Raw genomic sequence first — 72,089 nt, 5'->3', positions numbered from 1 at the left:
ACTAAGGAGGAAATTGACGAGGAGGGAGTTGACGGTGTGGTTTGCAGGCGCTTGGATACAACAGGACAACGGGATTTAGGTGTCCCTGGACTGCTTACGGTCTTAGCCAAAGTTTCTGAACTTGACAGTAACTTTTTATGAACGCGCTGCAGGTGCCGTATAAGGGAGGATGTTCCTAGGTGGTTGACGTCCCTACCCCTACTTATTTCACCTTTACATATGGTACATATGGCAAGACAGTTGTTGTCCGGATTTGGATAGAAATATTGCCAGACCAAAGAGGTGGAATGTTTGCTCTTCTGCCCAGGCATGACCGTGATGGGCTTTTTCATCCCACGGACAACAACTGTCTCCCCCGGAGCCTGATTTAAACAAACCACATCACCATCAGAATCCTCCTCGCCAACTTCCTCCTCAGCGCCAGCTACACCAGTATCCTCATCCTGTTGTACTTCAACAGTGACATCATCAATTTGCATATCAGCAAGTGGACTGTGGGTGCTCCTTTCAGCACTTGCAGGGGGCGTGCAAATGGTGGAAAGAGCCACCTCTTCCCGTCCAGTGCTGGGAAGGTCAGGCATCGCAACCACCACCACACTTGGACTCTCCTTGGGGATTTGTGATATCTTCTTAGAAAGCACAGTTCTTCGCTGTGCTTTTGCCAGCTTAACTCTTTTGATTTTTTTAGTGGGAGGAGGGCTTCCATCGTCATGTGAAGCTGAACCACTAGTCATGAACATACTAGGGATCGACCTTAGCCGTTCCTTGCCACTCCGTGTCGTAAATGGCATATTGGCAAGTTTACGTTTCTCTTCAGCTGATTTAAATGTCTTTTTCAAGGTCATTTTCCTGAACTTTGCCATTTGGGATTGTATGTGCCCTCTACTATGACATTGGGCATCGGCCTTGGCAGACGACGTTGATGGCATGTTATCGTCTATGTCATGACTAGTGGCAGCAGCTTCAGCACTAGGAGGAAGTGGTTCTTGATCTTTCTCTATTTTATTTTTATCGGAGAAAGTTTGGTCCTCCATTTATGTTATATCGATTTGATATATACGTGCGGCTAAACACAGAAAATAATTTTTTTTTTGGTTTGGACTGGAGTGTACTTTGTGGGTTACAGCACCCTTTAACGGTCAAGCCAGCCGGCCCTTTACTTATGACACAGGCGCACGCTTGGCACTACTTTGTTGATGCACGTGCGGCTACTGCGCACACAATTCACAAACACAGAAAATAATTTTTTTTTGGTTTGGACTGGAGTGTACTTTCGGGGGTTACAGCACCCTTAACGGTCAAGCCAGCCGGCCCTTTACTTATGACACAGGCGCACGCTTGGCACTACTTTGTTGATGCACGTGCGGCTACTGCGCACACAATTCACAAACACAGAAAATAATTTTTTTTTGGTTTGGACTGGAGTGTACTTTCGGGGGTTACAGCACCCTTTAACGGTCAAGCCAGCCGGCCCTTTACTTATGACACAGGCGCACGCTTGGCACTACTTTGTTGATGCACGTGCGGCTACTGCGCACACAATTCACAAACACAGAAAATAATTTTTTTTTGGTTTGGACTGGAGTGTACTTTCGGGGGTTACAGCACCCTTTAACGGTCAAGCCAGCCGGCCCTTTACTTATGACACAGGCGCACGCTTGGCACTACTTTGTTGATGCACGTGCGGCTACTGCGCACACAATTCACAAACACAGAAAATAATTTTTTTTTGGTTTGGACTGGAGTGTACTTTCGGGGGTTACAGCACCCTTTAACGGTCAAGCCAGCCGGCCCTTTACTTATGACACAGGCACACGCTTGGCACTACTTTGTTGATGCACGTGCGGCTACTGCGCACACAATTCACAAACACAGAAAATAATTTTTTTTTGGTTTGGACTGGAGTGTACTTTCGGGGGTTACAGCACCCTTTAACGGTCAAGCCAGCCGGCCCTTTACTTATGACACAGGCGCACGCTTGGCACTACTTTGTTGATGCACGTGCGGCTACTGCGCACACAATTCACAAACACAGAAAATAATTTTTTTTTGGTTTGGACTGGAGTGTACTTTCGGGGGTTACAGCACCCTTTAACGGTCAAGCCAGCCGGCCCTTTACTTATGACACAGGCGCACGCTTGGCACTACTTTGTTGATGCACGTGCGGCTACTGCGCACACAATTCACAAACACAGAAAATAATTTTTTTTTTGGTTTGGACTGGAGTGTACTTTGGGGGTTACAGCACCCTTTAACGGTCAAGCCAGCCGGCCCTTTACTTATGACACAGGCGCACGCTTGGCACTACTTTGTTGATGCACGTGCGGCTACTGCGCACACAATTCACAAACACAGAAAATAATTTTTTTTTTGGTTTGGACTGGAGTGTACTTTCGGGGGTTACAGCACCCTTAACGGTCAAGCCAGCTGGCCCTTTACTTATGACACAGGTGCACGCTTGGCACTACTTTGTTGATGCACGTGCGGCTACTGCGCACACAATTCACAAACACAGAAAATAATTTTTTTTTGGTTTGGACTGGAGTGTACTTTCGGGGGTTACAGCACCCTTTAACGGTCAAGCCAGCCGGCCCTTTACTTATGACACAGGCGCACGCTTGGCACTACTTTGTTGATGCACGTGCGGCTACTGCGCACACAATTCACAAACACAGAAAATAATTTTTTTTTTGGTTTGGACTGGAGTGTACTTTGGGGGTTACAGCACCCTTTAACGGTCAAGCCAGCCGGCCCTTTACTTATGACACAGGCGCACGCTTGGCACTACTTTGTTGATGCACGTGCGGCTACTGCGCACACAATTCACAAACACAGAAAATAATTTTTTTTTTGGTTTGGACTGGAGTGTACTTTCGGGGGTTACAGCACCCTTAACGGTCAAGCCAGCCGGCCCTTTACTTATGACACAGGTGCACGCTTGGCACTACTTTGTTGATGCACGTGCGGCTACTGCGCACACAATTCACAAACACAGAAAATAATTTTTTTTTTGGTTTGGACTGGAGTGTACTTTCGGGGGTTACAGCACCCTTAACGGTCAAGCCAGCCGGCCCTTTACTTATGACACAGGCGCACGCTTGGCACTACTTTGTTGATGCACGTGCGGCTACTGCGCACACAATTCACAAACACAGAAAATAATTTTTTTTTTGGTTTGGACTGGAGTGTACTTTCGGGGGTTACAGCACCCTTAACGGTCAAGCCAGCCGGCCCTTTACTTATGACACAGGCGCACGCTTGGCACTACTTTGTTGATGCACGTGCGGCTACTGCGCACACAATTCACAAACACAGAAAATAATTTTTTTTTGGTTTGGACTGGAGTGTACTTTCGGGGGTTACAGCACCCTTTAACGGTCAAGCCAGCCGGCCCTTTACTTATGACACAGGCGCACGCTTGGCACTACTTTGTTGATGCACGTGCGGCTACTGCGCACACAATTCACAAACACAGAAAATATATTCTTTTTTTAGCACTTGGGGGGAGCACCCCTGATGGACAGAGCACCCCCTGGACAACACTACAGCACTCCTTTAGGACTGGGACACTGCACAGGACTTTGGAGTGGACACAGCCCCTATGGAGAACTGACTGCACAACACAGTCCAGCCAGCCCCTATGGACTTTGAAGTAGTGGACACAGCCCCTATTAACAACAGCAGCACAGCACAACACAGCCAGCCCCTATGGACTTTGAAGTAGTGGACAACAGCAGCACTACACTACACTACACTACACTACACTACACTACACTACACAGCCCTAACTCCCACCCTCCCTCTTCACTGTCCACAGCCGAGTGAGAAAATGGCGCCGACGCGGGTACCTTATATAGGATCCAAAACCCGCGAGACTCGGAAGGCGGGATGATGACGTTTTGCCTCGATTTCAGATCCGAGTCAGGCGGGAAAAGTCGAGCCTGACTCGGATCGGACTCGGATCGGGGGGGCTCGGGGGGGTTCGGATTTCAGAAATCCGAACCCGCTCACCCCTAATATATATACAGGCATAGTTACATATAGAGATGCATACATACAGGCAGGATCAGACAGACACACACATATATACATACCAGTGATGTGTGGTCAGCTGAGGCAGAGCCTTCCATGTCATATTTGAGTATACTCCAGAGTTTTGACTATAAAAATTATAAGAAATATTACAAAAAATATATTATAAATATCTTCTTTGTATTGTTCTAATATCTGTTATAGTCAAAACTCTGGAGTAAAATGTGTATGACTGCCTTTTCCACACATCCCTGATCAAACCTCCCCAAATTTCCAGCACTATACATGTTTACTGCTGCACTTTGTATAATGACATCCTGAACCGTCCGGTTCATATATGTATGTGTAAATCAGGCTCTGATACTAGCCAGTGCCTCCCCAGCCATTTAACTTACGCACGTCACTGAATTACATACAGGCAGGGTCACACAGACACACACATATATACATACATACATGCAGCAGGGTTACACATACATAATTTACATACAGGCAGGGTCATACAGACACATGCATACAGCAGGATACATATACATACAGTACATACATACATACATATAGGCAGGATCACACACACAAATATATATATTAGGGATGGGCGCCGACATCTGTGTTTTGCTTTTGGTTGGATCTGTATCTCCTTCAAGGTTTTGGATCTGGATTTGATTTTACAAACCAATCGTTGCGTGTTTTGGTTTTGGATCTCTATTTAAAAAAAAAAATCATAAAAACAGCTGAAATCACAGAATATGGGCCTGTTTTTGTTCCTACTGTATTATTAACCTCAATATTTATTTCCAGTCAGTTGTGACCACCTCACAGTTCACAATATTGATTTAATCCAGTTTAGGCCAAAAGGTTGTATCGCGCTAGCTGAGCTAAGCGACAGTAGTGGGCGGCACTAACATGTGACAGTTCAGCTTCCAACATGGCACAGAGTGGCACTGCAGAGGCAGACAGGATGGCAGTTTAATAAACAATACAATTAAAAATGTCAGGCAGATATGCCCCAAACAGCACATAATGCAAAGAAAAGAGGTGCAAGATGGAATCGACCTTGGGTCCTTCCACCCAACCTTATGTTCTATATAGTAAACAGGACGTGCACAGTTTATCAAACCAATCACTTCAGGTACTGCCAACTGTGGCTGAAGCCATTGGTTTGTTTGGGCCACCACAATACAAGCTACCAACGGGCAGCTGACATTCCTGGCAATGATCTCTCCATGCACAAACTGGCTTTACAGAGGCAAGATGTTGTCGCCATCATCATCCGATTCCTCGCCCTCATCAGTGTGTACATCATCTTCACACAATATTCATTTGTCCCCGCTGGAATCCACCATTACAGCCTCTGTCATTTTTGGATGTAATTGGTCTTCCTCGTGAAATTTGTAGTTCATTTTGATGAACATCATCTTTTCCACATTTTGAGAAAGGTCTCCTAAGCCGATAGCTGACGAGGGACCTGATTCAGACCCGTTTGGTAGCAAGCGGCCGCTCGTTGCAGACGATGTTCGCTAATGTGCGCATGAGTATAGTTCGCAGTGCACGTGAGCAAACTAGTACGAGCAGGGCCAGATTAATGCTTATGGGGGCCCCGGGGCAACTAAATTGTGGGGGACCTCACCAATAAAATTGACGCCCCGTCGCTGTCACTACTATGCCCCTTGTCTCTGGACTCTCCAGTCACAGATGGTAGTCCTGCTTACTGGTTACTGACCACTCTCCCAAGTCCAACCACCAATGATCAGCGAACCTTTTGAGGCAGCCTCTCTTGCTCTCTTGCTCCGGTCTTCCTATTTTGTCCAGCTCACTGCTCCATCCTCCACTACACAAAATGGCAAAACGTGGTATGTGCTTGTGCATCCAGGGTGTGTATATGGGCCCCCCTATGTGTATATGTGCCTAACTATATGTTCTGTATTGTGCCCTCTCTATTTTAATTTTGCTCATCATCAGGGGTGTGTCTAGGGTTCTGAGCACCCCTGGCAAAGTAATGGACTGGCGCCCCCCTCCCTCCATATTTTCTGAATAATTACATTCTGTCTCCTCAGCCACCCTCCTTCTTACTTCCTAGCCATTCCCCTTCTGTGTCACCAGCCATCCCCCTTCCCCGTGGCCCACACAGATACTTACCATCTCTTCTGGGGCTGGCTGTGGCTGCGGCAGAGAGGCTCCCCAGTGAGTGCAAAAACACTGCGCATGTGACGTCATGACATCACGGGCTCCTTGTGTCCAAAAAGAAAAAAAGTCTATTAATTGCTTGTACCAGACAGCCGCCAGCAAGCGCCTGCAGCTACCCGGCCCTAAACATCTGCCCCGGGTAGGAGCCAGGGGCGTACCCAGGAGCCGGAACTTAAGTCCTGGCAGTCCTGGTCTGATTTTACCCCTTGGCCATGGGTGGCACCGCCGGATGTCGCCCTCCCTTGGCCGGCGCCCCTGGCGAGTGCCATCCTGGCCAGTGGGTATGTACACCCCTGCACAGAACCTTCAAGATTTGAAGACTGTTTGTGTGGAAAAATGGGCCAAAATCTCACCTCAGCAATGCATGCGACTAGTTTCTCCATACAGGAGGCGTCTTGAAGCTGTCATTACCAACAAAGGCTTTTTTATGAAGTATTAAATACATTTCAGGTAGCGTGTTCAATAATTTTTCCCTATGTCATTTCACATTATTACACATAACTTAATTTATGGACATCTAGGGTTTGATTACTTTGCATGCGTGGATTGCATGGGTTGTTGCTGACATTTGGTGAAAATGTCATTACAATAGCCCCATTACAGATATATTTACTAAGAAAAATGTTGATGTGTTCAATACTTATTTTTACCCGCTGTATAATGAGCATTGCATAAAAAAACATGAGAAGCGGTATTGTGCAGTTGCCCCACATTCAGAGCAAATACAGATACTGAGCATTGCATAAAGGATATAAGAGGTGTTCAACTTATACAGTTGTCCCACTTACAGAATAATAAAAAATACTGAGCACTGCATAAATTATATGGAAAGTGGCGCTGTGCAGTTGTCCAACATACAGAGTAAGTACAGATACTGTCAGGTTATATGTGTGCAGTGCAGATGTCCTACATGTGTACACACAGAATAAGAAGTGTTACTGAGGATGTATGCAGCAGCAGCAGCAGCAGCAGCAGGGATGAGGTAACATCTTCTATACATATTACATGGATGCTCTGCCCCTGTATTCAGCCAATGCCTGCATAAATGTCACAGTCCCTGGGAAATATTTCCTGTCTCTGTGGATATATACAGTATGATCATTGCACTCCCCCCTCCCCTCCGTGTCCTCCTCACACTGTGGCCACATACAGCAAGAATAGCAGTGAGAGAGAGAGACTCACATCCGAGGGCCCGCACACGGTATAAATCCCCGGGCAGCAGCCGCCACACGCCATACTCGGCAGTGTCATGGGTGGAAGGGTCTGTCCTGCAGTGAGTAGCAGGGCGCCGGGCTTTGTGTGAGTCCGGGCAGTATCTCTCCGCGGTAGCGGCTGTGAGGACGGAGATGCTGCTGCTGACGCTGGGTAGGAGCCAGGGGCGTACCCAGGAGCCGGGACTCCAGTCCTGGCAGTCCTGGTCTGATTCTACCCCTTGGCCAAGGGTGGCACCGCCGGACGGCACCCCCCCTCGGCTGGCGCCCCTGGCGAGTGCCATCCTGGCCAATGGGTAAATACGCCCCTGCTCATCATTGCCACATCTGTAAGTTAAGTAATGTGCTCCAAAAACACCATCCCTAATCTATGTTTGTTAAATACCCCCCACCCCTCCCAACTTCTTAAATGTGCCCAGTCTTTGCACCCCTAATTTGCTTCTTAAATGTGCTACACACAAACCCTTACACCACCCTCTATATGTATTTAAATGTATTCCCCCCACACAAGACACGCAACTCTCTTCCAATGTCCTCTCTATCCCCGGCTATGCTGTGCTCCAGCGCCAGATGTACAGTGTACTCACCCATCACTGTATCTTCTGAGTCACTGTCTTTCCTCTCGCTGGCTCCTCTGAGTCTGCTCTGACAGGCGGCTGCATCGCTGCAACGTCATCAAGCAGCTGCTGGGAGCAGAGTTCAACTTCAGCAGTCCACAATCCCCGATCAATGCCGGGCTGCCGGCAGGCCCCCTATCAGTAAGGGCACATGACTTCTGTACCCCCTAGATGATGGCCCTGCCCGGCATCATCACGGACATAATATAGTATACTGCAATGCTGCTGGTAGCCGGCCAGGGAGGGTGCAGAGAGATGGGGAAATGTTTTCCACAGTGTGGGGGCCCCTACTGTGTGGGGGCCCCTGGACGACTGCCCCGTCCGCCCTGCCTATAATCCGGCCCTGAGCATGAGTGATCGGAATGTGCTCGCTCGCCCTGCCAGGACAGCCCAGTGGAATGAGTGACAGGAGAGGCCGTTTGAGGGTGGTAACAGGGGCAGGGCAGTAGTAACGGGGGAGTGGAGTTGCGGACGCAGGCATGGCAGAGTGTTTCAATGCCGTTTCAGAGGCATGCATAAATAACAGGCAGCGTCATAGGGCACGTCACCTGGTAGATTTACACAGAACTGCTCGCAGTGCTTGCTACTGTCAACCGCAAGTGCTGCTGTCTGATCCGATGGTTCCCGAAGTACAGATGGTTGTATATACATCCTGGAGATGACGTATGCTAGTGGGCGGCTAAAGACAGGCTGGTGGGCATCTATAAACACAAAGTGATCGCTCGCCAAGACATAGTGGGTGTGCTTATGTCTTGCTGTGCGAGCGGATGCCTTGATGTCACTTAGTTGAATTTTCATACACTGGAAGCGAGCGGCCGCAACTAGCGAACGGGTCTGAATCAGATCCTAGGTTCCCAGCTGTGCTGAAAACTCTTTCTGAGTACACACTGGAGGGTGGGCAGCTCAAGTAAAGCAAAGCCAGTTTGTGCAAGGGCCTCCAAATTGCCTTTTTTTCCTGCCAGTAGTGAAACGGACTGTCTGACATACCTATTTGGACGCTATCATTAAAATAGTCCTCAACCATATTTTGAATGGTGACCATATCAGATGGAGTCATGGTAGAGGTTTCATTAATTGTAGGCAATTCTTTTAGACACAACCAGATGTCAAAACTTGGTTGTGTTGACTCATCTGTATCACCAGTGGGTCTTTCATTGGGAAAGTTTAGTTTTTTCCTGGCAGCCACACTTGCTGGAGAAACTGAAGGAGGAGCCACGTACCACTTGAGCTGACAATTTCCTTACCAATAGCACTTTGCATCTCTTCAGATCTGTGTCCGCTGGGAAGAAAGACCCGACGTATGACTTAAACCTAGGATCCATCATGGTCGCCAAAATGTATTGATCCAATTGTAAGATCCTGACAACCCTTGGATCCTTCCGAAGTGAATAATGGACTTGATCTACAAGTCCAACATACTTAGCGGAATTGCTTAGTTCAGCTCCTCCTTCAGTTTCTCAAGCTGCTTTTCCAACAGTCTAATTACGGGAATTACCTGACTCAAGCTGGCAGTGTCTAAACTCACTTCACAGGTGATTACTTCAAAGGGTTTTAGCACTTTGCACAACAAGGAAAGTATATTCCACTGAGCTTGAGTTAGGTACATTCCCCCTCCTGTTCCTATGTCATAGTTCGTTGTGTAGCTTTGGATGGCTTTTTGCTGTTCCTTCACCTGATGAAGCATATAAAGGGTTTAGTTCCACCTTGTAACTACCACTTGCTTCAGTTGGTGACAGGGCAAATTCAACATTTCTTGCAGGTGCTGCAATCTTCTACATGCACCTGCTGAACGGCAAAAATGTCCAGAAATGTTGCGGCCCCCCAGAGAGCATCTCCTGCATGGCCCTGTGATTTAGAAAAAGAATTTGCACTACCAAGTTCATTGTGTGAGCAAAACAAGTGTCGTGTTGGAATTCACCCTGCTGTAAAGCTCTCACAATATTGGTGGCATTATCAGAAATCTAAAAATCCAGAGGAGAGTCCAAGAGGGGTAAGCCATTTTGCAATTACTTACCTGAGTTTTTCTAAGAGGTTTTCAGAGGTATGCCTCTTAGTGAAACCGGTGATACACAGAGTAGACTGCCTTTGAATGAGCTGCTGTTTCTTAGATGCTGTTGCTGTTGGGGCCGCTGAAGGCAATATACCTACACAGTGGGCTATTACAGTCATGTAATCTTGCATTTGCCCTGTTCCACTTAACCACATATCTGTGGTTAAGTGGACAGTGGGTACATTTTGGAGGACACTAATTTTTTATTTTTTTAATGTCCCTGTACAGGCTGGGAATTGCTTTTCTAGTGAAGTGGAACCTAGAAGGGATTTGGTAGCGGGGAAACAGGACCTTAATTGATTGTCTAAAATCCACTGCACTAATGGCGGATATCGGATGCACATCTAATACCAGCATAGATGTTATGGCGTCAGTGATCCGCTGTGCAACTGGGTGACTGCTGTCATACATGCTCCCCCTTGCAAAGGATAACTTAACAGTCCATTGTTTTTTTTAACTACTACTAGTAGTCTTCCTGGTCCCCTTCTGGGATGAAGATCCACTCGCAACAGCAGGCATAGTGCTCAAGGATTCTTCAGAGGAATCCAAGATAGGGAAGGACTGAGTTAGACTCATCAAATTGAATGCAGGACTAGTTCCGATCATGACTGAGGATATCGTTGATGAAGGTGTTGGTGGTGAAGATGACAGGTGCATGGATCTAGCAGAGAGAAGGGAGCTAGCTGACACTGGACTGCTTGTTTTTACTTTAGCCAAAGTTTCTGAATCTTGCAAACACTTTGGATGGATGCGCTGTAAATGATGTAACAGGGAGGAGGTTCCTAGATGGTTAAGGTTCCTACCTCTACTTACTCTGGCATGACAATGTGTACAGATGACTTGACAATTGTCTGAATTTGGATAGAAATGATTCCACACATAAGAAGTGGAATTTTTTTTTTATGCCCAAGCATGACAATGGACTTTTCCTTATCACGGGCAACAACTGTTTCCACTGGGGCCTGATTTACACAAACAACATCCTCATCAACAACATCCTCATCACCAACATCCTTATTAGCATCAGCTACACAAATATCCTCCTCATCCTGGTGCACTTCCATAGAAGCATCCTCGATTTCTATGTCAGCATGTTGACTTGTGCTGCTCATCCCCACATTTGCAGAGGACGCACAAGTGGTGGAAGGAGACTCTTTTGGAAAGGTCAGGCTCACACATGGCACCCGCCGACACACCTAGACTCTCCTCAGCAATTTGTAAAATTTCTGAGCGCACAGTTGGTTCCTGTGCCTTAACGATTTTTATTTTGTTTGAAATGTCTACAGGGAGAAGGGTTTACATCATCATAAGAGGCAGAACCACCAGTCATAAATAAAGGCCAAGGTCTTAACCTTTCCTTGCCACTTCGTGTGGTGAAAGACATATAGCCAATTTTATGTTTTTCTGCAGCTAACTTTGCCTTTGATGTTTTTTTGTTTACCACTGTAAAAGATTGCTTCTTTGATTTTAGATGCCCTGACTTAAGCTCTGTATGCCCTTGGCCATTGGCTTTAGTAGATGACATAGACGGACTAGTATCATCATGACTGGTGGCACTGGCAGCAGCTCCAGCGCTAGTATGTGGTTCCTACTCTTCTCTAAACTGATCGTTCTCATTATCAACAAATGCGAATAAATCGGGGTACAGCACACACATCATTATTACCAAATTTTAAATATTACACTGCAGTATGAATGACCTACAGTGTCACAATATTTTTTATGAATAATACACTGCATTATCACTTACAGTGTCACAATATTTCTATGAATAATACACTGTTTCCACTTACAGTGTCACATTTTTATGAATACACTGCACTACCACTTACAGTGTCACCATTTATTATACAGTGCGCTACCTCTTACAGTGTCACAATATTTTTTTATCTACACTGCATTTCCACTTAATGTCACAATATTTTTTATGAATAATACGCTGCGCTACCAATTACAGTGTCACGATTTTTTTATGAATAATACACTGCGTTACCACTTAGTGTAACAATATTTTTTATGAATAATACACTGTTTCCACTTAGTGTCACAATATTTTTTTGGATACACTGCGCTACCACTTACAGTTTCACAATATTTTTTTATGAACACACTGCATTTCCACTTAGTGTCACAATATTTTTTATGAATAATACACTGAGCTACCACTTACAGTGTCACGATATTTTTTATGAATAATACACTGCACTACCACTTACAGTGTCACAATTTTTTTATGAATAATACACTGCATTACCACTTAGTGTAACAATATTTTTTATGAATAATACACTCTATTTCCACTTACAGTGTCACAATATTTTTTTTGGATACATTGCGTTACCACTTACAGTGTCACAATTTATAATACACTGCGCTACCACTTACAGTATCACAATATTTTTTATGAATAATACACTGCATTTCTACTTACAGTGTCACAATATTTTTTGTGGATACACTTCACTACCACTTACAGTATCACAATATTTTTTATGAATCCACTGCGCTACCACTTAGTGTCACAATATTTTTTATGAATACACGGCACTACCACTTAGGGTCAATATTTTTCATGAATAAAACACTGCCCTACCACTTACAGTGTCACAATATTTTTTATGAATAATACACTGCGCTATCACTTACAGTGTCACAATATTTTTATGGATAATACACTCTATTTCCACTTACAGTGTCACAATATTTTTTTTGGATACACTGCGTTACCACTTACAGTGTCACAATTTATAATACACTGCGCTACCACTTACAGTATCACAATATTTTTTATGAATAATACACTGCATTTCTACTTACAGTGTCACAATATTTTTTGTGGATACACTTCACTACCACTTACAGTATCACAATATTTTTTATGAATCCACTGCGCTACCACTTAGTGTCACAATATTTTTTTGGAATACACGGCACTACCACTTAGGGTCAATATTTTTCATGAATAAAACACTGCCCTACCACTTACAGTGTCACAATATTTTTTATGAATAATACACTGCGCTATCACTTACAGTGTCACAATATTTTTATGGATAATACACTGCGCTACTACTTACAGTGTCAAAATATTTTTTATGAATACACTGCGTTACCACTTGCAGTGTCACAATTTATAATACACTGCACTACCACTTACAGTATCACAATATTTTTTATGAATAATACACTGCATTTCTACTTACAGTGTCACAATATTTTTTGTGGATACACTTCACTACCACTTACAGTATCACAATATTTTTTATGAATCCACTGCGCTACCACTTAGTGTCACAATATTTTTTATGAATACACGGCACTACCACTTAGGGTCAATATTTTTCATGAATAAAACACTGCCCTACCACTTACAGTGTCACAATATTTTTTATGAATAATACACTGCGCTATCACTTACAGTGTCACAATATTTTTATGGATAATACACTGCGCTACTACTTACAGTGTCAAAATATTTTTTATGAATACACTGCGCTACCACTTACAGTGTCACAATACATGTATATTACACTGCGCTTCCACTTACAGTGTCACAACTCACAATACGTGTATGAATATTACACTGCGCTACAACTTGCAGAGTCACAATACATTTATGAATATTACACTGCGGTCTGACTCGCAGCGTCACACTAAAAAAATAAAAATAATATAGTACACTGGGGTACAGCACAAAATAAAAAAATCTTTTAAATTATATTATTAGCGTTTATTTTTTTTTTACACTGGGCACCCTTGGACGGACAGAGCATCCCTGGATGGACACAGAAGCCCCTGCGCCTGGATGGACTCAGATACCCCTGGATGGACACAGCAGCCACTGCCCTGGATGGACACAGCAGCCACTGCTCCTGAATGAACATGGCAGCCTCTGCCCCTGGATGGACACTGCAACCCCTGGATGGCCACAGGAGCCCCTACCCTGGATGGACAGAGCACCCCTGAAAGGACACAGCAGCCCCTGCCCTGGATGGACACAGCAGCTATTGGATGGACACAGAAGCCCCTGCCCTGGATGGACACAGCAGCCTCTGGAAGGATACAGCAGCCACTGCCCCTGGAAGGACACAGCAACCCCTGGATGGACACAGCAGCCCCTGCCCTGGATGGACACAGCAGCCCCTGCCCTGGATGGACACAGCAGCCACTGCCCCTGGATGGTCACAGCAACCCCTGGATGGACACAGCAGCCCCTGCCCTGGATGGACACAGCAGAGTGAAAATGGCGCCGATGACCGGGTACCTTTATAGTATCCAAAACCCACGACAATCCCGACAGCGGGATGATGACATTTTGCCTCATTTTGGAATCCGAATCAGGATCCCGGGCCGGATCGTGAAGTTCGGGCGGGTCCGGTGCTCATCTCTAATATATATATATATATAGCAGGGTCACACATACATACAGGCAGGGTCACACAGGCATACATATATACAGTATACAGGCAGAGCCACACATACATGCCTACGGGGTCAAATAAAGACACAGATACACAGACGGTGGCACCTCTCACCTTGATGTGGAACTTCCAGCAGCAGCTCCCAGCTCTTTCCTACTCCTCCATATTGCCAGGGAAGAACAGAACAAAAATAGCTGAACATGACGCTGTAGCTCCCTTGCTTTGGTCAGAGGAGCATGTGCTGGGCTCCACCAATCAGGACTCAGCACACGCTCCTCTAACCCCAGGAGCTCACCATAGAGCTGCAAGAAGGAGTTGCTGCTGCTCTGTAAGTGATGTGTCTCCCACCTATACCTGCCTCTTGCCTAATGCGCTTCTCCCAAAGTCTGGAGCCAAGCTTGATAAAAAACAAACAAAATCGTCCAGCGGCGTGTGGATCCCCAAGGGACCAACGGACCCTAGGCAGCTGTCTGTTTTGCCTTATGGATAATCCAGCCCTGGACTCGGGTAGTAAACGGGGTGTGACAAAAACGGACACAATCTCATTTAAACTCTGATTTATAACATTATGAGCACCACTATGAAGCAGCAGCACGCGTCGAGGAGGGGTCATTACTGGCTTGATGAGGCCCTCACCAGGCCCCTTAGTCACCCTGAGTCCTGCTATTTGGTACCTTTCTCACTATCCTCTTGGCACCTCTGGTAGCTAGCGACATCTCAGGACAAGGAGCATAGAGAATCTTCACTTTGGTGTGATCTTAATAAATGGGCCTCTTAGAGTTGTACGAAAGTCCACCAGTGTCCTCCAAACTCTGTTGTATTTCTACACATGCACAATAAAATAAAATAGAATTTAGAGTTACAAGTAAACTGTCCTTGCAGTCCGCATATATGCCTCCTTGGAGCTGAATTTTTTACTGTGTGTCTCTCTTTTTATTTAAAAATATCCCTAGGTATCCTAGCAAAACTTTAGGTGAACTAGTGCAAATTGAGGTGCATGGCAGGTCCAAATTTAATTTTGCAAACGACATCCACCACTGCATGATCATCAGATAAGTTTTCATTTCATGATTTCACTTTCTATGCATGGTATAGAATTAGACAGCTACTCTATGAATAAAGTGACAATGATTTGTTTGTGGGTTGGAATTGTACTTATATGAGTTCCTGATCTTTACTATTGAACTAATGTGAAGCCTGTACACTGCCATATATTCATTGTTAATCATGGCTGTGAAATTCTCTCTCCTGCTTTAATGATTGCACTATACAGCAATGCAGCTTTTCCTGTTTAGATAAGCCCCATACAGTAAGAAGGGGAAACAGATTGTTTTGGAATTGTATATAAAGTTCAAATAAAATAGTAATGTTTGTTCTTCTCTAATAGTTCCAGCAGACACTTTTTATTTACACAACCTTTCAAGAATTTATCTTTGTTCTACTTAACCTAAGGAAGTATCTAAATCTATGACCTGTATGTCCATAGAAATATAAATAAAGATCAGTGCAGGGTGGGTGCAGACTTAAGGTGTTCGTATATATTGTAATTGTCTCATTTCTCTTTGGACTTGAAGCATGTACGGTATGGGAACCCACTCACCACTAATCCTTATCCAATGTCCACTGGGGTAACTACCATTGGTGCAAGGGGTGCAGCTGCTATTGGGCCCAGAGCTTAGGGGGGGCCAACTTCCTTGTCAAAGTTACGTGTTATATACTGTACATTTTGCACCATTGGGTGGTACAAACTTTTACTATGGGGCCTTCAATTGCCTAGTTACGCCCCTGTCCTTATCAACAACTTATTGGGAGCTACTGGTTGTTGATCTAAAGCAGTGGTAGCCAACCCTGGTCCTCAAGAGCTACTAACGGTGCATGTTTTGCAGGTCTCCTCAAAGAATCACAAGTGATATAATTAGCTCCACCTGTGGATCTTTTCAAATGTGTTAGTAATGAATACACCTGTGCACCTGCTAGGTGGTCTGGAAAACGTGAACTGTTGGTAGCTCACGAGGACCGAGGTTGACTACCCCTGATCTAAAGTTTTCAGTCGGACGTTGAGTTTATTTTTAGACATCGCCTGATCACAGCGACTGAGCCCGATAAGATTTGGCCATCCCAACAGACCAAAAACAAGGATCTGTTCAATTTGGTCCCATTGTCCAAATTATATGTAGACCTGGCTGTTTAACATAAGGGTGAAGTGGTCATATCTACTCATGAGGGGACACGTTTACCCAGCTGGCCATGTGTGATTGGCAGTGGCGTAACTAGGGTATTTGGAGCCCAGGGCAAATTTGAAAAGGGAGCCCCCCCCCTGCCAACATACCAATATGTGCGCGAAAAAAAATGGACGTGGTCACTTAAAAATGAGGCGTGTCAACATGACACACCCCTTTATTTTCACGCTGAACATTCCTATCCATATGCACCTTAACCCCAGTAGTACCCCTTATACAGTACCCCCAGTATGCAGTTGTGGTCCCTCTTATGCAGGCCCATAGTAGTGCCCCTTATACAGTATCCCCAGTAGTGGTCCCCCTTATACAGCCCCCAATTAGTTCCCCTTACTCAGTGGCCCCAGTAGTGGTCCACCCAAATGCAGTGCCCTATGTAGTGTTCCCACTTATGCAGTGCCCCCAGTAGCAGTCACCACAATGCAGTGCACCCAGTAGTGGTATCCCCTTATGCAGTGCCCTTTATATAGTGCCCCCAGTAGTAGTCCCCCCCTATGCAGTGCCCTTTATATAGTGCCCCCAGCAGTAGTCCCCCCCCCTCCCATGCAGTGCCCCCAGTAGTGGTCCCCCTGATGCAGGCTCCCAGTAGTGACCCCCCCTATCCAGTGGTCCCTGTAGTGGTCCTTCCTGTTATTGCCCCCAGTGCAGTGCCCCTAGTAGTAGGCCCCTTTTATAATGCCCCCAGTAGTAGTTCCCCCCCATGTAGTGGTCCCCAGTTGAGGTTCCCCCCTCGATTAAGTGCCCCCTGTAATAGCCCCCCCAGTAGAGGTCCTCCCAATAATGGTGCCCCCAGTAATAGCCCCCCCAGTAGAGGTCCTCCTAATAATGGTGCCCCCAGTAATAGCCCCCCCAGTAGAGGTCCTCCTAATAATGGTGCCCCCAGTAATAGCCCCCCCAATAGAGGTCCTCCTAATAATGGTGCCCCCAGTAATAGCCCCCCCAGTAGAGGTCCTCCTAATAATGGTGCCCCCAGTAATAGCCCCCCCTCAGTAGAGGTCCTCCCAATAATGGTGCCCCCAGTAATAGCCCCCCAGTAGAGGTCCTCCTAATAATGGTGCCCCCAGTAGTAGCCACCCCCCCGTTGTTCCCCCACCCCAGTAGAGGTCCCCCCAGTGGTAGCCACCCCCATTGTGCCCCCAGTAGTGCTGACATACTTACCTGAATCCACGCTGCTGCTCCTCCAGTCCGCGACGCCGCTCCCACCGCCGCCCGCCAGTCCTCCCGGGCTGGCGCGCTCAGCATAATGGGACAGACGTCATGACGTCTGTCCCATTACCCACTGCAGAAGCCGGACGGAAGTCCGGCTCTTGCAGTGGGTGCTGCAGCAGTCAATGAGAGTCTATCTGACTCTCATTGGCTGCTGTTTAACACACGCATCGCCGCCAGCGCTGGCGGTGATGCGTGTGTTATGCACAGCCTGAGCCCGCCTCCTGGCGCTATTGGGCAAGCGCTCAGGGGGAGGGAACGGGCTCAGGTGTGCAGCACAGGACCGGCGCTGGAAGCCTAGCGCCGGTCCTGTGTAAATGTGTAGCGTTGACCGCACTCATTGCGGTCGGTGCTACACTGGTGGCTAACTAGGGCAGGCAGGACCGTGGCCGGCGGTGCCCCCCCGCTCCGCCGGTCCCACGGCGCCCAGGGCACGCACCCTGCCCTACCCCCCCCTAGTTACGCCACTGGTGATTGGTGAATGATCAGATCTTATGTTGTCACAATCAAGGAGGAAGGATTGCACAGATCCAGTGCATTGGTAAGATCAGTTTGCAAGGGTTCTCTCCAGCAGGACCGGTGCAATGCAGGCGGCAGGGTAAGCATTGCAGGGGGGCGCCTGGCTGGAGAGGCGCCATTCCTGCTGCTTGCTTCCTGAGCGCCTTTACAGCTGCACTCGCTGCTCGTGTGACAGGCAGGCTGAGGCAGTCAGTGCAGCAGAGTCATTGGCGGGCCTGGCAGGAGCAGCTAGTTCGTTCCCCTGCCTTGTTAAGTTGTTAAAAGAGCTTATCGCTACAGTGCACTGAACCTTGCTCTAATGGGTCAATCCCATTACATGCAAAGGGTGTGAGTTGCCGTTGCATCGGTGTTAAACGGCACGGCATCTTGCACCCCTTGTGGCCGGCTCCTAGCCATCTGGCCGCCCTATGTACAGTTCACACATGACAATGCACATATAGTGACTACAACGTAAGACTCCATCCAAATACAGACATAGGGATTCCCAATCCCTCCAATCCAGCAATCCATGCAACAACTAATAATGCAAAAGTTTAGTGCAGTACACATTGCATTTATGCCACAGGCTGGGTATGATATGCCGGCTGTCGGGATGCCGCTAGTCAGAATACCGACAGCAGCATACCGACAGCCAGAATCCCGACAGCCATAGGAGTGAATGGTGTTTTTGTAACTCCTACCCTAGACCCCAGCGCTTAAACCTAATCTCCCCCTCCCCACACCCTAAACTTAACACCCCCTCCCTGGTGCCTAATCCTAACCCTCCTCCCCGTAGTGCCTAACCCCGCTAGCTAACGCTACCCTCCCTATGCACCCCGATACTTACTTTCGGGATACCAACGGTCAGGATACTGGTGCTGGGATCCCGCACGTCGGGATGCCGACTACATTCCTATGCCACACATGGGAATTATTATCAGACACAACTACACACACTATGCTGGACTGGTTACACCCAGTGGAGAACAACATGCTCAGGCTGCACCTTATAATGACCATAAACTAACAACAGCAAAAAGTTCTAATACTATAGGAGGTGTCATTAGTATCAAGGGCGTAACTACCATAGGTGCAAGGGGTGCACACTTCAGCTGCTATGGGGCCCAGAGCTGAGGGGGGCACATATTTTTTTGTCAAAGTTACTTGTGTCTTATACATTTATTACCATTGGGTGGTACATAGGGGCCCTTACAAACTTTTGCTATGGGGCCTTGTAGTACTTAGTTACGCCCACGATTAGTATGTATCGTGAGTTGGCAAATATGGTCAAAATAAATAAATATCCCTAACCTTTATCCTCTAATAAATCAGACATGTAACATACAGGTGAGTATGTGTATCCAACATACTGCTGCCTCACTGCTTCTGTTCATTACAGGGGGCATTCAGCAAACACATGCCCAGCAGGAACTACTGCCTGGCTCTGATGAATCCTTCCCATGAGGCTGCTGCTGATCTCCTTCAGGGGTCAGAGAAGCATGTGATGAGCTCCACCAATCGGAGCTCAGCACAAGCCTCTCTGATCTTTTGTGGTGTCTCATGTGACTTACTGACCTCCCAGTAGGGATGGCCATCGGTGTGATTACCATCGATGGCAAAATAGAAAAAGCCATCAGTGCTTACCAACTATGCAATGGATGACCATCGTTGGTTTAATTACGGCCACTATCTCTTCCAAATCCCGCTACAATGTGTAATAGCGGTGTGCCTAGCTCTTTATGTGGCGGGCGCAAGAATGCACTTTCTGACACAAGATACCAAAATGTCTAGTTACGACTATGCCTAGCGCCTCTCTCAAAGGTTCAGGGGGAAGCAAGTTGCCCCATTGCCCCCCCGTTCCAGCACCTATGTCTGAAGCTGCATACACACACAACGATTTTGTTACCAACGATTTTATGAACTATTTTATGAACGATTTTCTGTCAGATTATCTGTCAGATTTTTTAAAGTGTAATGAACAATTACAAACGATTTTTGCATGTTCCCTTAATGAAAATCGTTCAGTTGGTCAGTCTGACTGAACTACAAACTACAAACGTGAACGTGCATGAACGATTTTTATGATTGAACGATAAACTATATCATTAACGATAATCATTCAAAAAATCGTTGTGTGTGTATGCAGCTTTAGGTACATACACACGGTCAGATTTGTCAGATGAACGATTGAACAATTTGAATGATTTTACCAAAGATTTGAACGATTTGAACGATTTTTGACTGCATTAAAATGAATGGAATCGTCCAAGTCTGATTACAAACACATCAGATATCAGATATCGTTATCTGACCATTGGGAACGAGCATCGTTCGTCATTCAGGCATGTCAGATGTGTCAGGTTTTTCTTCAGATATGAACGATTGAACGATTTTTGAAATTGTTATCGTTCAGATCTGAAGAAAAATCTGACCGTGTGTATGCACCATTAAGCTGTTATATCAATTGCATACAAGTGTGGGAGGTCCGGGGCCGCGCGCCCCCCCTCCCAAGAAGCCGCCGGTAAGGACGCGGCACGGCCATGATGCCGGTAAGGACCGGACCCCGCAGTGCCGGGCACGCCCACGTGTTGGGGCGCGTCATCACCCGGCGGCGCGGCAGGCCAATGAGGGTTTTTAAAAGACCCACATGCGGCCAGGAGGGAGAGCGCAGAGGAGTCTTCGAAGCAGGCGGATTGTCGCTGGAGGGAGTCCCAAACGCGAGTTGGCAGTTCAGGTAAGCCCTCAGTGAGGCCCTTGTATCTTGGTATTAGACCACTGTACCCCTGTGTTAGGTTATTGTGTACCCACTGTACCACCACCGTGCGGCGCTAGGCCGAGACCACTGTACCCCTGTGTTAGGTTATTGTGTACCCACTGTACCACCACCGTGCGGCGCTAGGCCGAGACCACTGTACCCCTGTGTTAGGTTATTGTGTACCCACTGTACCACCACCGTGCGGCGCTAGGCCGAGACCACTGTACCCCTGTGTTAGGTTATTGTGTACCCACTGTACCACCACCGTGTGGCGCTAGGCCGAGATCACTGTACCCCTGTGTTAGGTTATTGTGTACCCACTGTACCACCACCGTGCGGCGCTAGGCCGAGACCACTGTAGCCCTGTGTTAGGTTATTGTGTACCCACTGTACCACCACCGTGCGGCGCTAGGCCGAGATCACTGTACCCCTGTGTTAGGTTATTGTGTACCCACTGTACCACCACCGTGCGGCACTAGGCAGAGACCACTGTACCCCTGTGTTAGGTTATTGTGTACCCACTGTACCACCACCGTGCGGCGCTAGGCCGAGACCACTGTACCCCTGTGTTAGGTTATTGTGTACCCACTGTACCACCACCGTGCGGCGCTAGGCTGAGATCACTGTACCCCTGTGTTAGGTTATTGTGTACCCACTGTACCACCACCGTGCGGCGCTAGGCCGAGACCACTGTACCCCTGTGTTAGGTTATTGTGTACCCACTGTACCACCACCGTGCGGCGCTAGGCCGAGACCACTGTACCCCTGTGTTAGGTTACTGCATATCCACTGCACCATCACCATACGGTGTTAGGCTGCAGGTATTGTTCTAGGGCGGCGCCAGGCAGCCGTGCTCTCTTATAGGAGACCAGGACTACTCGCCCAGCAAAGAGACAAGGGGTATACCCGGTAAGCGCATTCTGTGTTTGTGTGTCGTATCATTGTCGTGTGTCGTCCCCTCTCCCCTTTTCCCCTTTTCAGGCGTTTCCGTTCGGGTTGCACCCATGTGCCTGGCACGCGGGTGTAAACCAGTCTGAGGCCACAAGTGCCAATGATGACCATCCTCTAGTCCCCGCACCCCTGTCCGTCAGTCCGTCCTGTGGCACCAAGGTCCGGCCCATAGGCTCAGCGTGTCCGACCTATCTTACAGGTTAGACCGTCCCCGGCTGTGTCGAACCGGAAAGACCCAGGACCGTCGGTGGGAGAAACCAAGGCGGCCTGAAGGTGAGAGCCACAGGGTGTGAGAGGTAAGTGCCCCGCCACACCTGCACGGCAGCAGGCGCACACAGCAGTCCACCCCTTGCCCCTCTTACACAAACGTAAAGTATATAAAATGGTAAAATGTAAAAAAGGGGGGTGCACATTATATTTTTATTATAGAAATAGATGTGAGTACAGATACAGGAGTCAAATCACTTATTTTACAAGATATTACACGTTACATTTCAAAATATGAAACATTGTAGAGACATGTCAAGAGGACAAATTTATAGGAGGGGGGCTCCAAACACCCTAGCACTGGCCCTGCTCTCTAGCACATCCTATCATATTATATATATTGTGCAGGTTATTATTTTTTTGTGTGCTTTTATTCATGTGTGATAAAGTCAGACAGTTTTTCAAAGGAAACTTCACAAAAATCCATAAAGCCTGGGGCTCTGTGTACATGTACCCAACCCTGAGAACATTTCTTTTACAAAGTGAAGGTAATTTGATATACTTCTAAAGTCTAAGATAAATGGACATGTACACATAATATAGCACATTCATAAATCTCTGCACTGTTGTATTAAAGTCAATGTAAGGGGTAAATTCACTAAGGTGGAATGACATTGAATGAGGCAAATTCGGCCGTTAAATGCATATTTTCGGAATTTACTAAAGGCTAAACTCTGCTGTCTTTGCTCCATTCAATGTCTGAAACGCTGCCGGAAAATACCTGTAAATAGACCATCGGTACAACTCAGCAGCCTTTTGCCATAGACACCAATAGGGCCTGGAAATTACTAAGGATTCGTATTTGTTTTAATGCCCGAATTATACTGCAAGTCGGCCGCAAAAGACACAAAAAAGAACCCAAATAGAAATGTCAAATAGAACACCATTTTCCATTCGAGTTTCACATCTCAACCTACACAGATCCATGCACGGATCAGGGAGATAGTAACCTCAAGTTAGCTTTGCAGTTCTCACTATTAAAGTCAATGGTGGGACCCGTTCATTGGCTGAGAGGCGGAAGGCTCGCCTCTCTCAGCCAATGAGCGCTGAGCACTGGGAATTCTATAGTGAAATTTTGCGGTGGAGTAGTTATTCGGCTCAATTCAGACCCGTTCGCTAGATGCGTACGCTTGCTCTCAGCATATGCAAATTCGGCTAAGTGACGGCAAGGCAGGCGATTGCGCGGCAAGCCATAAGCACGCCCACTATGTCTTGGCGTGCGATCACCCTGTGTATGCAGACACCCACCAGCCTGTCTTAAGACTCCCACTAGCGCACATCATCTCCGGGAAGTGTATAAACGCTTAAGGAAACTAACGCTTCTCGATCTTTCGCAGTTGTTCGCGCACGCGCAATGCGATGCATGCGCACAATGCGAACCATCGGCAGCTAAGTGCGAACGCTTCTAAGCGTCTGAATCGAGCCCTAAGTTCGATGGTCTGTGTTTTGTCGGTTAGTTTTTTTGCCAAGACACTGGATGCCTACATGGACAGAAGAGGACTTGATCCACGCATAGGAGGAGGTGAGTGTGGATTTTTTAATACAGGTACCCTATGGATTCCCATTGGACAAGGGGACATGTATGAGTATGTATGAGTTAGTGAGTGTGAGTGTGCATGTGTGTTTGCCTGTATGTTTTATTAAACTTTTACTATCACAGTGTGTGTGTTCTGTGTTTTTTTTTCTTTTGCTGTGGAACTACAGGTACCAGCGGGCCCGTTATACCCCACATGCTGGTACCTGTAGTTCTGCAGCAAAAGGCAATATTTTTACTACAATCAATCGCACCCCACTTCATAATCAACCTGGCACCCACCGGCCAGTGGTGCCGGGGATGCCCTGGAGAGGGAGACCCCTCTATTGGGGGGGTCCCCAGCTCCCCAGGAATCCCCGGCCAGGGCTTACTAGTGGTTAGGGTAATGCTTTGGCTGGGGGACCCGGTGAAAGGGTTCCCCTTGCTGTGGCATCCCCCCCCCCACCGCTAGAAAAAGTTCGGTGCTGGTTCTAGAATTTACAGGGGAACCCTACGCATTTTTTCACCTGTATTTCCAGAACCAGGACCAGCTCAGAGCCCAGTGTTCGTTGCGCTAAATACCGGGGGCCCCTACGTCTTTTGTCCCCTGTATTTTGGCAACCAGGGCTGGTTCTGAATAGCCTGATGCTGGTTGTGCTTAATACAGGGGACCCCTACATCGTTTGTCCCCTGTATTTAGCATTTTAATTTTTACACTGTTTTACATTTTTTTAAACACAGAAGCACAGAAGGATCTCACTAATCCCTCTGTTCTGTGTTTATTTACTTACACACAGTTGCATGTATCACGGATCTCCCTGATCCGTGCATGCATCTGTTCATTCTAGTTAGTCAAAACCGAACACTAAATAGAAATGAATAATACAAATTATATCGAATGATTACACCATTGAACAACACGAATGATAGCAACTCGGCAGCTTAGTAAATTTAGAAACCTGTTAGAAAAATTAAACGCATTAATACGGACGATTGATCTCGGATGACATTGAATAGAAATCGGCACCTTAGTAAATTTACCCCTAAGTAACCCCCACCTCATGCATTGCTAATTATATAGTCATCACCTACTTGGATCAATGTAACATAGAAGATGAAGATCTCATTTACTCTCGGTCTAGATTTTTATTTTGTCGTTATAGTAAAAACCTTTAAAAGACATGGTGTTAAATGCACTAAATTGTTATTTATTTGTAAAAACTAAAGTTGCAGACTTTTTTTTGTGGTTTCTGAGTTTGCTAAATTTTATGACTTTGCTAGAATTTTTTTTAAGACCATATGTGACACAATAAAAAAATAAAGTTACAATCGCTGATTACAGCTGTGATTGTACACTTTAAGACTTCCTTATAATTAGGGGTGAGCGGGCTCGACTTTTCCCGCCTGACTCGGATCTGAAATCGAGGCAAAACGTCATCATCCCGCCTTCCGGGTCTCGCGGGGTTTGGATCCTATATAAGGTACCCGCGTCGGCGCCATTTTCTCACTCGGCTGTGGACAGTGAAGAGGGAGGGTGGGAGTTAGGGCTGGCTGGGCTGTGTAGTGTAGTGTAGTGTAGTGCAGAGTAGTGTTGTGCTGTGTTGTGCTGTGCTGTGCTGCTGTTGTCCATAGGGGCTGTGTCCACTACTTCAAAGTCCATAGGGGCTGGCTGTGTTGTGCTGTGCTGCTGTTGTCCATAGGGGCTGTGTCCACTACTTCAAAGTCCATAGGGGCTGGCTGGACTGTGTTGTGCAGTCAGTTGTCCTAGGGGCTGTGTCCACTCCAAAGTCCTGTGCAGTGTCCCAGTCCTAAAGGGGTGCTGTAGTGTTGTCCAGGGGGTGCTCTGTCCATCAGGGGTGCTCCCCCCAAGTGCTAAAAAAAATAAAATATTTTCTGTGTTTGTGAATAGTGTGCGCAGTAGCCGCACGTGCATCAACAAAGTAGTGCCAAGCGTGCGCCTGTGTCATAAGTAAAGGGCCGGCTGGCTTGACCGTTAAAGGGTGCTGTAACCCCCAAAGTACACTCCAAACCAAATAACAAAATATTTTCTGTTTGTGAATTGTGTGCGCAGTAGCCGCACGTGCATCAACAAAGTAGTGCCAAGCGTGCGCCTGTGTCATAAGTAAAGGGCCGGCTGGCTTGACCATTAAAGGGTGCTGTAGCCCCCAAAGTACAGTCCAAACCAAATAACAAAATATTTTCTGTTTGTGAATTGTGTGCGCAGTAGCCGCACGTGCATCAACAAAGTAGTGCCAAGCGTGCGCCTGTGTCATAAGTAAAGGGCCGGCTGGCTTGACCGTTAAAGGGTGCTGTAACCCCCAAAGTACAGTCCAAACCAAATAACAAAATATTTTCTGTTTGTGAATTGTGTGCGCAGTAGCCGCACATGCATCAACAAAGTAGTGCCAAGCGTGCGCCTGTGTCATAAGTAAAGGGCCAGCTGGCTTGACCGTTAAAGGGTGCTGTAACCCCCAAAGTACACTCCAAACCAAATAACAAAATATTTTCTGTTTGTGAATTGTGTGCGCAGTAGCCGCACGTGCATCAACAAAGTAGTGCCAAGCGTGCGCCTGTGTCATAAGTAAAGGGCCAGCTGGCTTGACCGGTAAAGGGTGCTGTAACCCCCAAAGTACACTCCAAACCAAATAACAAAATATTTTCTGTGTTTGTGAATTGTGTGCGCAGTAGCCGCACGTGCATCAACAAAGGAGCAGCGCCAAGCGTGCGCCTGTGTCCCATAAGTAAAGAGCCGGCTGGCTCATTTCTTAAAGGGTGGTGTAACCCACAAAGGCCCTCATTCAGAGCCGTACGCTCTGAGCAGAGCGCACGCTCTGAATGAGGGCCGGGCTCCATTTTCATGGAGCGTCCTCCTGGACGCTCGTATAGCTGTGGGTCACCACCCACAGGCTATACGAGCGTGCTTTGTGTTGGCCGCGATGGTCGAGACCATCGCGACCATCGAAATTGCGAGCCGGAGCCTGCGGTTGAGGTTTTCAACCGCAAGCTTCGGAGTGATTTTGGCTCTATCAGAGCCAAAATCACTCCCACTGACATCACTAGTGATGTCAGTGGGCCGGCTTCTGACGGGAGGCGTTCCCGTGGGAACGCCCCCGTCAGGGAGGCACGCCCCCGGCACGCCCACCAAAGGGGGCGTGCTGTCAATCAACATTGACAGCACGCCCCCTTTGATCGGACACAACGAGCGAAGGACTTTCCTTCGCTCGTCGCGTCTGGCGCATGCGCACGACGGAGCTCCCTCCGTCATGCGCATGCTCAGTGCATAACATCGACCCACTTGCGAGCGGACAGCCGCTCGCGAGTGGGTCTGAATCAGGCCCAAAGTGCACTACTCTCCAGCAAAAATAAAAAAATATTTTCTGTGTTTAGCCGCACGTATATATCAAATCGATATAACATAAATGGAGGACCAAACTTTCTCCGATAAAAATAAAATAGAGAAAGATCAAGAACCACTTCCTCCTAGTGCTGAAGCTGCTGCCACTAGTCATGACATAGACGATAACATGCCATCAACGTCGTCTGCCAAGGCCGATGCCCAATGTCAGAGTAGAGGGCACATACAATCCCAAATGGCAAAGTTCAGGAAAATGACCTTGAAAAAAACATTTAAATCAACTGAAGAGAAACGTAAACTTGCCAATATGCCATTTACGACACGGAGTGGCAAGTAACGGCTAAGGTCGATCCCTATGTTCATGACTAGTGGTTCAGCTTCACATGACGATGGAAGCCCTCCTCCCACTAAAAATATCAAGAGTTTAGCTGGCAAAAGCACAGCGAAGAACTGTGCTTTCTAAGAAGATATCACAAATCCCCAAGGAGAGTCCAAGTGTGGTGGTGGTTGCGATGCCTAACCTTCCCAGCACAGGACGGGAAGAGGTGTCTCTTTCCACCATTTGCACGCCCCCTGCAAGTGCTGAAAGGAGCACCCACAGTCCACTTGCTGATATGCAAATTGAAGATGTCACTGTTGAAGTACAACAGGATGAGGATACTGGTGTAGCTGGCGCTGAGGAGGAAGTTGGCGAGGAGGATTCTGATGGTGATGTGGTTTGTTTAAATCAGGCTCCGGGGGAGATAGTTGTTGTCTGTGGGATGAAAAAGCCCATCACGGTCATGCCTGGGCAGAAGACCAAACATTCCACCTCTTTGGTCTGGCCATATTTCTATCCAAATCCGGACAACAACTGTCTTGCCATATGTACCATATGTAAAGGTGGAATAAGTAGGGGTAGGGACGTTAACCACCTAGGAACATCCTCCCTTATACGGCACCTGCAGCGTGTTCATAATAAGTTACTGTCAAGCTCAGAAACTTTGGCTAAGACCGTAAGCAGTCCAGGGACACCTAAATCCCGTTGTCCTGTTGTATCCAAGCGCCTGCAAACCACACCGTCAACTCCCTCCTCGTCAATTTCCTCCTTAGTCAGGATCGGAAGTAGTCCTGCAGGCCATGTCACTGGCATGACTGACTCTCCTATCCGGGATTCCTCCGGAGGATCCTGCATTGCTACGCCTCCTGCTGCCGCTGCTGCTGTTGCTGCTGCTGGGAGTCGTTCATCATCCCAGAGAGGAAGTAGGAACACCACTACTTTTACTAAACAATTGACCCTCCAACAGTCCTTAGCGAGGAGGATGAAGTACGACAGCAGTCATCCTGAAGCAAAACGTATAACTGAGGCCTTGACTGCTATGTTGGTGTTAGACGTGCGTCCGGTATCTGCCATTAGTGCAGTGGGATTTAGACAATTGATGGAGGTAGTGTGTCCCCGGTTCCAAATCCCGTCTAGATTCCACTTCACTAGGCAGGCGATACCGAAACTGTACAGAAACGTCAGAAAAAGTTTCCTCAGTGTCCTGAAAAATGCCGTTGTACCCAATGTCCACTTAACCACGGACATGTGGACAAGTGGAACAGGGCAGACTAAGGACTATATGACTGTGACAGGCCACTGGGTAGATGTATCACCTTACGCAGCAACAGCAGCAGCGTCACCAGTAGCAGCATCTCAGAAACGCCAGCTCGTTCCAAGGCAGGCTACGCTGTGTATCACCGGTTTCAGTAAGAGGCACACCGCCGACAACCTCTTAGAGAAATTGAGGGAAATCATCGCCCAGTGGCTTACCCCACTTAGACTCTCCTGGGGATTTGTGATATCTGACAACACCACCAATATTGTGCGGGCATTACATCTGGGCAAATTCCAGCACGTCCCATGTTTTGCTCACACAATAAACTTAGTGGTGCAGAATTTTCTGAAAAGCGACAGGGGTGTGCAGGAGACGCTTTGGGTGGCCCGAAAAATTTCAGGCCACTTTCGCCATTCAGCGACTGCGTGCCAAAGACTGGAGCGCCAGCAAACACTCTTGAACCTGCCCCGCCATCACCTGAAGCAAGAGGTTGTGACGCGGTGGAACTCAACCCTCTATATGCTTCAGAGGATGGAGGAGCAGCAAAAGGCCATACAAGCCTATACATCCACCTATGACATAAGCGCAGTGGAGAATGATTTCCGTGTTGTGCAAGGTTCTCCAGCCCTTCGAACTTGCCACACGTGAAGTCAGTTCAGACACTGCCAGCTTGAGTCAGGTCATTCCCCTCATCAGGCTTTTGCAGAAGCAGCTGGAGAAAGTGAAGGAGGAGCTAAGACGGAGCGATTCCGCTCGGCATGTGGGACTTGTGGATGAAGCCCTTCATTCGCTTTGCCAGGATTCCAGGGTGGTCAATCTGTTGAAATCAGACCACTACATTTTGGCCACCGTGCTCGATCCTAGGTTTAAAGCCTATGTGGTGTCTCTCTTTCCGGCCAACACAAGCCTGCAGAGGTGCAAAGACCTGCTGGTGAACACACTGTCAGCTGAAGCGGAACGTGACACGTCAACAGCTCCTTCTTCATTTTCTCCTGCAACTGGGGCTGCGAGGAAAAAACTTAGCTATCCTAAGCAACCCACTGGCGGTGATGCAGGGCAGGCAGGACCAAGTTTGGACATCTGGTCCGGACTGAAGGACCTGGCAACAATTTCTGACATGTCTACTGTCACTGCATATGATACTGTCACCATTGACAGAATGGTGGAGGATTACATCGGTGACAGCATCCAAGTAGGCATGTCAGACAGTCCATACCTGTACTGGCAGGAAAAAGAGGCAATTTGGAGGCCCCTGTACAAACTGGCTCTATTTTACCTGAGTTGCCCCCCCTCCAAAGTGTACTCCGAAAGAATGTTTAGTGCAGCCGGGATCCTTGTCAGCGAAAGGCGTAGGAGGTTGCTTCCACAGAATGTGGAGAAGATGATGTTCATCAAAATGAATTATCAGCTCTTCCAGGGAGACCAGCCTCCAGAACGTACAGAGGGACCTGTGGTGGTGGATTCCAGTGGGGACGAGTTAATACTCTGTGAGGATGAGGATGTACACACTGAAGAGGGTGAGGAATCGGTGGATGAGGAGGATGAGGATGACATCTTGCCTCCGTAGAGCCAGTTTGTGCAGGGACAGATTAATTGCAAGCTTGTTTTGTGGAGGCCCAAACGAACCAATCATTTCAGCCACAGTTGTGTGGCAGACCCTGGCACTGAAATGATTGGTTTGTTAAAGTGTGCATGTCCTGTTTATACAACATAAGGGTGGGTGGGAGGGCCCAAGGACAATTCCATCTTGCACCTCTTTTTTTTCTTTGCATTATGTGCAGTTTGGGGCCTAGTTTTTCAAACTGCCATCCTGTCTGCCACTGCAGTATCACGCCTAGATGGGTCACTTGTTTGTGCCGCCCACTCGTGTCGCTTAGCATAGTCATCCAGCTACCTCGGTGCAACCTTTTGGACATAAAAGCACTATTGTGAGGTGTGAGGTGTTCAGAATAGACTGGAAATGAGTGGAAATTAAGGTTATTGAGGTTAATAATAGCATAGGAGCAGAAAAACCTACAAATTCTGTGATTTTAGCTGTTTTTATGCTTTTGTTCAAAAAAATACAGATCCAAAACACAAAACCCAGAACCCAAAACACGGAAGGGTGGTTTTGGCAAAACCAATCCAGATCCAAAACACGAAGAAAGATCCAGATCCAAAACCAAAACACAAAACACGAAAAGTGGCCGGTGCACACCCCTACTTATAATGCATAAATCCTTCCCAGTAGTAAGGTGATCTATGCCTGCCTACTGGGATCAATATGAAGTTGATGAGGGTTGTGCCTACAATGATGCAACTTGAGGCAGATGTTTCAGGCTGGAAGTTTGACCACTTGCCTGGCATGGTCGTATTTTTCTGACCACACCAAGCTGTGCGTTATTTGATCTGGACGCCATATTTTGACCAGTCAGATACACAGTGTGGGCGGCTACAGGAAAGTGTCCACAACTCATGTGTGCATGCATAGGGATAGTTTGTTTATTTATAAAGGGTAAGCAGGAAGCCATTTTGGTTGTGGCATCAGGGAGCAGAATGCCCAGACACACTCCTGAGGTGATGGGCAGTAAAACATAGTTATATTATCCTGCAATGTGTCTGCTAAGTTGACCTATTGTGAACAAACAAGGAAATGATACTCATTCTGGTTTTAATTTGATAGAACATTGCGACAACAGTTATGTCTCTATTTCAAGTCTCATACTTTCATAGATTGCAATAATAAATATATTGGTTTATAGGTATTAATTAATTTATTCCTCTTTATTGGGTAGGTGTCCAGGTGAAAGTAATACAACCGGAATAAACCATCTCCAGGAGTGCAAGTGATATTTATCTGTGTGAACGAAGTGAAGTGATGTCAACCTATTAACTGGTATCTAATCCATTTTCCCTTTATTACATGTTATATTTGGCGGCGGTTGACCCCAACTCAGCATAGACCTTGTTCCTTGGCCATGTTCCTGTAGCCTTCCAATGCCCACATACATAAGGAAATTGTGGCCATTGGCCATTGTGGCCATAGGATAAAACATAGTTATATTATCCTGCAATGTGTCTGCTAAGTTGACCTATTGTGAACAAACAAGGAAATGATACTCATTCTGGTTTTAATTTGATAGAACATTGCGACAACAGTTATGTCTCTATTTCAAGTCTCATACTTTCATAGATTGCAATAATAAATATATTGGTTTATAGGTATTAATTAATTTATTCCTCTTTATTGGGTAGGTGTCCAGGTGAAAGTAATACAACCGGAATAAATCATCTCCAGGAGTGCAAGTGATATTTATCTGTGTGAACGAAGTGAAGTGATGTCAACCTATTAACTGGTATCTAATCCATTTTCCCTTTATTACATGTTATATTTGGCGGCTGTTGACCCCAACTCAGCATAGACCTTGTTCCTTGGCCATGTTCCTGTAGCCTTCCAATGCCCACATACATAAGGAAATTGTGGCCATAGGATAAAACATAGTTATATTATCCTGCAATGTGTCTGCTAAGTTGACCTATTGTGAACAAACAAGGAAATGATACTCATTCTAGTTTTAATTTGATAGAACATTGTGACAACAGTTATGTCTCTATTTCAAGTCTCATACTTTCATAGATTGCAATAATAAATATATTGGTTTATAGGTATTAATTCATTTATTCCTCTTTATTGGGTAGGTGTCCAGGTGAAAGTAATACAACCGGAATAAATCATCTCCAGGAGTGCAAGTGATATTTATCTGTGTGAACGAAGTGAAGTGATGTCAACCTATTAACTGGTATCTAATCCATTTTCCCTTTATTACATGTTATATTTGGCGGTGGTTGACCCCAACTCAGCATAGACCTTGTTCCTTGGCCATGTTCCTGTAGCCTTCCAATGCCCACATACATAAGGAAATTGTGGCCATTGGCCTGTAAAATTGTCTTGCATGCTTTTTAGAAATCAGATTTTGATGGAACTTGCTAGTCACGTCGGCCCCTCACATAGAACCTGATATAGAGGTTGGCGCCATTACGATATTTGCGCAGTAGGTCAATGTATTTTGTGCTGCACTTGCATCTGAGTCTCACAGCGCATGTGTTTTGCGATGGTTTACAGACTGCGGTCATAGGGCCTGATTCAGCAAGGAACGCAACTGCTAATGAAATTGCTAAAGAGCACGCAGTTCCACTGCGGTAGTATGTTAATCCATTCGGATCGCTATTGCCTCGCATCACTACATAAGAATGCCCACTTTCCCTCACACACATCTGTAATACTTACCTTACACAATCCGCAATCACTCTGCGAAAGATCTGCGTAGTCGCTGCCTTTGCAGTCTCGGTCACAGTGACCGGTTCACGCATGCGCACTGCGGTGCATACGCATAACGCAACAATCGGACGATTGCGTGCGTATTAGCAACTGCGATCTCAGCTGAATCAGGACCATAGTGAGTATTTGGATGCCAGTGTATTCAAACTCATCCTGAATTCCCAAAGTAATACATTAACAAAAATTAATAATAACAGAGAATAGTGGGCTCGACCGTGGGTGTGTTTGGGTGGATCGGGAGTAGAGTTAGGGTTTATTTCATCCTAATTATTTTTTTATAATGATTAGGAGTTATGTGCACCAACATTCATACTGCAACAGGTTCAAAACAAACTACAAACTCAGAAAACTTTTCCTTACAATACACATAGTGAAATGTCCGTAGCATTCGCTTCCACTCCAGAACAGTGTGTTGTTTGTTATGCCAACCTTGTAAACTGGGGACAACTCGGCTCTAATTAAACTGACTGTACTCAAAACAAAGTGTGTATTTCTCTCTCGCTGGAAACTGGGGCAACTTGCTGAAGGGCGATGTTTTACAGGCCATAAATTACAGAAGTGCTGATGTGGGATTCCTTACTGACCTTTAAGAGTCTGACACAATACATACAAAGGCCGCAAACCTTTTAAAATGCAGATCTTTAAAGTAAAACGCTTATTTGTATCAATTCCCAACAGACAGTGAAATTGTTGTTAAATAAAAGAAAAATATAATTGTATGATAGCTGTAGGATATTAAATTTTATTGCTGTGTCTGTACTGATACGGCTCAATTAAAACAATTATTTTAATTGTGGTTTCTATGATACACCAGCGAGAAAAGTGTCGCCTTAATCAATGCTAGAAATTAGAAAGTGTTCTTTTAGGGCAGCATTTTAAATCTTTTAACCTTCATAAATCAGCGTCTAAATAAGATTAGCTGGCAAGAAGCCTATCTTATTAACCTTCAAAAGAGTAAATTATCCAGGAGTAAAATAGGCAGCGTTTGTAGACTCCTACGCAAGACATTTTTTTTCTATACAATAAATTATTTTTACATGTATTAAAATAATTTTACATGTGAGTGTTACTTTATAATTTATTATAGAGACAGCAATTTTGTGGCCAACATTCCTGAAAATACAACCGATTAGTTCAACAACTTGTACCTTGTGAATATTTTCATGAATATGTATAGTGACTTAGTGATACTGTGGGAGATGTATCAATCCTTGGAGAGAGATAAAGTGAAGAGAAAGTACCAACCAATCAGCTCCTGTCATTTTTTTTTTCAAACACAGCCTGTAACATGGCAGTTAGGAGTTGATTGGTTGGTACTTTATTTTTCTTCACTTTATCTCTCCCCAGGGTTCGATACATCCTCCCCCTGATTCACTACCGATCGCTTACTCACACAATCGGCCGATTGTTGCGTTCTGAACATGCATATGCATCGCAGTGCGCAAGCGCAAGCCGGCCACTGTGATCGGGACTGCGATCGCAATGACTACGCAGACCCATCGCAGAGTGATTGACAGGAAGTGCCATCTGTGGGAGGTGATGGGGGGGTGGTCAGCAAAACGCAGGTGTGCCAGTGAATTTGAACACTGTTACAGGTGCGTGAATAAATTATCCACTGCGATGCCATACGCAGCCTGAGTATTCACAGCGTGCAATGAAGTTAGCAATTTCACCTCAACTTGTAATGGCGGGATTGTCTCATAGTAAGTTGTTATTTGTATGTAGACATAGATGTCATTTATAGGTATCATAATTTAATAATATTATGTACCTTGCATGCTCCTTATTTCTCTACCATTTCATCAGCTCTCCAGCTGTTGTGAAACTACAATTTCCAGAATGCATTACCAGCTTTACCAGCTGATCAGTGGCAGGGTATACTGGGACTTGTAGTTTCACAACAGCTGGAGAGCCACACATTGGCCAGGCCTGCTCTAGGTAACATAGAAACATAGAATTTGACGGCAGATAAGAACCACTTGGCCCATCTAGTCTGCCCCATTTTTAAATATATTGTTACCTCAACCCTTATTGATCCTTACTTCTTCTGAAGGATATCCTTATGTCTATCCCATGCATGTTTAAATTGCTCTTCTGTCTTAGCCTCTACCACCTCTGTTGGGAGGCTATGCCACTTGTCCACTACCCTTTCAGCGAAGTAATTTTTCCTCAAATTTCCCCTGAACCTACCTCCCTCCAGTTTCAGAACATGTCCTCTTGTTCTAATACTTCTCTTTCTTTTAAAAATGTCTCCTTCCTTTACCTTGTTAAAACCCTTTATATATTTGAACGTTTCTATCATGTCCCCTCTTTCCCTTCTCTGCTCCAAACTATACATATTAAGATCTTTTAGTCTTTCCTGGTACGTTTTGTAGTGTAGACCTTGCACCATTTTAGTTGCCCTAAAGGCGGGCTCAGGCTGTGCAGTTTAACACACACATCGCGCGGCAGCGATGTGTGTGATAACCAGCAGCCAATGAGAGTCAGACAGACTCTCATTGACTGCTGCAGCGCCCACTGCAAGAGCAGGGCTGGAGCTTACTCATGAGCTCCGCCTTCCGGATCCTGCAGTGGGTAATGGGAGAGACGTCTCTCCCATAATGCAGAGCGAGCCAGCCCGGGAGGACTGACGTGAGCGGCAGCGGGAGCTCTGGCCAGAGCCGGAGCGTGGATTCAGGTAAGTATTTTTTTGTAACTTGTGTCTGCACTACGGGGGGGGGGGCTACTACTGGGGGCACCATTACTGGGGGGACCGCTACTGGGGGTGGGGCACTACTGGGGACTACAACTGGAGGGGGGGCTACTACTGGGTGCACTGCATCGGGAGGGGTGAACCTCTACTGGGGACTACTACTGGGGGGGAAACTACTACTGGGGGCACTATATAAGGGGCTTACTACTAGGGGCACAGGGGAAACTACTACTGGGCACACTATATACTAGGGGATCAGTACTGGGGGCACTAAATAGGGAGGACCACTACAGGGGGCACTGTATAAGGGCACTGGATGGGGGGATCACTACTGGGGACCTGCATAAGGGGGACCACTACTGGGGGCACTGCATGGGGGGACTACTGCTAGGGGCACTATATAAGGGGCTTACTACAAGGGGACCACTACTGGGGGCACTAAATAGGGAGGACCACTACAGGGGGCACTGTATAAGGGCACTGGATAGGGGGGATCACTACTGGGGGCCTGCATAAGGGGGACCACTACTGGGGGCACTGCATGGGGGGACTACTGCTAGGGGCACTATATAAGGGGCTTACTACTAGGGGACCACTACTGGGGGCACTAAATAGGGAGGACCACTACAGGGGGCACTGTATAAGGGCACTGGATAGGGGGGATCACTACTGGGGGCCTGCATAAGGGGGACCACTACTGGGGGCACTGCATGGGGGGACTACTGCTAGGGGCACTATATAAGGGGCTTACTACTAGGGGACCACTACTGGGGGCACTAAATAGGGAGGACCACTACAGGGGGCACTGTATAAGGGCACTGGATAGGGGGGATCACTACTGGGGGCCTGCATAAGGGGGGCCACTACTGGGGACACTGCATGGGGGAACTACTGCTGGGGGGGACTATATAAGGGGCTTACTACTAGGGGCACTGCACTGGGGGGACCACTAGTGGGGGCACTAAATAGGGAGGACCACTACAAGGGGCTCTGTATAAGGGACACTGGAAAGGGGGGATCACTGCTGGGGGCCTGCATAAGGGGGACCACTACTGGGGGCACTGCATGGGAGGGACTACTGCTGGGGGCACTATATAAAGGGTAGTGCATAGGGGGTACCACTACTGGGGGCACTGCATAGTGGGGACTACTACTGGGGGCACTATATAAAGGGCACTGCATAAGGGGGTACCACTACTGGGGGCACTGCATTGGGGGGACTGCTACTGGGGGCACTATATAAGGGGCACTGCATAAGGGGGACCGCTACTGGGGGCACTTCATAGGGGGGACCACTACATGGGGCACTGCATAAGGGGGACCACTACTGGGGGCACTGAATAAGGACCACAACTGGGGACATTGCATACTGGGGGTACTGTATAAGGGGCACTACTGGGGCTAAGGTGCATATGGAAAGGAATGTTCAGTGATGATAAAGGGGTGTGTCATGTTGACACACCCCATTTTTAAGTGACCACAGCCATTTTTCGCCATGCGCGCCTTCGGTGCGCGCACATAGGGTGGGGGGCTCCACTTTTAAATTTGCCCTGGGCTCCAAATACCCTAGTTACGCCACTGCAGTTTACACAGCACACAATACTTCATTATGGGGTCTATTTATTAAGATGAGAAAAGCCCTAACTCTGGTGTATGCGGAGATTTATGCTGCAAAAGGGTCTTCTTCCTATCTCTGAAAGCCTTCTGCCATATTATTGCTAGTGATAGACCCCACTAGTGTAACTAAATGCTAGGTCTCTCCAGTGAAGTCTTCCCCATGTGAAGCAGTGATAGAAAATCTGTGATACTGGTGCATATTAATACATACGGGCAGAGCAGGATTGACGGGGGGCTCAGGAGATACATTACCCCAGGCAACCCTCTCTCGGGGCCCCTGTGCCTGCTGTCCACCACCGCCCATTTAAATGAAGAAAAAAAGTATCAGAGTTTAGCCGCTGGTAGGCCCTGCCCCATAGGTTCAGTTGCCTCCTCCAACTCAGACCATGCACCTTTCAGCTGGGCTCCTGTTGCAGCCAGCTCACATCATCGGCAGGTGCCAAGTTGCATCTCCGCTCACATAGAAGAAGCAGCAGGAGAGAGAGCACAGCTGTCACATAACAGGAGACTCGGTACAGACCCAGCGGCGGCCACCCACTGCTGCACTGACAGTAAGCTACAAGCACAGCTCCATGCCGCCTCTATAGAACTCCCAAGGTAGGCTTTATCTATAGGACTTCCAAGGTTGGCTTTAGCTATAGGACTTCCAAGGAAGGCTTTATCTATAGGACTTCCAAGGTAGGCTTTATCTATAAAACTTCCAAGGTAAACTTTATCTATAGGACTTCCAAGGTAGGCTTTATCTATAAAACTTCCATGGTAGGCTTTATCTATAGGACTTCCAAGGTAGGCTTTATCTATAGGACTTCCAAGGTAGGCTTTATATATAGGACTTCCAACGTAGGCTTTATCTATAGGACTTCCAAGGTAGGCTTTATCTATAGGACTTCCAAGGTAGGCTTTATCTATAGGACTTCCAAAGTAGGCTTTATCTATAGAACTTCCAAGGTAAGCTTTATCTATAGAACTTTCAAGGTAGGCATTATCTATAGGACTTCCAAGGTAGTAAGCTTGCGAGCAGGGACCTCTTACCTTTATGTCTGTCTCTTACAACCCAGTCTTGTTCTATTATTGTTGTTTCAAATTGAAAGCACAATGGAACATGCTGCGCTATATAAGAAACTGTTAATAAATAAATACACAAATAAGGTAGGCTTTATATATAGAACTTCCAAGGTAGGCTTTATCTATAGCACTTCCAAAGTAGGCTCTATCTATAGGACTTCCAACGTAGGCTTTATCTATAGGACTTGCAAGGTAGGCTTTATCTATAGGACTTCCAAAGTAGGCTTTATCTATAGGACTTCCAAGGTAGGCTTTATCTGTAGGACTTCCAAAGTAGGCTTTATCTATAGGACTTCCAAGGTAGGCTTTATTTATAGAACTTCCAAGGTAGGCTTTATCTATAGGAGTTCCAAGGTAAGCTTTATCTATAGGACTTCCAAGGTAGGCTTTATCTATAGGACTTCCAAGGTAAGCATTACCTATAGGACTTCCAGCTTTATGAGCCACAAGTTGATTGCGGCTCAGCTGATTTCTAATAAGAGCAGCTGTTGTCATATCAGCTAGTATATCTCTTTATCTACATTACATATCTATATAAGTATATATATATATATATAGATATATATATACAGTGTTTATAGAGATATATATATATAGCTATATGTATCTACATACACAGTATATCTATCTAAAATAAATTATATATATAAATATATCATACATATATATACAGTCAGGTGCATAATTATTGGGATATGGACAGAATTTTCATATTTTGGCCTCTATTCACCACCACAATGGCTTTGAAATGAAACAAACAAGATGTGCTTTAACTGCAGACTTTCAGATTTAATTTGAGGGTAATTACATCCAAATCAGGTGAACGGTGTAGGAATTACAACGGTTTCTATATGTGCCTCCCACTTTTTAAGGGGCCAAAAGTAATGGGACTATCAACTCAAAAGCTATTTCATGGACAGGTGTGGGCTATTCCCTCGTTATTTCATTATCAATTAAGCAGGTAAAAGGTCTGGAGTTGATTCTAGGTGTGACATTTGCATTTGGAATCAGTTGCCGTCGACTCTCAATATGAGATCCAAAGAGCTGTCACTATCAGTGAAGCAAGCCATCATTAGGCTGAAAATCAAAACAAACCCATCAGAGAAATAGCAAAAACATTAGGTGTGGCCAAATCAACTGTTTGGAACATTCTTAAAAAGAAAGAACACACCAGAGAGCTCAGCAACACCAAAAGACCCGGAAGACCACGGAAAACAACTATGGTGGATGACAGAAGAATTATTTCCCTGGTGAAGAAAAAACCCTTCACAACAGTTGGCCAACTCAAAAACATAGGTGTATATATGGCAAAGTCAACAATCAAGAGAAGACTTCACAAGAGTGAATATAGAGGGTTCACCACAAGATGTAAACCATTGGTGAGCCTCAAAAACAGGCAGACCAGATTAGAGTTTGCCAAACAACATCTAAAAAAGCCATTACAGTTCTGGAACAACATCCTATGGACAGATGAGACAAAGATCAACTTGTACCAGAGTGATGGGAAGAGAAGAGTATGGAGAAGGAAAGGAACTGCTCATGATCCAAAACATACCACCTCATCAGTGAAGCATGGTGGTGGTAGTGTCATGGCGTGGGCATGTATGGCTGTCAATGGAACTAGTTCCCTTGTATTTATTGATGACAAAAGCAGCAGAATGAATTCTGAAGTGTTTCGCGCAATATTATATGCTCATATTCAGTCAAATGCTTCAGAACTCATTGGACGGCGCTTCACAGTGCAGATGGACAATGAACCGAAGCATACTGCAAAAGCAACCAAAGAGATTTTTAAGGCTAAAAAGTGGAATTTCACTTGATGAAGACAAAACTGAAGGGAAAATGCCCCAAGAACAAGCAGGAACTGAAGACATTTGCAGTAGAGACCTGGCAGAGCATCACAAGGGATGAAACCCAGCATCTGGTGATGTCTATGCGTTCCAGACTTCAGGCTGTAATTGCCTGCAAAGGATTTGCAACAAAGTATTAAAAAGTGAAAGTTTGATTTAGGATTGTTTAGATTGTCCCATTACTTTTGGCCCCTTAAAAAGTGGGAGGCACATATAGAAACTGTTGTAATTCCTACACCGTTCACCTGATTTGGATGTAATTACCCTCAAATTAAATCTGAAAGTATGCAGTTAAAGCACATGTTGATTGTTTCATTTCAAAGCAATTGTGGCGGTGAATAGAGGCCAAAATATGAAAATTCTGTCAATGTCCCAATATTTATGCACCTGTGTATATAATTTTAGGGATGTGCAGGCTCGGATAGGTTCGAGTTTACACGTGGAGTTCGGATTTTTCCCTCCAAAAAAACGGAACTCAGAAAGAGGCAAAACATCATCTTGCACGGACGAACATCATCATTCCTGAACTCCACGTGCAAACTCGAACCTATCCGAGCCTGCACATCCCTAGTATATATATATATATATATATACATACACACACACACACACTTTATTTTAGTTCATAGGGGTCCCCTTGTCTTAAGATCACTGGGTGCCCCGGAGCCTTAATTCTGCTCTGCATTAGGGTCTATGGGCTCTATTTATTAACATTATTTTTACTAAAATAAAGTGAAAAAGGGTGTTTTCACACCCTTTTCACATTATTTTAGTTTCACCTAAAGTTACTACTAATTGGAGTAGAATTCGTAAAATTCTACTCCAAGCCCTAATTATCACTTATTTTTAGTAAGCAGATCGCATTTCCCATAATTGTAATGGGAAATGTGATCTAACCAGAGTTACTAAAAATAAATTGTGAAAAAATACCGGGGAAAGCCATGTGATAATAACGCCATCTGGAGGTGGCGTTATCCAGGGTCTCTCCCGGTTACCGGACTTCTGCTTTGCTCTAACGGGCAGAGCAGAGCCCGGAGCCAGCCCCAGTGATCAGCTGTGTGGTCTAAACACCCCACACGCTGATCTCTGCTAAAAAAAAGAAAAGAAAAATAGTAAAAAAAAAAGAAACTTACCTGAGTCCAGGGACCGATGATCGGGGCTCCGGGTGATGTCCTCCCTCCAGTCAGCTGGTCTCCCAGCCTGCACTGGTGCCCAGTCATCACCTGACTGAGTCCCAGTGCAGTATGGGATGTCAGCTGACCGGAGCCAAGGAGGACATCACCGTAGCACCGATGACTGCAGGTAGGTGTAATCAAGGGAGGGGGGTCACGGGGTGGGTGGGTCGTAGGGGTCGTGGGGGTCCGTGATTGCGGGGGCGGGGCTTAGTGCCGGGGGGCAGGGCTTGGAGACGGTCGGTTGGCGCATGCGTCGGCACTTGTCACTGTATTTTTTTCAAAAATACCGTGATAAGGCTGTGGAGGGGATTCGCAGGGACAGAGCTTTATCACAAGTTCTGTCCCTGCAAGGGATTTGTAGTAAATCCCTGTGATATTGCCTGAATTCGCAATGCGAATTCAGTCGGTAATATCACACTAAAATCTGCATTATAAATGCGGATTGTAGTAAATAGAGCCCTATGAGAGATACTGACACACATAGAATTGTACTAACATACACAATCATTCCACCTCCTTTTACCCTTTCCTGTCACTCTGATTCACTGTAAAGATAACATTGCTCTCTCCAGACTTCTCAGCAATTGATTACCTGCAGTAAATATAACACAAGGCAGAGGCACTCAGCTCTCTGCACTGCAATGTGTCTGTAAGCTCTCACCAGCAGAATCCTCTCTACACTGTCTGTGGAGGAGATGTATCAAGTCTTGGAGACAGATAATGTAAAGATGTTGCCCAAATCAACCAATCAGCTTCTGTCATTTATCTAGAATAGTCTTTGAAATGACAGTTAGAAGCTGATTGGTTGCTTTGAGCAACTGCTCCACTTTATCTTTCACCAAGGCTTGATACATCACCCCTATGTCTCAACAGAACCAGTTTAAACCTTATGGGGCCTTAAGCAAGATATCTGTTTGCCCCTCCAATCCATTTCCATATAGTGTTTTACTCCATAACCAGTGTGGTCTCAAAACTCCATTAGTGCATTTGCTTTAGGGGTTTTCAGTTTGATGAAGAGTGTTGGAAGAAGTGCGCTCCTGTGCCTCCTCCCTCCAGCACTATACAGGTAGGAGAGAGCCGGGGGTGACTAAGACCTGCTGGGACTCGTCTAAGAGAGGTCTGACTTCTGACATGCGCCACTGCGCATGCGTGGCATCTCCGTGCATCTTTACTTGCCAGCATCCATGAGTACAGGTCAGACCAGGAGACTCTCACCACCAAAGAGCCTTATAGTGCCCTGCTGCTGTATGCCCGCAAGTACAATATACCACCAGTGCTACTATGCGCCGGTGTCGGAACCTTGACCACGTCCTGTGTACATCCAGCAATACCCCGAGCCCCAGGCTGACACAAACAGTGTATTACATCTACCGCTGTTACACCTGTGTAATTCCCTGTGTCACATGCTACCTGTTGTTCTACCTGATATATAATAAATTTAAGAACTGGTTAAGCATACCACGTGGAAGGAGCTGCAAGGAAAAATCCATGTTAAATGCAAAACCCATTGATTCTGCATTTTACGCAAGATGAAAAGTCTAATTAATTGAATGTCACACAAATACGCTGTAACGTATAACACCCAATAAGCAGATTAGGCCCTGTGCTGGTCCCGCCCTCCGAGCGTCATGACGTTGCGCAGAAGGGGGCGTGACCAACAGCTCCGGTAAGTGTCTCGCTGGCCAGGCGTCTTGAGGACGCCCGAACGGCTGCATATACTGTGCAGGGTGCCCGTCTGTAGTGTCCATAGTAATCCTGGCAGCAGGGTGCCATTCAACAAGGCACCCTGCTAGCAAGGAGCAATTCCGTAGGGCAGCGACAGTGCCACCCACAGGGCACTGCGCTATGTATGGCGGCACCGGTGTTTATTTCTCTTAAGATTATATCATATTCATCATAGCTTTGAAACTCCCACTCCTATACATTATCACTAAGATGCTGTGGGCACACGTGCTTGTACAATACCTGCTGTTATATAAGGCAGCCTGTTGTGTTTCAGGTATTGTGGCACTTTGCCTTTATTGTTACACTGTCATTGCAAAGTGGGAGTTTTTTTTTAAGTCTTGTTGTGCAGATAAAATGTGTTATGTTGGTGTTAGATCACTGTCGGTTGGGTGCCTAAGACAATATTAAGGTGGAGTATTGTCCTTTGATGCAGCGTGCTAGGATAACAACTTCTCTATATTATTTGCTCTGAAATGTTTGGAATCCAATTGTATGATGGTGGCCTATAGCTAACCAGATTCATGCAATAAGTGTGGCAGGATTTATATTATTGGATATATTACATTATTTCATCGGCTGGATAGTGTAGGTATCATTTTATAATTTTCCATTGCGCACACTGCCAGACATAGGATTTTTATTATTGTTAATAGTAGTACTAGTAGTAAAATATGACTATTATATAGAGTAACAGCTGTGCTGTACACTCAAAGTATTCTATGCAGACCCTGTCCCAATGGACTTTACTGTGTCATTTTCCTCCCATAGACACACAAACATGCATCTGTCCATCAGCGACCACTTAGTTATTATCACCAGTATATGGATTTGAACTGTGGGAGGAAGCCAGGGCATCTGGAGTAATTCCAGTGAGAACTTAGGGAGAATAAAAAATTCTCATACAGATAGAAGCTTCGGTCAGATCCCAGGGGTCCAACATTGTGAGGCAGCCAACTACCAAATACATAGAATACATATGAATTTCTCAACTGTTTGGATGGATAGATAGATAGATAGATAGATAGATAGATAGATAGATAGATAGATAGACATGAGGGAGATAGATGATAGATAGATATGAGGTAGATAGATAGAGAGATAGGACAGACATTGGATAGATGAATAGATAGACATTAGATAGATAGATAGACATGAGATAGATAGATAGACAGATAGATAGATAGATAGATATGAGATAGATAGATATTAGAGAGATAGATATGAGATAGATAGATATGAGATAGATAGATATAAGATAGATACACTGCCTCTCCTGGCTTTCCTCCTACCTCTCTGATCGTTCCTTCTCTGTGTCCTCTCATGACTCCTCCTCCCACCCCACTTCCACTAACAGTAGGAGTTCCCCAAGGTTCTGTTATTGGACCTCTCCTTTTCTCCCTATATACGTCCTCTTTAGGTGAACATTAACTCCTTTGACGTCCAATATCATCTCTATGCTGATTACACTCAAATTTACCTTTCCACCCCTGAGTTTTCCCCCTCGTTCCTTACCCGTATCTCCAAATGTCTCTCTGCTGTCTCTTCATGGATGTCCCAGCGCTTTCTTAAACTTAACATGTCTAAGACTGAGCTGTTCATCTTCCCACCCTCTCCCACTACATCACTTCCCACAAATTCATTATCCATTGATGGCACAACTATCTCCTCTAGCGCCAAAGTGCGCTGTCTTGGAGTTATCCTAGACTCCTCCCTCTCCTTTAAACCACACATTCAGCACCTCTCGCAGTCCTGCCATTTCCATCTAAAAAATATCTCCAGGATTAGACCTTTCCTCACCCAGAATGCCACTAAAACCCTCATCCACTCACTGGTCATCTCCAGATTGGACTACTGCAACCTTCTCCTAGCTGGCCTACCAGTCTCTCACCTCTCTCCACTACAATCCGTTCTCAATGCTGCTGCTCGACTCATCTTCCTCTCCAGACATTCTACATCTGCTTCCCCTCTTCTTCAAGCCCTACACTGGCTCCCCTTCCCCTTCAGATGCCAATTCAAGGTTCTTACACTCGCCTACAAAGCCCTCACCAAATCCTCTCCCGCATACATTTCTGACCTTCTCTCCCTTCACACTCCCGCCTGTCCACTTCGCTCAACAAATGCATGCCGCCTCTCTTGCCAACTGATTACTTCCTCCCACTCCCGCATCCAAAATTTTGCCCGTGCTGCTCCCTACCTTTGGAATGCTCTCCCTCTCCCCATCAGACTCTTCACCTCTCTACAAATCTTCAAACGGGCTCTCAAGACCCACTACTTCATCAAGGCCTTCCAGCACTCATCCTAACCCACCTCATGCTCTTTCCTCCCTATCTTCCCCTTCTGTGTAACGCCTGTCTGTCTGCCCGCCCCTCCCCTTTAGAATGTAAGCCCTCACGAGCAGGGACCTCTTCCCTCATGTGCTTCTCTTTACATTTTCTTCTACTCCTTACTCCCCATAAGGGCACCTAACACGTGACTGCTAACTCCCGGCTGCTTATTGTGAGTGCTTTAATCGCTATTGCAGCAATGTATATAAGTCGTGTCCTTGTCCTGCTCTGTAATGTACTGTAAGTTACTTGTTTCTTGTTCACTTATTAGTTCTATGTACGATGTAAGGCACTGCGGAACACTTGTGGCGCTATATAAATAAAGGATAATAATAATAATAGATAGCTAGATATGAGATAGATAGATAGATAGATAGATAGATAGATAGATCTATCACTTTTTTATACTTAGGAATCTCATAGCCTAGAACTTTCGCTTTTAAAATAGGATTTTTTATTTATAGCTCACACACTCATATCTTCAGAGTACTGTGCCTCCCCCAAACAAATAAAGATATAGGAATTATTGGAGTGGGAACCTAAACACTAATTGAATCACATATATATTATATATATATATATATATATATATATATAAATATACACAGTTAGGGATTCCGCAATGTGAACCTCCTATAAAAGCCATCTTTGAAGGATGCCTTGATGACTGTTTACTCATTTATATTATCTGTCATTGCAGCCACTGACATCTGGAGCTCTAATATCACAGCTGAACTTACGGTAGAGTCTTCATCTTATCCAGCATGTCTGACCTCATCTAGATAATGTGGCTTTGTAGCTGTGGTTTCACATTTCTACTTTTGTACAATAAACTGCGCTGAGCTCTGAGACATGTGCAATGCATTTGTACCAGTCTTGTATTTTCCCCCTGAATCTTACTGCTCTATGGGCCTGATTCAGCAGCGGACGCAATGCAGATTTTTCTGCTAATGAAGCGATTGTTTGCTACTGTACATGTGCAAATGCCCCACTGTGCATGCACAGTGATTGCATTGTGGTTACATTCTGTACCAGGAACCACTCGCAAAGTGAGTGACAGGTAGTCAGCGTTTGGGGGTGGTAATGGGGGTGGTTAGAAATATGCAGGGATGTCTGACCATTAAATGCTGTTTCATGGGCGTGCATAAATTAGCCATTGCCATCTCCTTTGCATCATGAGAGCTGTCTGCATGTCAGGAGAGCAGCAGAGTTAGTGGTTGGTCAGACATGACTTACATGCTACGTGACTGACCAATGTGTGTTGATGGTACCGATATTTACACTGTTGCACGTCGTCGGGCGGATAAGAGAAGGCAGCAGCGGGTCGTCCCTATGCTCGGGTAAGCTTTGGAAGACATTAGCATATTTTGGCAGCTGCGTTCTGTGCAGAATTGTAGCTGCGACTGCATTAGCGTCTGCTGCTGAATCAGGCTCTATGATCACATCCCCAGCTTGAATCTGATCCTCTTTTGTCTTCTATATAAATATGTTTTTTAGGTTGTTACTGTTTTACAAACTGGAGTATTTTTATCTGCAAAAAATAACTGACTACTGGTGAACCGCTAATCTCAAGTGGAGTTAGCCAGTCAATAAATGACGCAGCTATTATTTATTTATTAGCAGTTACTTATATAGCGCCACATATTCTGTTTTACAATTGGGATTTTTTGGCAATGTATTGAACCTGTGCAAATTCTAGCTTGCAGTATACAAGGTTGTGATTGCTTTTGAGGTCTTATTATTCTTGTCTTTCATTTTCAGTCATGTATGGAAAGGATTTCTAACATTTATTTCGATTTGACATGGGTCTCAGTACTTCTGCGAAAAGTGCCAAAAATTCCTATTTAAATTTCATATTCAGAATATGTGACAAGAAAATATGTTGGAGGCTGAATATGGTTTCAGAATAATAAGCTTTTTAGTGGAAAAAAAAGATTGAGGCATCATAAAATACGCTCTTTTTTTATGCTTCAGAATTCTGCAATGCAAAAAATACAATATGAATACTGTAGTATCAAATCACTATAATAATAACAATATAACTGAGACTGTCTAATCAAATAATCTGAAAAAAAAATGCTTTAGAAATTGAGGTCTTTACCTTAAAAACACAATGGCTTATAAACATGTTTCCTCTATATCCAAAGAAGGTCTCCATTGAAAAACAAGTGTGTCCTGGCTTCCTGGCTGAGTGGCCGGGTTGGGCATCCTGCTTTAGGGTGGAGTATCAGTTTGTTAGGAGAACGCTCTGGCTTTGCGCCAGCAAATGTTTTAGTATTCTGAACTTTTTCATTCTTTAGTGATTTGTCAGAGAGGATGTTACCGGCTGATGGAGGGCAGAGGAATGTGTCTTATTATACTAAAGGTATGAGTGGTAGTTTATTTGGTTCTGGCATATGGTTTTCCTCTGGGTACTCTGATTTCCTCCACAGCAGACAGTAAAGACCCTAGCGCTGTGCCAGAGTCTATGTTCTCTTTCTACGCGTACGCCATTTTTCCAAATACATTGCTGAAAAGATGGGTGCGCCGCCAGGAGCAAGCATAGGGAGTGCTGACCATGGGCATAACCACCCCACCATACAAGTATTGGGGTCTCCGCTGTTACAGGCTCATACACATAAGCACTTGTGTCCGTGGTACATTCAGTTTTAGTTAAGTGAACACAGCGCACATGAAACGTTAAGTGCAGGAGTCGCACTTCAGTACTGTGGAGGAGGGCATTATAGTATATACCTCATATGGGCGCCAGTTCTGTTTCCATGGGGTCATTGAGGATGGCTGCATGTTTAATTTGCACTGGGCCTCACAATTTCTGATGACGCCCTTATTGGGACACTTCTAGACAAACATCCTGGCATAAACTGCAATATAATCAATATTTGAAATAAATACAGAGGAGGAAAGGGATTTAGGAGTCACCATTTCAGATGACTTGAAGACAGGCAAGCAATGCACCAAAGCAATAAGGAAGGCAAGTCAGGTACTTAGTTGCATGGGGAAAGGATTCGGTAGCAGAAAAAAATAAATAACAATGGGCCTGATTCAGACCCACTCGCGAGCGGCTGTCCGCTCGCAAGTGGGTCGATGTTATGCACTGAGCATGCGCACGATGGAGGGAGCTCCGTCGCGCGCATGCGCCAGACGCGACGAGCGAAGGAAAGTCCTTCGCTCGTTGTGTCCGATCAAAGGGGGCGTGCTGTCAATGTTGATTGACAGCACGCCCCCTTTGGTGGGCGTGCCGGGGGCGTGCCTCCCTGATGGAGGCGTTCCCAAGAGAACGCCTCCCGTCAGAAGCCGGCCCACTGACATCACTAGTGATGTCAGTGGGAGTGATTTTGGCTCTGATAGAGCCAAAATCACTCCGGAGCTTGCGGTTGAAAACCTCAACCGCAGGCTCCGGCTCGCAATTTCGATGGTCGCGATGGTCTCGACCATCGCGGCCATCACAAAGCACGCTCGTATAGCCTGTGGGTGGTGACCCACAGCTATACGAGCGTCCAGGAGGACGCTCCATGAAAATGGAGCCCGGCCCTCATTCAGAGCGTGCGCTCTGCTCAGAGTGTACGGCTCTGAATGAGGGCCAATGTCCCTCTATAGGTTTTTGGTACGTCCTCATCTAGAATACTATGTTCAGTTCGTGAGGCCATATCTCCAGAAGGATATAAATACATTAGAGACTATACAAAGAAGTGCAACTAAAATGGTGCATGGCCTACATCACAGAACTTACCCAGAAAGACTAAAAGATCTTAATATGTATATGGCCGTATTCAATTAGGCAGCATTTTGCATGTTTTAATTATACCTGTATTCAATTACAAAGACTTTTCACATTTTACATGGCGAAAAAAAGTGCAGAATTGGGGTTTAGGGGTGCAGGGTTAAAAAAAAAAATAGCCTGCACCCCTGGGAATGTCATTTAAAAATAAACTGTGTCAAAAAAAGTTTAAAAAAATAAATCGGGACATCCCAAAAAATAACTTTAATTTTGGGGGTAAAAAAATAAGAAATAGGGAACACACTGCTAAAATAGCCAAATTAAATTCAGAGGGGTTCCCAAATATGTGGCAGGTGTTTTCTTCATTGCGGGACTAGCAGCAGGTGCATTTTTGCAGAATTTTTAAAAACCATTTTAGGGAATACAAAAAATAGCTTACCCCCATTTTCATGTACCCCAAATTTGAAAATAGTTATTTTTACCCCCAAAAAAATCTAAGTGCTATTCTTCACCCCTTCTTCATAGCCGCAAATATGCACCTGCGATGTAGAGCGAAAAGTCCAGCACGGACTTTTCGCTCCCAAATTGAATATGGCCCATAGTTTGGAGCAGAGAAGGGAAAGGGCGGACATGATAGAAACTTTCAATACATGAAGGGTTTTAACAAGGGACAGGAGGGAAGCATTCTTCAAAGGAAGAGATGCACAAGAACACGAGGACATGCACTGACACTTGAGGGAGGGAGGCTCAGAGGAAGAGATGTACAAGAACACGAGGACGACATGCACTGATACTGGAGGGAGGGAGGCTCAGAGGAAGAGATGTACAAGAACACGAGGACATGCACTGACACTGGAGGGAGGGAGGCTCAGAGGAAGAGATGTACAAGAACACGAGGACATGCACTGACACTGGAGGGAGGGAGGGAGGGAGGATCAGAGGAAGAGATGTACAAGAACACGAGGTCGTGCACTGACACTGGAGGGAGGGAGGCTCAGAGGAAGAGATGTACAAGAACACGAGGACATGCACTGATACTGGAGGGAGGGAGGCTCAGAGGAAGAGATGTACAAGAACACGAGGACATGCACTGACACTGGAGGGAGGGAGGGAGGCTCAGAGGAAGAGACGTACAAGAACACGAGGACATGCACTGACATTGGAGGGAGGGAGGCTCAGAGGAAGAGATGTACAAGAACATGAGGACATGCACTGATACTGGAGGGAGGCTCAGAGGAAGAGATGTACAAGAACACGAGGACATGCACTGATACTGGAGGGAGGGAGGCTCAGAGGAAGAGATGTACAAGAACACGAGGACATGCACTGACACTGGAGGGAGGGAGGGATGCTCAGAGGAAGAGATGTAAAAGAACACGAGGACATGCACTGACACTGGAGGGAGGGAGGGAGGCTCAGAGGAAGAGATGTACAAGAACACGAGGACGTGCACTGACACTGGAGGGAGAGAGGCTCAGAGGAAGAGATATACAAGAACACAAGGACATGCACTGACACTGGAGGGAGAGAGGCTCAGAGGAAGAGATGTACAAGAAGACGAGGACATGCACTGACACTGGAGGGAGGGAGGCTCAGAGGAAGAGATGTACAAGAACACGAGGACATGCACTGACACTGGAGGGAGGGAGGCTCAGAGGAAGAGATGTACAAGAACACGAGGACATGCACTGATACTGGAGGGAGGCTCAGAGGAAGAGATGTACAAGAACACGAGGACATGCACTGACACTGGAGGGAGGAAGGCTCAGAGGAAGAGATGTACAAGAACACGAGGACATGCACTGACACTGGAGGGAGGGAGGCTCAGAGGAAGAGATGTACAAGAACACAAGGACATGCACTGACATTGGAGGGAGGGAGGCTCAGAGGAAGAGATGTACAAGAACACGAGGACATGCACTGACACTGGAGGGAGGGAGGCTCAGAGGAAGATATGTACAAGAACATGAGGACATGCACTGACACTGGAGGGAGGGAGGCTCAGAGGAAGAGATGTACAAGAACACGAGGACATGCACTGATACTGGAGGGAGGCTCAGAGGAAGAGATGTACAAGAACACGAGGACATGCACTGACACTGGAGGGAGGGAGGCTCAGAGGAAGAGATGTACAAGAACACGAGGACATGCACTGACACTGGAGGGAGGGAGGGAGGCTCAGAGGAAGAGACGTACAAGAACACGAGGACATGCACTGACATTGGAGGGAGGGAGGCTCAGAGGAAGAGATGTACAAGAACATGAGGACATGCACTGATACTGGAGGGAGGCTCAGAGGAAGAGATGTACAAGAACACGAGGACATGCACTGATACTGGAGGGAGGGAGGCTCAGAGGAAGAGATGTACAAGAACACGAGGACATGCACTGACACTGGAGGGAGGGAGGGATGCTCAGAGGAAGAGATGTAAAAGAACACGAGGACATGCACTGACACTGGAGGGAGGGAGGGAGGCTCAGAGGAAGAGATGTACAAGAACACGAGGACGTGCACTGACACTGGAGGGAGAGAGGCTCAGAGGAAGAGATATACAAGAACACAAGGACATGCACTGACACTGGAGGGAGAGAGGCTCAGAGGAAGAGATGTACAAGAAGACGAGGACATGCACTGACACTGGAGGGAGGGAGGCTCAGAGGAAGAGATGTACAAGAACACGAGGACATGCACTGACACTGGAGGGAGGGAGGCTCAGAGGAAGAGATGTACAAGAACACGAGGACATGCACTGATACTGGAGGGAGGCTCAGAGGAAGAGATGTACAAGAACACGAGGACATGCACTGACACTGGAGGGAGGAAGGCTCAGAGGAAGAGATGTACAAGAACACGAGGACATGCACTGACACTGGAGGGAGGGAGGCTCAGAGGAAGAGATGTACAAGAACACAAGGACATGCACTGACATTGGAGGGAGGGAGGCTCAGAGGAAGAGATGTACAAGAACACGAGGACATGCACTGACACTGGAGGGAGGGAGGCTCAGAGGAAGATATGTACAAGAACATGAGGACATGCACTGACACTGGAGGGAGGGAGGCTCAGAGGAAGAGATGTACAAGAACACGAGGACATGCACTGATACTGGAGGGAGGCTCAGAGGAAGAGATGTACAAGAACACGAGGACATGCACTGACACTGGAGGGAGGGAGGCTCAGAGGAAGAGATGTACAAGAACACGAGTACATGCACTGATACTGGAGGGAGGGAGGCTCAGAGGAAGAGATGTGCAAGAACACGAGGACATGCACTGACACTGGAGGGAGAGAGGCTCAGAGGAAGAGATGTACAAAAACACGAGGACATGCACTAACACTGGAGGGAGGCTCAGAGGAAGAGATGTACAAGAACACGAGGACATGCACTGACATTGGAGGGAGGGAGGCTCAGAGGAAGAGATGTACAAGAACACGAGGACATGCACTGACACTGGAGGGAGGGAGGCTCAGAGGAAGATATGTACAAGAACATGAGGACATGCACTGACACTGGAGGGAGGGAGGCTCAGAGGAAGAGATGTACAAGAACACGAGGACATGCACTGATACTGGAGGGAGGCTCAGAGGAAGAGATGTACAAGAACACGAGGACATGCACTGACACTGGAGGGAGGGAGGCTCAGAGGAAGAGATGTACAAGAACACGAGTACATGCACTGATACTGGAGGGAGGGAGGCTCAGAGGAAGAGATGTGCAAGAACACGAGGACATGCACTGACACTGGAGGGAGAGAGGCTCAGAGGAAGAGATGTACAAAAACACGAGGACATGCACTGACACTGGAGGGAGGCTCAGAGGAAGAGATGTACAAGAACACGAGGACATGCACTGACACTGGAGGGAGGGAGGCTCAGAGGAAGAGATGTACAAGAACACGAGGACGACATGCACTGATACTGGAGAGAGGGAGGCTCAGAGGAAGAGATGTACAAGAACACGAGGACATGCACTGACACTGGAGGGAGGGAGGCTCAGAGGAAGAGATGTACAAGAACACGAGGACATGCACTGACACTGGAGGGAGGGAGGGAGGGAGGATCAGAGGAAGAGATGTACAAGAACACGAGGTCGTGCACTGACACTGGAGGGAGGGAGGCTCAGAGGAAGAGATGTACAAGAACACGAGGACATGCACTGATACTGGAGGGAGGGAGGCTCAGAGGAAGAGATGTACAAGAACACAAGAAGACATGCACTGACACTGGAGGGAGGGAGGGATGCTCAGAGGAAGAGACGTACAAGAACACGAGGACATACACTGACACTGGAGGGAGGCTCAGAGGAAGAGATGTACAAGAACACGAGGACATGCACTGACATTGGAGGGAGGGAGGCTCAGAGGAAGAGATGTACAAGAACATGAGGACATGCACTGATACTGGAGGGAGGGAGGCTCAGAGGAAGAGATGTACAAGAACACGAGGACATGCACTGATACTGGAGGGAGGGAGGCTCAGAGGAAGAGATGTACACGAACACGAGGACATGCACTGACACTGGAGGGAGGGAGGGAGGCTCAGAGGAAGAGATGTGCAAGAACACGAGGACATGCACTGACACTGGAGGGAGGGAGGGAGGCTCAGAGGAAGAGATGTACAAGAACACGAGGACGTGCACTGACACTGGAGGGAGAGAGGCTCAGAGGAAGAGATATACAAGAACAGAAGGACATGCACTGACACTGGAGGGAGAGAGGCTCAGAGGAAGAGATGTACAAGAAGACGAGGACATGCACTGACACTGGAGGGAGGGAGGCTCAGAGGAAGAGATGTACAAGAACACGAGGACATGCACTGACTCTGGAGGGAGGGAGGCTCAGAGGAAGAGATGTACAAGAACACGAGGACATGCACTGATACTGGAGGGAGGGAGGCTCAGAGGAAGAGATGTACAAGAACACGAGGACATGTACTGACACTGGAGGGAGGGAGGCTCAGAGGAAGAGATGTACAAGAACACGAGGACATGCACTGACACTGGAGGGAGGCTCAGAGGAAGAGATGTACAAGAACACGAGGACATGCACTGACATTGGAGGGAGGGAGGCTCAGAGGAAGAGATGTACAAGAACACGAGGACATGCACTGACACTGGAGGGAGGGAGGCTCAGAGGAAGAGATGTACAAGAACATGAGGACATGCACTGACACTGGAGGGAGGGAGGCTCAGAGGAAGAGATGTACAAGAACACGAGGACATGCACTGATACTGGAGGGAGGCTCAGAGGAAGAGATGTATAAGAACACGAGGACATGCACTGACACTGGAGGGAGGGAGGCTCAGAGGAAGAGATGTACAAGAACACGAGGACGTGCACTGACATTGGAGGGAGGGAGGCTCAGAGGAAGAGATGTACAAGAACACGAGGACATGCACTGATACTGGAGGGAGGGAGGCTCAGAGGAAGAGATGTGCAAGAACACGAGGACATGCACTGACACTGGAGGGAGAGAGGCTCAGAGGAAGAGATGTACAAAAACACGAGGACATGCACTGACACTGGAGGGAGGGAGGCTCAGAGGAAGAGATGTACAAGAACACGAGGACATGCACTGACACTGGAGGGAGGGAGGCTCAGAGGAAGAGATGTACACGAACACGAGGACATGCACTGACACTGGAGGGAGAGAGGCTCAGAGGAAGAGATGTACAAGAACACGAGGACGTGCACTGACACTGGAGGGAGGGAGGCTCAGAGGAAGAGATGTACAAGAACACGAGGACATGCACTGATACTGGAGGGAGGCTCAGAGGAAGAGATGTACAAGAACACGAGGACATGCACTGACACTGGAGGGAGGGAGGCTCAGAGGAAGAGATGTACAAGAACACGAGGACGTGCACTGACATTGGAGGGAGGTCCCTATAGTAACTTGCTCGATATCGAGCAAGTTGACCAGCATGCATGGCCAAATGACAATATCACTATCGTCCATACGTGACCGCGCATCACTGGTCAATGGTAAGCTGGTAGGGACCATTTAAATTAGCGATTATTACAATAACAATATCGTTATTGTTCAAATTGTTCTTTTAAATTGCTACGTGTGTACGCACCATAAGACGGTGGAACAATTTAAACACGCTTGGGATAAGCATAAAAATATCCTTATCAGAGACCTAAGGAGCAAATAGTGTTGAAGTTGCCAAAAGGATAAATGAAAAGGGGAAGACTAGATGGGCCAAGTGGATCTTATCTGCCGTCAAACTCTATCTTTCTATGTTAATATTATTTTACAGAAAATGCAAGTTATTAGTGTGTTCAATAAACGTATAATCACCCCAATCACTAAGTAATTAGGGGTGAGCGGGTTCGGATTTCTGAAATCCGAACCCCCCCGAGCCCCCCCGATCCGAGGCCGATCCGAGTCAGGCTCGACTTTTCCCGCCTGACTCAGATCTGAAATCGAGGCAAAACGTCATCATCCCGCCTTCCGGGTCTCGCGGGTTTTGGATCCAATCTAAGGTACCCGCGTCGGCGCCATTTTCTCACTCGGCTGTGGACAGTGAAGAGGGAGGGTGGGAGTTAGGGCTGGCTGGGCTGTGTAGTGTAGTGTAGTGCAGAGTAGTGTTGTGCTGTGCTGTGCTGCGCTGTGCTGCTGTTGTCCATAGGGGCTGTGTCCACTACTTCAAAGTCCATAGGGGCTGGCTGTGTTGTGCTGTGCTGCTGTTGTTAATAGGGGCTGTGTCCACTACTTCAAAGTCCATAGGGGCTGGCTGGACTGTGTTGTGCAGTCAGTTCTCCATAGGGGCTGTGTCCACTCCAAAGTCCTGTGCAGTGTCCCAGTCCTAAAGGGGTGCTGTAGTGTTGTCCAGGGGGTGCTCTGTCCGTCAGGGGTGCTCCCCCCAAGTGCTAAAAAAATATATATTTTTTCTGTGTTTGTGAATTGTGTGCGCAGTAGCCGCACGTGCATCAACAAAGTAGTGCCAAGCGTGCGCCTGTGTCATAAGTAAAGGGCCGGCTGGCTTGACCATTAAAGGGTGCTGTAACCCCCAAAGTACACTCCAGTCCAAACCAAATAAAAAAATATTTTCTGTGTTTGTGAATTGTGTGCGCAGTAGCAGCACGTGCATCAACAAAGTAGTGCCAAGCGTGCACCTGTGTCATAAGTAAAGGGCCGGCTGGCTTGACCGTTAAAGGGTGCTGTAACCCCCAAAGTACACTCCAAACCAAATAAAAAAATATTTTCTGTGTTTGTGAATTGTGTGCGCAGTAGCCGCACGTGCATCAACAAAGTAGTGCCAAGCGTGCGCCTGTGTCATAAGTAAAGGGCCGGCTGGCTTGACCATTAAAGGGTGCTGTAACCCCCAAAGTACACTCCAAACCAAATAAAAAAATATTTTCTGTGTGTGTGAATTGTGTGCGCAGTAGCCGCACGTGCATCAACAAAGTAGTGCCAAGAGTGCGCCTGTGTCCCATAAAGAAAGGGGCGGCTGGATTTACTGCTAAAGGGTGCTGTAACCCCCAAAGGGCACTCCAAACAAAATAAAAAAATATTTTTTTTTGTGTTTGTGAATTGTGTGCGCAGTAGCCGCACGTGCATCAACAAAGTAGTGCCAAGCGTGCGCCTGTGTCCCATAAATAAAGGGCCAGCTGGATTGACCGCTAAAGGGTGCTGTAACCCCCAAAGGGCACTCCAAACAAAATAAAAAAATATTTTCTGTGTTTGTGAATTGTGTGCGCAGTAGCCGCACGTGCATCAACAAAGTAGTGCCAAGCGTGCGCCTGTGTCATAAGTAAAGGGCCGGCTGGCTTGTCCGTTAAAGGGTGCTGTAACCCCCAAAGTACACTCCAAACAAAATAAAAAAATATTTTCTGTGTTTGTGAATTGTGTGCGCAGTAGCTGCACGTGCATCAACAAAGTAGTGCCAAGCGTGCGCCTGTGTCATAAGTAAAGGGCCGGCTGGCTTGACCGTTAAAGGGTGCTGTAACCCACAAAGTACACTCCAAACAAAATAAAAAAATATTTTCTGTGTTTGTGAATTGTGTGCACTGTGGCTGCACTTGAATCAACAAAGGAGCAGCGCCAAGAGCGCGCCCGTGTCCCATAAGTAAAGAGCCGGCTGGCTCATTTCTTAAAGGGTGGTGTAACCCACAAAGTGCACTACTCTCCAGCAAAAATAAAAAAATATTTTCTGTGTTTGTGTGCGCCTTAGCGGCACATATATATCAAATCAATATAACATAAATGGAGGACCAAACTTTCTCCGATAAAAATAAAATAGGGAAAGATCAAGAACCACTTCCTCCTAGTGCTGAAGCTGCTGCCACTAGTCATGACATAGACGATAACATGCCATCAACGTCGTCTGCCAAGGCCGATGCCCAATGTCATAGTAGAGGGCACATACAATCCCAAATGACAAAGTTCAGGAAAATGACCTTAAAAAAACATTTAAATCATCTGAAGAGAAACGTAAACTTGCCAATATGCCATTTATGACACGGAGTGGCAAGGAACGGCTAAGGTCTTTCCCTATGTTCATGACTAGTGGTTCAGCTTCACATGACGATGGAAGCCCTCCTCCCGCTAAAAAAATCAAACGAGTTAAGATGGCAAAAGCACAGCGAAGAACTGTGCGTTCTAAGAAGATATCACAAATCCCCAAGGAGAGTCCAAGTGTGGTGGTGGTTGCGATGCCTGACCTTCCCAGCACTGGACGGGAAGAGGTGGCTCTTTCCACCATTTGCACGCCCCCTGCAAGTGCTGAAAGGAGCACCCACAGTCCACTTGCTGATATGCAAATTGAAGATGTCACTGTTGAAGTACAACAGGATGAGGATACTGGTGTAGCTGGCGCTGAGGAGGAAGTTGGCGAGGAGGATTCTGATGGTGATGTGGTTTGTTTAAATCAGGCTCCGGGGGAGACAGTTGTTGTCCGTGGGATGAAAAAGCCCATCACGGTCATGCCTGGGCAGAAGACCAAACATTCCACCTCTTTGGTCTGGCAATATTTCTATCCAAATCCGGACAACAACTGTCTTGCCATATGTACCATATGTAAAGGTGAAATAAGTAGGGGTAGGGACGTTAACCACCTAGGAACATCCTCCCTTATACGGCACCTGCAGCGCGTTTATAAAAAGTTACTGTCAAGTTCAGAAACTTTGGCTAAGACCGTAAGCAGTCCAGGGACACCTAAATCCCTTTTTCCTGTTTTGTCCAAGGAATCGGTGGATGAGGAGGATGAGGACGACATCTTGCCTCCGTAGAACCAGTTTGTGCAGGGACAGATTAATTGCCAGCTTGTTTTGTGGGGGCCCAAACGAACCAATCATTTCAGCCACAGTCATGTGGCAGACCCTGGCGCTGAAATGATTGGTTTGTTAAAGTGTGCATGTCCTATTTATACAACATAAGGGTGGGTGGGAGGGCCCAAGGACAATTCCATCTTGCACCTCTTTTTTTTCTTTGCAGTATGTACTGTTTGGGGCCTAGTTTTTCAAACTGCCATCCTGTCTGCCACTGCAGTGTCACTCCTAGATGGGCCACGTGTTTGTGCCGCCCACTCGTGTCGCTTAGCATAGTCATCCAGCTACCACGGTGCAATCTTTTGGCCATAAAAACAATATTGTGAGGTGTGAAGTGTTCAGAATAGACTGGAAATGAGTGGAAATGAAGGTTATTGAGGTTAATAATTGCATAGGAGCAGAAAAACCCACAAATTCTGTGATTTAAGCTGTTTTTATGCTTTTTTTCAAAAAAATACAGATCCAAAACACAAAACCCAGAACCCAAAACACGGAAGGGTGGTTTTGGCAAAACCAATCCAGATCCAAAACACGAAGAAAGATCCAGATCCAAAACCAAAACACAAAACACGAAAAGTGGCCGGTGCACACCCCTATAAGTAATACTATTACAATTCATTTTATCATTTAGACCCTTTGGACTAACCAAACACAAAATTCATTGTGACTCTTTAAGCAAAAGAATTTTAGCTCTATGCCCACGAGGTGAGGGTGGTACATGATCAATGATAAAATACTTGAAAGAAGCCAACGTGTGTCCCCGATCATTAAAATGCTTTGCAACCGGGTGGTCAATGGTTCTATCCCCCAATGCTAAACGTATGGCAGATCTGTGTGCTGCCATACGCTCACTAGACTTCCTAGTAGTTTGACCGATGTATTAAAGGCCACATGGGCACCCAATAATGTAAACAACAAAAGTACTACTGCATGCTAAAACATGACGAATGTCATACGTTTTGTTAGTGTGAGGATGTTTAAATGACTTACAGGCTACTAGATAGGAGCAAGTTGTGCAATTACTGCATTTATAGCAGCCAGGAGGCTTCCTATGGATATTAGATAAAAGGGGAATATGAGCGATTAAGCGTCTACACACACAAGACATTTCCATGTGTCTGAATTGCCACTTGGCAGTTACCGCCCAGGAATGTTCATTACATTCCCAATACATATCTCACACCCCCTGCGTCTCAATCGCTACTGCACCTCTGTGAGTACACACAGTGTAACACGGGCACCATGACAGTTTATTTTGGATTTTCACGCGCCAGCAGTAGCAATAAACGTCTCAGTTCCATGAGAGTCGGCACATGTGTGACTCAGAATCAGGCCCTATTTCTTCCAGGCAAGTGCGTATCCCTCCACTGCCGCATCATCCACCAATGTTCACACCACCGGCGGCTCCAACCCTCTATCCTGATGGGGGGTTGCCGCTGGTCCGGCCGGATCCCGACATCTGCGCAATGGATCTGGCAGACACCAAGACCGGAGTATGTACATGGGTGGTGGTGGTGCTGTGCATGTGCATAGCCCCAGCTTCTAAAGACTGCGTAGGGCTGCCTGAATGGCAGAGCAGCAGCTTCCACTGGAAGCCGCTCTCTGCTAATCGCAGCCTGGACTGGCAGTCTCAGAGCAGGAGACTCCTCCCCCTGGGGCTGCCTGTTCTGTGCATGACTGACAGCTAGCTCTTCTAGTAGGAAGCCACCGCCAGTCACAGTGTAGTCAGTGCAGTCACAGAGATGGCAGATTTTACTGCGGGGGCTGCAACTCCCAGGTAAAATCCGCCACTGGTTCACACTATGGGAAAGCTGTTCTCTTCACATGATCTGATCCTCCAAAGAGAGGAGATTTTTTTTCACCTTCAGGTCCCATTTGGTAGATTCTGGTATTATTTGTATTATCATAATTTTATTAAGTATGCTTATGCACACTTCAGTGTAAGTAGGGTAATAACATAAGATTTGTCGCTCAGTCGCATTGTCGCTATGTGGTCTAATAGCTTACTAATTGATACTAAATAACTAGGATTTAGCAGCTTTACCTTGAGAGCTGTGGAAGATATTCGCCAACAAACTTCTTCTTTTATATACATACAGTAGATGGATGAGTGAAATGCACAATGCCATGCTTCATAAATAAAATTACAAGCTGCAATTAGCAAGGAAACTGTTAATTTGCTGCTTAATGTCTGCATAGGTCAGGGGCTAAGGCTGTGGTTCCTCGCCCAGTTTTCTAATCTCCAATACAGAAGCGTACTTCTTAATAATAATTTTGCAACTCAAGGAAACCTAGGAGCTTCCTTAGCTTCCTCGAGGGACCCCCAGGAGACTACGTCAGCAGGTGATATCTGACCAACCGCGCAGACCGCTGGCTGCATTGCTAGGCGTGCATACTGTAACACATATCCTGATATCATCTGTAATTAGGTACTGGTCTATCCAGACAATAACACAATACACGTCCTTTCTGCCATTGCCAGTAATGAAATCTAAGAAAGATGAGTGATAAATACAAACATGTATAATCTCTTGATTCTTACAACAGCCTGATGGGTGGTCCCGTCCCTCTATTATGTACTGCATGCATAGGCGTATGTATAATGGGTTCAGAATGTGCAGTGCACACGGGTCCCTGAGTCCATGTGGGCCTACACCGCACATCCTGCACCCATATAGTGTTATACCTACTTGTCCGTAGACTCCAGAGTACTGCTCTTTGCAGTCACATCGCTTATATGTACGTGAACAAAAATGCACTCGGGGACAGCGTACAGACGTAGTACAAACAATAGAAGACATTTTTTTTTTTTACTTATTCATCATTTTTTTTTTTTACTTTTTCCGCAAATGACAACTGTGGAATCACACTGCTTATATCGCACTGGCGTATGGCCTGCGGAGTCACAGTGCAGCACCAATGTGTGCAGTGGCGGAACTAGAGTGGTTGGCCCAGGTGCAACAATATGCTTTGGGCCCCCCTATGCAGTGCCTCCAGTAGTTCCCCTTATATAGTGCCCCCAGTAGTAGTCCCCTGCTATGCAGTACCCCCCCTAGTAGTCCCCCAGTAGTAGTCCCCCTTATGTGCAGTGCCCCCAGTAATAGTCCCCCCTATGTGCAGTGCCCCCACTAGTAGTCCCCCCTATGTGCAGGTCCCCAGTAGGAGTCCCCCCTATGTGCAGTGCCCCCAGTAGTAGTCCCCCCTATGTGCAATGCATCCAGTAGTAGTCCCCCCTATGTGCAGTGCCCCCAGTAGTAGTCACCCCTATGTGCAGTGCCCTCAGTAGTAGTCCCCACTATGTGCAGTGCTCCCAGTAGTAGTCACCCCTATGTGCAGTGCCCCCAGTAGTAGTCCCCCCTATGTGCAGTGCCCCCAGTAGTAGTAACCCCTATGTGCAGTGCCCCCAGTAGTAGTCCCCCCTATGTGCAGTGCTCCCAGTAGTAGTCCCCCCTATGTGCAGTGCTCCCAGTAGTAGTCCCCCCTATGTGCAGTGCATCCAGTAGTAGTCCCCCCTATGTGCAGTGCCCCCAGTAGTAGTCACCCCTATGTGCAGTGCCCCCAGTAGTAGTCACCCCTATGTGCAGTGCCCCCAGTAGTAGTCCCCCCTATGTGCAGTGCTCCCAGTAGTAGTCCCCCCTATATGAAGTACCTCCAGTAGTAGTTCCACCTATGTGCAGTGCCCCCAGTAGTAGTCCCACCTATGTGCAGTGCCCTCAGCAGTAGTCCCCCCTATGTGCAGTACCTCCAGTAGTAGTCCCCACTATGTGCAGTGGCCCCCAGTAGTAGTCCCCCTATGTGCAGTACCTCCAGTAGTAGTTTGTCTATACAACACACACACAAAAAAACACTTACCTGAATACCTGCTCCTGCGCCCGCCGCTGTCTGCTCCTCCGTCCTCCCGACCCACTCTCGCTCCGCACTATAGGAGAGACGCCATGACGTCTCTCCCATCACCCACTGCGGGAGCTGGAAGGAGGAGCTCATTAGTGAGCTCCAGTCCGGCTCCCTCCGTGGACCCAGCAGCCAATGAGAGTCTGTCTGACTTTCATTGCATGCCAAAACAAACACACCGCCGCCAGGTAATACAAATGTACTACCCGGGGCCAGCAGCGGTGTTTGTTGAGTAGTGCAGACCGGACTCAGTGTGGGGCCCGGGGGACACTGGCGGCAGGTGCAGTGGCGCTGTTGGCTGCAGGGGCTATGGGCCCCTGCACCACAGTGAGCGGCGGTGCAAGCCAACAGCTGCACCGCAGCTAGTTCTGCCACTGACTGTGTGTGACAGTTAGACTAGTATAATATAAATAATTCCTGCACTATAAAAATAAAAATAATAAACAATGATTTGCTATCTGTCTGTACTGTAAATCTAGCTCAGTCAATATTATTAACAGTACACTAATGGGGACTGGAGTGGACACAGTACAGCAGCAGCCACTGGAGGTGGAGTGGATGGACAGAATACAGCAGCCACTGGAGGTGGAGAGGATGGACACAGCACAGCAGCAGCCACTGGAGGTGGAGATGGACACAGAACAGCAGCCACTGGAGGTGGAGAGGATGGACACAGCACAGCAGCAGCCACTGGAGGTGGAGTGGATGGACAGAATACAGAAGCCACTGGAGGTGGAGAGGATGGACACAGCACAGCAGCCACTGGAGGTGGAGAGGATGGACACAGCACAGCAGCAGCCACTGGAGGTGGAGAGGATGGACACAGAACAGCAGCCACTGGAGGTGGAGAGGATGGACACAGCACAGCAGCAGCCACTGGAGGTGGAGAGGATGGACACAGAACAGCAGCCACTGGAGGTGGAGAGGATGGACACAGCACAGCAGCAGCCACTGGAGGTGGAGAGGATGGACACAGAACAGCAGCCACTGGAGGTGGAGAGGATGGACACAGAACAGCAGCCACTGGACACGTTAGCACAGACTAGAGTCAGTGTGAAATGGCTCCCGAATCACTGCGGGAGGGACTCATATAGAATCCTAAACCCGCAAGTATCCGACACTGGGATGATGAGAGCTCACTGACTGGTGAGCTCTCTCCTCTGGTCAGCTGGTCGCTGGGGCTCCTGCACTATGACATCGGTCAGCTGGGCTGTAAACCGACATCTCAGTTTACAGCACAGCTGACTTGGGTCGTAGAACAGGATCCTGTAAACCAGTTGACCGGTGGAGAGAGCTCACCAATGACAGGCGAAAAATACAGCAAGCAGTGGGCCTGATTCAGAGCCGGACGCTCTGAACGAGCGCCCGCTCTGAATCAGGGCGTTTTCTGTTTTTTTTTGGTGCGTCCTCCTGGACGTTCGCATAGCTGTGGGTTACCACCCACAGCTTATGCGAGCGTCCATGACGATGGTCGCGATGGTCAAGACCATCGCGACCATCGGGCTTGCGACGAGACCCTGTGGTAGGGTCTCACTGCCGCAAGCCCTGGAGTGATTTTGGCTCTGTCAGAGCCAAAATCACTCCCACTGACATCACTAGTGATGTCAGTGGGGCCGGACCCAGACGGTAGGCGTTCCCATGTCACTCACCATCAACAGCACGCCCCCTTTGGTGCGAGACCCCGAGCGACGGCTTCCACATCGCTCGCCGGGTCTCGCGCATGCGCACGACGGAGCAACCTCCGTCGTGCGCATGCGCATTTGGGTACCATCGACCCGCTTGCGAGCGGGTCTGAATGAGACCCAGTGTGCGGTGAGGATTTGCAGGGACAGGGCTTTCTTGCAAGGTCTGTCACTGCTTAAGAATGTTGATACATGATACTTTCTTGTGAAATGATCATACTACAATCCGCATTTGAAATGCGTTTTGTTGTAAATAGTCCATCCTGCGGTGCAATGCTGCCAATAATGTAAATTTTGATTTTATCCCATATTTGCAACCAAAAGGAAGCTGAACATCCTTCAATCAGACTCTTGTATATGAGGCATACTCAGTACAAGTAAATATTAAAGACATATCTCCAAAGAGTGGAGGGTTAGGCTGCAGGAAAGGTGGGTTAGGGTTAGGAGGGGATGGTAAGGCACTAAAGGGAGTATGATGGTAGGGGTTACTCTGCGGGAGGGGATGGTTAGGAACTAGGGGGAGTGGGACGGTAGGGGTAAGGTTGCTGGACGGGAGGGTTAGGCATTAGGGGGAGTGGGATGGCAAGGGTTAGGCTGTGGGAGGAGAGGGTTAGGGATAGGGGGAGTGGAACGGTAGGGGTTAGGTTGCAGGATGGGAGGATTAGGCACACTACGGGGAGTGGGATGGTAGGAGCTAGGTTGCAGGATGGGAGGATTAGGCACACTACAGGGAGTGGGATGGTAGGGGTTAGGTTACAGGATGGGAGGATTAGGCACACTGGGGGGAGTGGGATGGTAGGGGTTAGGTTACAGGATGGGAGGATTAGGCGTACTACGGGGAGTGGGACGGTAGGGGTTAGGTTGCAGGATGGGAGGATTAGGCACACTACGGGGAGTGGGACGGTAGTGGTTAGGTTGCAGGATGGGAGGATTAGGCACACTAGGGGGAGTGGGACGGTAGGGGTTAGGTTACAGGATGGGAGGATTAGGCACACTAGGGAGAGTGGGACGGTAGGGGTTAGGTTGCAGGATGGGATGATTAAGCACACTAGGGGGAGTGGGACGGTAGGGGTTAGGTTGCTGGATGGGAGGATTAGGCACACTATGGGGAGTGGGATGGTAGGGGTTAGGTTGCAGGAAGGGAGGATTAGGCACACTACGGGGAGTGGGACGGTAGGGGTTAGGTTGCAGGATGGGATGATTAAGCACACTAGGGGGAGTGGGACGGTAGGGGTTAGGTTGCAGGATGGGAGGATTAGGCACACTAGTGGGAGTGGGACGGTAGGGGTTAGGCTGCAGTAGGGGAGAGGTAGGCCCTAGGGGGACTGGGACGGTAGGGGTTAGACTGCGAGAGAGAAGGAGGTTTGGCTGCAGGAGGAAAGGGTTAGGTACTAAGGGGAGTGAGACGGTAAGGGTTAGGCTGTGGGAGGAGAGGGTTAGGCACTAGAGGTAGTGGGACAGTAGTGGTTAGGCTATGGGAGGGAAGGATTACGAGGATTAGGATAAGGGCTGCTTACCACAGTCACTGCTCCACAACACCCAGAATTCGCGATCACCTGAGATCCGCTACCAGGTAAGTGAAGTGCTACATCGGAGTACACTGTTTTGTCTACATTCTAATCATGCCAACATGACAACCATGTTCACATTTTCATGTCGACATTATGAATATTGGGGTTAGGTCAAAGGCAACACTTCCCTCACATTTTCCTCACATCTTTATGGTTTCTGAGTAATGATGTGTAACATGCTTCTTCTATTTTTATATTTGTATTTCTAAGATTGTGACCAACCAATTGATTAAATCTTAATATTTTATTTTACTGTCATATCCACCATTAATGATTATTCTGAGGATGACAGCAATCCACGGCATATTCTACAGCTGCAGATGAAGACACACACCTGTTCAGGCAGTGACAGCTGTAGAATAACACTGCACATACCTATGACAGCTGTCAGCTCACAATGACTGGCAGGAAATCAGAGGGACATACATTATATTGTGTACCAAGATGATTACATACATATCAAATTAAATTATATTGCTCTAATGCTGGGTAAACAAATTAACCCTTGCAAATTATACACATTATTTTAGTTTCATTCAGATATTTTAGGTTTACATTTTTATTCTTAATTGAAATGCAATAACGCTTGACAATTAGTAGGAGACAGGTCACTGAGGTCCACAAGGAAGGACGGATTCAGTTTTCCCTTGGCAGCGTTAATTAGGTTACATTATCCCAAATCCCTCACTGTGGGGTCTATTTACTAAGCAGTGTTAGGAGAGAGCGAAAGTGATAAGAAAGTGATAAGGTGCCAGCCAATCAGCTCCCAACTGTCATCTCACAGGCTGTGTTTGAAAAATGAGCTGATTGGCTGGCACCTTATCACTTTCTTATCACTTTTCACTCTGTCTCCTAACACTGCTTAGTAAATGGACCCCTTAGGAGTGTATTCATCATGACCTAAAATTATTTGGAGATAATTAAGTTTCGAACTCGCATCATTGAACTCTACCTATTACCAGAGGAATTCATCATTCCCCCGCAGCGGTGTGTACTGATATTTAAATCAATTTTTTTTTCCAATGTTGCTGCAGTGTGAAGCGTCTCCCCTCGGTCTGTTCCCCGACGGCACTTGTAAGTGCTTGTTCTATTTTATAATTTCAATGTTTATAGTAAATAAACAGTTAATTAAGCACTTACAAGTGCAGTGCACTTAGCATGCAGTGGCGGGGGGGAGCAGGCCAGTACAGAGCCCAGATAAGGGAAGGAGGAGGGGATGTCCCGCTGAGGAGTGTGGAAATTGACGCAGCAGGACTGTAACCAGGAGATATCAGGCGAGCTCAGGGAGGACAGAAACCTCCCATGGAGCAGAATGGCAAAAGCTGATATCTCAGTGATATCTCCTGCGTTACTAGTTTAGTAAATGGATCCCTTTATTAAAAATTACAATATGTAGGGAAATGTTTGTAAAATATACTTTAGTTATGATGACTAGGCCCCTTATTGTCATCAGCCAGGACACACTGTAAAGGACTATAATTGGATGTGATGGAGTCACATGATGCTCTTTTGTCAGCTTCAGTGCCCCCAGGGCAATTGCAACGCTGTGTGGATTTTCCACCCTTTAATAGATCCATGAAAAGTGGATTTAGGGCCTGATTTAGAGCTGGACGCAGACAGTTAGCGAACACATGGTAATGTATCAGGAGGTGTCTGTAGGGAATGGGGGCGTGGCTCACAGGTATGCCATTTCCTGTGAATCTACGCCCACCTTGCCACGAAGCCACACCCTTTCGGCGCATGCTATTGTCCCGTCCTCCACCTCACAAATGTTGGGAGGTATGGTGTTACATAGATGTATATATCCAAATATAACAAACATGCAGCAATCTATTTGATTACCATCTGAATGGGCCCCCACTGCCCTAAAAGCCTCCAAAATGTCCTTTTAGTTTAGGTTTTATTTTAAATCACATTTAATATTTTTCTAATCACCAAAAAAAGGCTTTCAGAGTTTATTTTACAGTTAACCATCGATGGAAATATAACATAACCTCTATTTTTAATATTAAAGTCTGTGACTGAGGGTAAGCTGGCTATTAATTTACAGCACATCTGATCTGCATAACAATGTTTGTATCATGAGGTGTTTTAACAAATGGTAATTAATTCCCTTACTTTGTCTACAGTCCCAGTGTGCTTGGTAAATAAACCGAGGACACACTCTTGTTTTATAATGACTGAGCGTGGGAATTAGTGTTTCCTGGGCAATCACATCTAACAGTTCTGCAAGCACATCTATGGCATGTACTGTATTATAGGATTACTCATGCCGGTTTTCTATGAAGATCTAAAGGGCTGTCTAGTGACCGTCTGTAAGGCATTCCAGTTTTTCCCCTTCTATTGTCACTCTAAGGGAAAACCACTGTATGATTAGCATTGGTTAATCCTCCTATGGCATCTCAAGGGGCTTGTAGCTAATTTAAAAAACAGATGTACTGGTATGGGAAAAGCGCGTATCCTTGCAGGATGTAGACCGGTCTTTTTTCAGTTATCAAAACTGTGTCATAATGATTGGCAAGGAAATAATGCTCATCTACCTAAATAGTGCAAACGATGACTCAGGAATAAAAACATAAAACAATTATTCATAAACAAAATATAATTATAATTGAGAGAGCAGTTACTATTATGCGCAGACCCAATCAGATTAGTATGTAAACCATCGGGTTTATGTGCTAGCCTCAATCAGGCCCAATGTCGACAAATGCAATTAAGGATAGGGTTATAGTTAGGCTACAATTAGCGTTAGCATTAGGTATAGCCTGCAATTAGGGTTAGGGCTAGGCTGCAATTTGGTTTAGGGTTATGTTTTAATCAGGATTAGGGTTAGTTTTTAACCTAACATAGTACCGTCCACATGTCACAATGTAGACATGTCGCCCCTTCAACGTTTTGAAGTGCTAAATGTAGTCATTCAGAACATGTTGACATTATGGTATCGACATTGAATGTGGACATATCATACCCAACCCATATTTCAAATCAAAAGCAGTTTCCCCAATACGCTTCATCTGTTATCACCGCAATTCACAGCAATAACAGATTTCTATTTGGTGAACTGTAAGTGAAACCCTCCTGCCAGGTCAGCGGATCCGATAAGAGCCCAGCCCGGCGAGGAGTGACTAGTACAGTCATAGCTTTCCATATCACTTTACTACTGGGCTCTGACCCTGCTTACCTATGTCGGTTGGCATATGCGCACCGTATATGCTGCTAGGGACGTCCCGAACATCCATCTCTGGCAAATTATGGATAATGACATCTGAAGAGAGTGTTTGCTATTGGGGCAAAGCTTTGAAAAGCTAATCTTTATCAGAGCTTGGTAGATTGGATTACATCACCCAGTGGTGTCCCTACCTTAGTGAACACCCAGTGCGGGGAAAGCCTGTAATGTGTGTGTAAAAGCCACGTACTGGTGGAAAGGGGTGGAGCCTCATGGGTAGGGGTGGGGGCTAGCTGGTAGGAGGCGGGGATTCATGGCCCGAAGCCCCGTTTTGTCACTGGAGGGGTCCAGGAGGTGTTGACTGCCCCCAGGGTCCACTCTATGTGCAGTGCCAGCTCCCTCACTGTGTTAGGAGCCGAGTGCTGCACGTAATGCTACAACGCAGCACCCTCTCCTGTCACTGAGGAGGAGTCGGCACTTTAATGTCACCCCTCGACGGGGGACACCTGGGAGCGTCCCGCAGCCACCTTGTGACGCTTCTCCATAGAGCGATACAGGTATGGTGAAATTCTGTGGGTCCATCATTATTGTAAGCGATATCTTTTATATCTTCTCCATTACTGCTGTTTATAAATGATGCCCATACTACAAATTCCAATATTCATGCAGAAACAGCAGTTTGAGCATGATTTTCGGAATAAGACAGGTTGATAAATAGGCTTCATTAAGACTGCGCATTGGGTGCGTTGCTTGAAATCTCCTTGTATTGCATTCCACATATTTGCAGTTTGGAAAGGGTTAAAATATTTTAATTTTAAACCTTGCAACATTTATATACATTCTATTAATATGAAATATTATGTAAGGGAACTGTAAAAAAAATCAGAGTGACTCAGTATATTGTGATAAAACCCTTAATAATGCACAACCTTTTTCTTAGATTGGCAATTAGCTAAATGAAGTGCAGCCTTTAACCTGAGACACCTATTCGATAATGAGTAATATAACTCAGGTTTATTTTACTGGAACATCAGTCTTCCAATAGATTATGTGTTATGTTGCTGCCTATGGGCCTGATTCAGAGCCGGACGCTATTTGCGCTCGCTCGTCCAGAAAAAGGGGCTGGCTATTTAATTTAACCGTTCGCTCTTTGCGGTCTGTTCATGCCTCTATGCCTGAATGACCGAACAAAACATGCGAACGTAATTTTTTAAAAAACGCCCCCTGGCCGCTCGCATCATACGTCATGTCCGCTATATATTAGATTAATCGAGTACATCGGACGGCGTATGAACTGCTCGCTATTCTTGTGGTTGGTTTTTCCTACCACAATCATGCGAGCAGTTCAGGCTATAAAATAACCAAGTGACGTGGTCGATGACGCTGCTTTAGTAATTATGCACACCCTTAAAACGCCCGTTTTGACCTTTAGGCACGCCTGCGTTCTGATCTCCACTCCCCGTTTTCAAGCACCTTCCCCTGTTACCACCCACATACGCCTCATTCTGTCACTCAAAATAGCAGGCATTCGCTATTTAGCGAGCACACGATTTTCGGCCGCACTGACTGGTTCGCGCATGCGTATTAAAATCCGTACGCATGCGCAGTTGTGCGAACATCGGTCGGAACGAACGAGCGGCCGCTTACGAGCGGCTCTGAATCAGGCCCTATGTCCTTTCCCTATATGACTATGGGTCTGAGGGCCTGATTCACAGCCGGACGCTATTTGCGGACGCTCGTTCAGAAAAAGGGGCTGGCTATTTAAATTGAGCGCTCACTCTTTGCGGTCTGTTGACGCCTCTATGTCTGAGCGACCGAACAAAACATGCGCTCGCTATATTGTAAAGACGCCCCTTGGCCGCTCGCATCATACGTCATCTCCGCTATTTATTTGATTAATCGAGTACATCAAAAGGCGTATGAACTGCTCGCAGTGCTTGTGGTAGCATTTTCCTAACGCAATCACCGTTTTGACCGTTTGGCACGCCTGCGTTTGGATCTCCACTCCCCGTTTTCAAGCACCTTCCCCTATTACCACCCACAAACGCCTCATCCTGTCACTCAAATTAGCAGGCATTCGCTATTTTGCGAACACACGATTTTCGACCGCACTGACTGGTTGGCGCATGCGTATTACAACCCATACGCATGCGCAGGAATTTGCCGCTTCCTGTGTACAACTGACGGTATGGCTGCGTATGCCGCCGCACTGCCTTAATTATGTTCGCCCCTATAACATCGTTATAACACCTGCGTTCGCCTGACCACCACCCACAAATGGCACTTCCTGTCAATCAGTTTCGTAGGGGTCTGCGTACACACTGCATGTTGTCTGCGTACCATAATCCGATCGCACTGGCAAGTTCGCGCACGCGCAGTGTGATGCATACGCATAGCACAAACATCGGCCAAGCGTGTGCGTTCTCTCCTGTGCATTCCTTTCTGAATCAGGCCCTATATTTGTTTAAATGAAGTAATCTGTCAGCAGCTGACTTACTGTTCTAGAATTTTATGACGTCACCGCCACACAACGGAGGCTGCCATGTTGTGTGCCGGAACAAAATTTAGGAAGCTGAATATTTCATCAGGAACAAGTGACATAACTGAGGAACCCATAACAAATAAGACACATTTATAATGGCAAACAACCTAATTGCCATGCAATTCTATGTTAGCTTGGTCATTTCACAGTTTTCCAGTGTCATGACCAGTATTCACGGTGAACTGCTTCCTAATGGCTTGTATTCTCATAGGTATTTGTCAGCTCACAAAATGGCAGCCACTGCTGTGCATAGGTGATAATGGCACGTTAGATTATGTTTACTATAATGTTCCTTTTAATACAAATAATTCCTCTTATTGTCATGCCTTATTTAATTTCATGTGAGAATAAAAAAAATAAAATGACCACAGTAGCTGACTGATTTATATTTTATTACAGCCTAGCATCAGAGAAGTAATAGAATGTCATGTGGATAGTTAAATAATCATTTTGGAACTCTGGGCCTGATTCAGAGCCAGACGCTCTGAACGAGCGCCCGCTCTGAATCAGGGCGTTTTTTTTTGTGCGTCCTCCTGGACGCTCGCATAGCTGTGGGTTACCACCCACAGCTTATGCGAGCGTCCATGATGAGACCCTTGC

Source organism: Taudactylus pleione, unplaced genomic scaffold (assembly GCF_031769625.1).
Source record: "Taudactylus pleione unplaced genomic scaffold, aTauple2 ptg000004l, whole genome shotgun sequence".
Taxonomy (NCBI): Eukaryota; Metazoa; Chordata; class Amphibia; order Anura; family Myobatrachidae; genus Taudactylus; species Taudactylus pleione.
This window is presented reverse-complemented; position numbering follows the sequence as displayed.